Source organism: Salvia hispanica, chromosome 1 (genome assembly GCF_023119035.1).
Source record: "Salvia hispanica cultivar TCC Black 2014 chromosome 1, UniMelb_Shisp_WGS_1.0, whole genome shotgun sequence".
Taxonomy (NCBI): Eukaryota; Viridiplantae; Streptophyta; class Magnoliopsida; order Lamiales; family Lamiaceae; genus Salvia; species Salvia hispanica.
Window position 1 is genome coordinate 29,505,560 of NC_062965.1, and position 68,936 is coordinate 29,574,495.

The 68,936-nt window shown below is 35.5% G+C and overlaps 12 protein-coding genes across 18 annotated transcripts in view; 5 read left to right on the plus strand and 7 right to left on the minus strand.

Annotated features, from left to right (window-relative positions):
- The window catches only part of LOC125200730 (formin-like protein 20), a 9,969-nt gene extending 8,439 nt beyond the window's left edge, over positions 1–1,530 (plus strand). Inside the window, 5 exon segments of the mRNA XM_048098476.1 lie at positions 3–74; positions 155–271; positions 438–506; positions 586–652; positions 732–1,530. Coding sequence (XP_047954433.1) covers positions 3–74; positions 155–271; positions 438–506; positions 586–652; positions 732–883 — 477 coding nt within the window. The 3' untranslated portion in view covers positions 884–1,530.
- Positions 1,531–2,798: 1,268 nt separating this feature from the next.
- Positions 2,799–3,740, minus strand: LOC125193593. The gene has a single exon (XM_048091428.1). The coding sequence runs from the start codon at positions 3,738–3,740 to the stop codon at positions 2,799–2,801; it is 942 nt and encodes a 313-aa protein (XP_047947385.1).
- Positions 3,741–10,293: 6,553 nt separating this feature from the next.
- Positions 10,294–14,118, plus strand: LOC125223517 (SNF1-related protein kinase catalytic subunit alpha KIN10-like). 2 transcript variants are annotated; one of them, XM_048126708.1, is made up of 11 exons: positions 10,294–10,472; positions 11,015–11,196; positions 11,379–11,563; positions 11,678–11,860; positions 11,981–12,112; positions 12,193–12,378; positions 12,742–12,831; positions 12,910–12,993; positions 13,223–13,333; positions 13,493–13,729; positions 13,822–14,118. In XM_048126708.1, the coding sequence occupies exons 2-11, from the start codon at positions 11,019–11,021 to the stop codon at positions 13,972–13,974; spliced, it is 1,539 nt and encodes a 512-aa protein (XP_047982665.1). In that variant the 5' UTR covers positions 10,294–10,472; positions 11,015–11,018; the 3' UTR covers positions 13,975–14,118. The 2 variants fall into 2 exon arrangements, with proteins under 2 accessions (XP_047982665.1, XP_047982656.1); XM_048126699.1 differs by having other exon boundaries at positions 10,294–10,449.
- A 160-nt stretch (positions 14,119–14,278) lies between these two features.
- On the minus strand, positions 14,279–20,744 carry LOC125223531 (LON peptidase N-terminal domain and RING finger protein 1-like). 3 transcript variants are annotated; one of them, XM_048126734.1, is made up of 18 exons: positions 20,230–20,744; positions 20,038–20,136; positions 18,335–18,417; positions 18,138–18,222; positions 17,964–18,050; positions 17,600–17,661; positions 17,317–17,501; positions 17,123–17,183; positions 16,548–16,725; positions 15,926–15,964; positions 15,759–15,820; positions 15,557–15,593; positions 15,430–15,479; positions 15,282–15,348; positions 15,006–15,081; positions 14,835–14,920; positions 14,684–14,752; positions 14,279–14,597 (listed from the first exon to the last, which is right to left on the minus strand). In XM_048126734.1, the coding sequence occupies exons 1-18, from the start codon at positions 20,293–20,295 to the stop codon at positions 14,538–14,540; spliced, it is 1,452 nt and encodes a 483-aa protein (XP_047982691.1). In that variant the 5' UTR covers positions 20,296–20,744; the 3' UTR covers positions 14,279–14,537. The 3 variants fall into 3 exon arrangements, with proteins under 3 accessions (XP_047982691.1, XP_047982685.1, XP_047982677.1); XM_048126728.1 differs by having other exon boundaries at positions 17,317–17,498; positions 20,038–20,139; XM_048126720.1 differs by having other exon boundaries at positions 20,038–20,139.
- Positions 20,745–28,137: 7,393 nt separating this feature from the next.
- Positions 28,138–29,156, plus strand: LOC125201516. Its single transcript, XM_048099667.1, has 2 exons — positions 28,138–28,769; positions 28,888–29,156. Exons 1-2 carry the CDS (start codon positions 28,200–28,202, stop codon positions 28,963–28,965), a joined length of 648 nt encoding a protein of 215 aa, XP_047955624.1. The 5' UTR covers positions 28,138–28,199; the 3' UTR covers positions 28,966–29,156.
- Positions 29,157–32,290: 3,134 nt separating this feature from the next.
- Positions 32,291–34,312, minus strand: LOC125218882 (probable xyloglucan 6-xylosyltransferase 5). 2 transcript variants are annotated; one of them, XM_048120676.1, is made up of 2 exons: positions 32,768–34,312; positions 32,291–32,534 (listed from the first exon to the last, which is right to left on the minus strand). In XM_048120676.1, the coding sequence occupies exon 1, from the start codon at positions 34,150–34,152 to the stop codon at positions 32,803–32,805; it is 1,350 nt and encodes a 449-aa protein (XP_047976633.1). In that variant the 5' UTR covers positions 34,153–34,312; the 3' UTR covers positions 32,291–32,534; positions 32,768–32,802. The 2 variants fall into 2 exon arrangements, with proteins under 2 accessions (XP_047976633.1, XP_047976640.1); XM_048120683.1 differs by lacking the exon at positions 32,291–32,534 and having other exon boundaries at positions 32,792–32,855; positions 32,939–34,312.
- Positions 34,313–35,652: 1,340 nt separating this feature from the next.
- On the minus strand, positions 35,653–39,141 carry LOC125217555 (protein NEN1-like). Of its 2 annotated transcripts, none has more exons than XM_048119074.1 (6): positions 38,729–39,141; positions 38,488–38,645; positions 38,223–38,269; positions 37,769–37,832; positions 36,364–37,121; positions 35,653–36,149 (listed from the first exon to the last, which is right to left on the minus strand). In XM_048119074.1, exons 1-6 carry the CDS (start codon positions 39,000–39,002, stop codon positions 35,903–35,905), a joined length of 1,548 nt encoding a protein of 515 aa, XP_047975031.1. In that variant the 5' UTR covers positions 39,003–39,141; the 3' UTR covers positions 35,653–35,902. The 2 variants fall into 2 exon arrangements, with proteins under 2 accessions (XP_047975031.1, XP_047975038.1); XM_048119081.1 differs by having other exon boundaries at positions 36,123–36,257.
- Positions 39,142–40,174: 1,033 nt separating this feature from the next.
- LOC125193603 lies at positions 40,175–41,008 on the minus strand. Its single transcript, XM_048091438.1, has one exon. The coding sequence runs from the start codon at positions 41,006–41,008 to the stop codon at positions 40,175–40,177; it is 834 nt and encodes a 277-aa protein (XP_047947395.1).
- Positions 41,009–44,198: 3,190 nt separating this feature from the next.
- LOC125193613 (receptor-like protein 7) lies at positions 44,199–45,500 on the plus strand. The gene is made up of 2 exons (XM_048091448.1): positions 44,199–44,494; positions 44,837–45,500. Exons 1-2 carry the CDS (start codon positions 44,199–44,201, stop codon positions 45,498–45,500), a joined length of 960 nt encoding a protein of 319 aa, XP_047947405.1.
- A 3,981-nt stretch (positions 45,501–49,481) lies between these two features.
- LOC125200890 (pentatricopeptide repeat-containing protein At5g61400) lies at positions 49,482–51,773 on the plus strand. The gene has a single exon (XM_048098712.1). The coding sequence runs from the start codon at positions 49,657–49,659 to the stop codon at positions 51,607–51,609; it is 1,953 nt and encodes a 650-aa protein (XP_047954669.1). The 5' UTR covers positions 49,482–49,656; the 3' UTR covers positions 51,610–51,773.
- Positions 51,740–55,656, minus strand: LOC125200891 (ribulose-phosphate 3-epimerase, chloroplastic). Of its 2 annotated transcripts, none has more exons than XM_048098714.1 (10): positions 55,344–55,656; positions 54,716–54,830; positions 54,426–54,566; positions 54,229–54,342; positions 53,833–53,911; positions 53,255–53,364; positions 53,121–53,177; positions 52,257–52,326; positions 52,068–52,162; positions 51,740–52,005 (listed from the first exon to the last, which is right to left on the minus strand). In XM_048098714.1, exons 1-9 carry the CDS (start codon positions 55,445–55,447, stop codon positions 52,113–52,115), a joined length of 840 nt encoding a protein of 279 aa, XP_047954671.1. In that variant the 5' UTR covers positions 55,448–55,656; the 3' UTR covers positions 51,740–52,005; positions 52,068–52,112. The 2 variants fall into 2 exon arrangements, with proteins under 2 accessions (XP_047954671.1, XP_047954670.1); XM_048098713.1 differs by having other exon boundaries at positions 51,740–51,954; positions 55,344–55,652.
- Positions 55,657–64,401: 8,745 nt separating this feature from the next.
- LOC125213674 (NAC domain-containing protein 100-like) lies at positions 64,402–65,921 on the minus strand. The gene is made up of 3 exons (XM_048114345.1): positions 65,514–65,921; positions 65,166–65,434; positions 64,402–65,065 (listed from the first exon to the last, which is right to left on the minus strand). Exons 1-3 carry the CDS (start codon positions 65,698–65,700, stop codon positions 64,583–64,585), a joined length of 939 nt encoding a protein of 312 aa, XP_047970302.1. The 5' UTR covers positions 65,701–65,921; the 3' UTR covers positions 64,402–64,582.
- Between the last annotated feature and the right edge of the window lie 3,015 nt (positions 65,922–68,936).

Sequence of the window (68,936 nt, forward strand, 5' to 3'; positions counted from 1 at the left end):
AGGTGCTTGCTGCAAAGACACCAGCTCTTTTAGACTTTCATCAAGATCTTGTTAGCTTAGAAGCTGGCGCTAAGGTTCATATAAATCCTCTATCTGTTGGATAGATTTCAAAACCCCTTGAATTATTTGAAGAATAATGAGTTTCCTCGTGTAGATACAATTGAAATCCTTGGCAGAAGAGATGCAAGCCATTATCAAAGGTTTAGAGAAGGTAAAGCAGGAATTGGCTGCTTCGGAAAACGATGGTCCTGTATCTGAAACTTTTCGCAAGGTATTTTGGTATATTCAATATGTTTTCAGTTTCTACCAGTTTCATGCATGCTTACACTTCTGCAGTATAAATTGTAATTCTGAACTTGTCATTGAGGCCGTGGTTTCATCTTGTGAAAATCTGTTATGTTTTGTCTTAACATGAGAAGCTTATTCTTTTTTTTCAGACATTGAAGGAATTCGTCACCACTGCTGAGAGTGACGTGGCCTCTGTGACATCTCTATATTCTATTGCGGTACATTTCTTTAAACAAATGTCTCAGATCATTTTCTGGTTGCTGTTGGTTATCTGATATCATTGATTATTGTTTGCAGGGGAGAAATGCAGATGCACTAGCTCAGTATTTTGGTGAGGACCCTGCACGATGCCCTTTCGAGCAAGGTAACATTACAATATGCTCTCTTCCTTGCTGATATACCACATAGCACCTTACTGATCCCGTGCCTTATCATTTATGCAGTCATTGCAACCCTCTTGAACTTTGTCAGAATGTTCCGGAAAGCTCATGAAGAAAACTGCAAACAGGCTGAACTGGAAAAGAAGAAAGCCCAGAAGGAAGCTGAAATGGAGAATGCCCAAGGATTAAACCTGTCGAAGAGAGCCAAACGCTGAGTTGAATGCTTTTTAGCAGAGACACATATGGCTGTTCCCAACGCCCAGCCTTATGCCCGTCTACAATATTTGACTGCATACACCGCAGGATGCAGCCAACAAGCCCTCAGCTTTTCTGGAAACCCGGTGCAGAGGGTGCTGTCGAGCCATCACAAAACCTGAAACTGTAGAGAAGGAAATTTGAGAAAGCCCGGTGATTGTTGGGATGGTGATCGCAACGGAGATTTCTTCATTAGAGGTACGTGTTGAGCCCTCGACATTGCAGGTTAAAAGGACTAATGAGAACACATGCTCGTTTCTATGTGAGAAAACTGTAGCTCTCCCGGTTTTCAGTATCACCACATTGAATCACCGGTCGCTAGATGAAAGTTGTACATAAATGCTAACCCTCTACTTAGATTTAACACTAATTCTTTGGTGTAGTTATAGAATTCGTTTTGGCTCCTCGCGTTGAAATGCATCCTTGTATAGAACCCGAGTAGAGAGAATATATTATATAGAACTAGAAGAGCATAGTCTAAGATTTGTAGATAGATGATCTAATCTAGCATAGGTTTTTTGGTCTCATCTGTTTCCATTTACTTTCAAGAATTGGATAAATTCATTCATTAGTGAGAAGTTTTCAAGCTTGATCTGTTGTTTTTTCTTATCTAGCTTCATTTGTGTTTCAATCTTATATTTTATGTTGCAAGTACAAGTCTTGTATGGGATGTTGGTGATGACAAATATAGCTATATGTTAGTATAAAAATTGAAAGCCACTTGGCTTGGGTTGAGTAATTAGTTTGATGAAATAAGTTCAACCGTCTTAACTACCTAAACTTCTCATTGGGGCAATCAATAAGAGAAAAAAAATGCTGCTCAACTGTTTATAACTATATTTTCGATATTCAATTGTACCATCTCTTTCTTCCCTATTTAACTTCCCTTCAACGTTACATATGCTCTATAATTTCTTTTTTTCACAAATGTTATTAATTTCAATTTTAAAAATAAAATTGAAGGGTCAAACAGATAGTGGGGCAATTGTCTTTAACTTTATTACTCTCAACATCCAACAAAAATAGTTTCATTTTTCATTTTGGATCGTCCAATAGTATTTTTCGAAACTTTTTTACAATACATTATGTTATTGCCCTCATACATATTTTAATTTACAACCTATATTACTAGAGACCGCCATTCAAAATATAACTATACACTATTAAAAATGCCAGTCTCACTTTTTAACTTACACTGTTATTTCAATTATTTTTTTTCTATTTCTCTTTCTAATTACCGATTCCGCGTTAAAATATAGGAGTATGACAGAACCTATGAATTATGGACTATTTTCAAGGGGATCGAAAGAGTAATTTTCAAGAAACATGGCACATTAAATTGATCATACTTGGAGAAGGACCATATTTGATGAATCCTGATCATGTCACATTTTTCTAAATAAAAACATATACTCCTACTATGTACAGAGATATTTGATTAATCTATAGTACAAATTTATTATGATCACTATATTCAATGAAATCATAAATACACACATAATGCATATTAATGAGGCAGTGTAGCATATATAACTTGTTCATGATTGATAATTTGATATGGTAAAACATTTGCGGTTTTAATAGCCACAAATAGCATCAAATTCCTTTAATAATGTTACACATATTAATACCAAAGTATATGTATGTTCATCAACTGTCAGTTTTCATATTAACAATACACAAATTCTTAAGCAGTTGAAAAAATTCACATGACTCTGCATCTCTATTTTCATTTACAAACTCCATTTTTTTAAATTTCTGAATTCTTCCAAGAATCTGTCTTCATCTTTACATTTCACAGCTAAAACTTTCTAACTCAAAAACTTATCCACACCTTTATTAATTCCCAAGAAAAATAAAATTGAATGCTGAAATTCAAACCGCCGATTCCATCGCCTTCCCTTGCTTGATGAATTCAATCCGGTGAGGGCAAAAATCACGCTGCTCTTCTCTGCAACTCTTCAAGAAAACGTAACCGACAATGGTGTCGATGATCAGAACCACCGCGTAGAGATACGCGACGAGCGCCGCCTCCGCCACCATCGCCGGAGTTACTTTAATTTCGCGGCTGAGCACGCGGTACTGAAACAGAGCTTCCACGGCGGCGAGCGCCATATTCATCGGCACCGCCAGCGACAATGCGGCGGAGGTCCGCCCTCGGATCGCCACGCACGCCTCCAAAATCGAGCTGAATCCGCCGGCGCCGGCGCCGGAATCTTCGGCGGCGGCGATGATGAGGGCGAGGCCGGAGACGATGTAGGCGTTGGCGAGGGCGATGGAGTAGCATATGGCGCCGGTGGCGGAGAGGAGCAGCCGGAATCTCGGGGAGGAGAGGCTGAAGGCGTCGGAGAGGTTGAAGGCGGCGGCGAGGAGGCAGAAGCAGGTGGCGTTGGTGGCGAGGATGAGGAGAGAGTTGCATATCTGAGTGGAGACGAGGCGGTTGAAGGTGGAGATGAGGGAGAGGAATGAGTGGGGTTTGTTGTGGTGGTGGAGGAGTTTGACGACGGCGGCCTTGGCGAGGAGGAGGAAGGAGAGGGAGAAGGGGAGGGAGAAGGAGAAGGAGAGGATGGTTTGGGCGAGCTTGAGGTTGAGGATGGCGAAGAGCTCGGATTGGGGGGGGATTCCCGCGGCGAGGAAGAGGGAGTGGAGGCGGCCGTGGAGTAAGGGGAAGAGGCGGGAGGAGGCGACGAGGGGAGGGGAGAGGAGGGTGGAGGCGGCAAAGGGGAGGAGGAGGAGGGCCGGGGCGGTGGAGAGGTGGTGGAAGTTTTGGAGGAATGTGAAGATGGATTTTCGCATGATTCTTGATGGACTAGTCATTGTTGATGAGTGGTGGTAGTAGTAGAAGTTTTGTGACATATTGAAATGATGAATTGATGGGGTTGAGAGAGTGTATAAAAGAGGGGGTTGTGTGTGTGATATTGGGATGGGAAGGGAAATGGAATGGGATGGTCTAACAACTGCTATGAACTAACTGTATTGGCATTAGCTGAGGTGGAGTTGTTTCTTCATGGGTTGAGTGTTTTGGTTTTCCTGGTGTGACTGGTGAGAATTTTTGATATGGCAACTAACTACCATCCCAATAGTTTGGATGCCAAGCAATTACTTGCATAGTCTGATAGTCAAGCACAGATATCCTAATTGCACAAAACAGGACTATGAGATGCTAATAGGGATGCCAAATTATGCATATTAGGTCATTATCTGATCAACTTGATAACGACTCAATTTAATAAGGCATATTCTGAAACTTACGTATTAAGAAAATCCTCAACCAAATTAGAACTCAACATGCTACCTTCAAATTTGAACACGAATAACGACTTGAACATGCTATACACTTTATACGATTTAAACCAATGTTATATTTACATGATTAAACCTGATTTTTAGACTTGATTTACACAAATAAAAACATGATTACACGAACCTAGAGAATAAAACTAACGTATATATTTTTTAAATAAAATAATTAAAATAATACTTAATACTTATTTAGTTATTTTTTAATGGGTTGCTTAAATCTAACCTGAAATTATCGAATTTCTAAAAGTCGATCCGATAATGACACGAAACCAATAAGGCTAGACTCAAACCTATTAATTTTATGCATGTTAGTATTGGAATTTTGTGTCTTGACGAAAATTGTTAGCCCTAGTTGCGACTTGTGAATGGAGAGAGTATTACATACGACTAGTGTTGGCGGCACAACGAAAATTTTACTAGTTAATTTTAGGGGTCATTACTTCTGGTTTGAGCTTTATGATAGTACTACATATGACTAGTATATCAAAAGGTGTTTTGTGACCTGCAAAAATATCTTATAGTGATATACAACATGGGGTAATAGGCAATAACCCAACTAATAATACTGGGTTTGATTTTTTCTTCTTTGTCAATAACATCATGTGAATTAGATCTTTCATTTTCACCGTGAAATGTAACATCATTATCAGGTGTCAGCTTAGGATCTAAGTTAGGAATTTTATTGAGTTGCTTGTATTTTAAAAAGAAAACAACCTCTTTTATGATTACTTGGAATATACTTACTTTTGTAGATTAAATACATCGCACAAGCTATTTTTACCTTTGCAATTATTCCGTGGCCTTTAATATTTTAACATCTCCTTATTTAAGGTGAATAAGATCTTCATTTTATGGACAATAACAGTATTTAGTGGTGTAATTAAGTGAGATATCAGTGTCGATTTTAATTGGGCATTTAATAATTGTTCACGTTTGTTTAAATACAAACACACATAGATCTTTTTATTTGAAAACCAATATACATTGATCTATTAAAAAGTTCAAATTGTGTTTTGAGTTCTCCCAACCGAGACAAAATACCATTTTAGGAAATAGATTACACCCATTTTCCTGATTAGTTGAAGCTGATAATAGCCAAACCTTTTTCCTTTTAAAACAATAAGGTCCCATCATTCTTTTTTACTTTTCTTATTGTTTCTATTTTCTCTCCCCTTTCTTTTTTAGAGAAATATTGTACTACTAGTTAATTACAAATAGTAGAGAACAGTCAAATTAGGAGAACTACTCATATTCACAATAAAATTTTACATTGTTCTATTTTTAATTGAGAAACCATGTATTGGGCATGAACCTAATTCCTACATGAGTTGAGTTTTAACTCACAAAATGCTTATGTGGTGCCTAAAGAAGTTGACTGCTGACCTAATTGATTATTGGTGTTGTAATTATATATCATCTAAATCAATAACTAATTAATAAATAAACAGAGATATATGTGTGGATTATGAAAACATGCACGTAACCCACTTCAAATATATCTTGTCATTTGTCAATGGTTAATTTAGAGGGTACGTACTTTCATCAATTAGTATAGACTATAGAGTAAAGATATATTAACAATTTTGCAATTAAATAATGTAAATATAGATTGAAAATTTGAAGACAATATTTGAAATGTCAATTGCAAATTTTCGGTGGGTAGTATTTTGATTTTTTGACTTTGATTTGACAATACTACTTTGGTTGGTCTCTCAACTTAATGAAGTAGTACTTTATTCTAATCTTTTGTTAACTCTTTCCTTTAATAAAAGTAATCTTAGTATATGAATTGGGTCAACCCGCTTTTTGATCACCTAATCCAAAAGCGTGATTACGCATTTCCACTTTATATAAACGTGTTGAATGCAATCAGCTTCACCGATTTCAAGACCCATTTTGGTCTCGAATCTTATCGAAATCTGCCTTTACTTTTGTTGTGTTACATAGTTTTGAGCAATACATAGATTCTTGATTATGTAATAAACAAACAAATGTCCAATTTGATCAATATAACAATTAGATGGCAATCACTTCAATCTTAGGTTGGATATATACCAGCCAATAAAAATTAGAACACAAAATTTTTCCATTAGATTGTCTTACGAAATCAAGTTATGTAGGATGATACTTATGTAATTATGGTCATATTCAAATTTAAATTCAATTCAGGATAATAACCAGAAATATGACATTAAGGGAGAATCTTAACTACCTTATGTTGAAAATTTTCACTTTAACATTACACATATGAAAGTATGGGTTAATAGCACTTTTAAAAATGCAACTTATGAAAATTTAAGTGAGAAGTGGCTAGAGGTGATAATATTTAAACATTGAAGTCCTTGTGATAGAGGAAGTGTGCCAACTATTAAAGTTATATATATCTACATAAGTGTGGGGGCAAAGAATAAAAGGTGACATTGAAAAGCATAATTTTGGTGTGAGAATAATTAAGAATATTATAATCATGGTGGAGTTCCAAACTCTAATCTTGCCTTGAACTGCTAGCAAAGATCCATCAAATATATATTTGATGGAACATGACAAATTTTGATATCAAATTATCAATTATAGTTTCTTATTTATGGAATATAAAAAAAATGGTCTTAAATATACTAGGGCATTGTTTTCTTGGTCTTAACTCGGTAGTATTATAATTACAATGGTCAATGGTTAAAGTCTAACAAAAAAAATTAAGCACTTCCATTAATTCAAAATCAAGTGAAATGTTTGATTTAGTAATAAAAAATATAGTGATGCACAATATTTAATTTGAAGCAGTAGCTATTAATATTATAAATGAAATCGTTTTCGCTGTATTTATCCGTAGCGTGATCTAACATAATTAATGCTTTCTATTATGAGTATTATTTTATTGTTATTTTTGTAGTGATGATAGATACAAACTTAAAGATTTCATTACTTAATTATCATATTTAGCATAAAAGATTTGTGTCTGAGTAAACGTAAACAATAAGTATTAGAACGAGCTGGAGAGAATATTAGATTTATTATTTGTCTTATTATGGAAATATAAAAAAATGCATGTTTTCTTTATTCTATAATGTTACTACCATATAAACATTGCACAACCTACTTTATTCTTTTTATATAATTTATTTGACAGCTTGGTTTGAATTTCTATCAGAAGACGACGAATCACTAATTAAAGTAATAACTTTGGATTATGTTTTGCACCAACTAATTAAAATCGTGAACAGTTTGAATGATACTTTATAATGAGATCGATCAAATAATTGCAATATTATCTACCGACAAATCTTGACGATTATGAAATGATTAAGCCCATTTCAATTTTGTTTTATAGCACGGTATATTTCTAAGCTCAACCTAGCATAAAACTTAAAAAGAGAGAATAATAAATAAATGTGAAGAAATAAAATTAACAGTTTAAGTCTGATCAGTCACTTCATTGATGAATTTATTCACTATACTATTCCCTAACAAATTATCAATATACATTGAAGAACTTATAAATTGTTGCTAGTTTGGTTAGCAGATAAAAGAAAATGCCAGTTTATTTAGACAAATTAAATGCGTTAAATTAATATCGAGCTTTAATCAGACAATATTAATTAAAATCAAACAAGAACAAAGACTTGAGATCGACATCCCATCTTCTTGAAAATAAACCTTTGCAGCTGCAGCTTCAAATCACATCATTATTAGTATTGAACTTCCACAATTAATTATTAACAACTGTTTTATTATGCCCCATATTCGAATTTGGTTTAATGCGAAAAATAATCGACAAAAAATCACTAAGTTATGTACGATGAAACCAACAAGGATTGGTGCAACCTCCGGTGCACACGAATCTGACCTGACATAAACATGTCCCCGACATTATTATGAACTCGTTTAAAATGTACTATAACAAATATCGTAGTGTTAACTGTTAAACGGTATAGTTTTTCATTTCATGTGTAATTAACAAAGATTCTAGATTTGTCAGCTAGGCAATACGGGTATGAATTTTGTAGTCTAAATGTCATTATAAACCCATTTAAAATGTTAGAGCTTGATTTATCAATAGACTTGCGTTAAGACATACACCTAAAAATTCATAAACTTTGGAGTATTAAACGGTATTTATTCAAACTAAAACTATGAAATTCTTGATTTTCATACAAATAAAACTATTAAACCGTCGAATTTGTTCATCAAGATTATTGGGCTGCACACATTAGACTTCATCAGAATTTATAAAACTTGAAATAGTCCACTACATTTGGGCTTCGAATTGGGCTTTATATTGTTTACTTTCACCATCAGGAGCTTCATATGGGCCTCATTTCAGCCCAAACTAACTACCTATCTACATGATTATTTTTAGTGACACTCAAAACCTTGATATATAACAATATAGTACAACAAAAGTGACATGTTTTCTCATATGCAATAAACGGCAAAAGTCAATCATTATCATGTTACTATCAACTAAGTTTGATTAAGACCCATTGTTATCAATATTATCCTCAGCATGGATCACACTTTTTCTTTATTATGTTATACTTATCATTAGGGGTGGGTAGGTAAGGTATACCTTACCGAAACTATCATACCGTATACCTTACGGTAAATACGGTATGTGAAAAAGTCATACCTTTATCTTACCAAAGTTTTCGGTATACCGAACTTCGGTATACCTTATTTTCGGTATGATAAATTTTTATACCGATACCGTACCTCATTTTCGGTATATACCGTACTGAAGTTCGGTATACCTTACTTTTGCGGTATACCTGACTTTCAACATCAATTAAAATAGAAAATTAGAGTTTTTAAAATATTATTTATAATTTATAATTTTAAAAATAAATTAAATATAATTTATTCATAATTATATTTATATTTCACAATAGATTTTATAATTTAAAAATATATAAAATATATTTTATATATAATTGTGTTTATATTTTTGTGGTATATACCTTAATTTACGGTATATACCTTAATTTACGGTATATACCGAATTTCGGTATGCAGCGGTATACCGCGGTATTTGAAAATTCATACCGTTACCTTACCGGAATCTTTCGGTAAGGTATCATACCATACCGAAAGTCACGGTATACCGAAAATTCGGTATTTTCGATATTTTTTCGATACGATAAGACTGGTATTTCGGTATTTTTCCCCAGCCCTACTTATCATGTTTGTATAGAATGAATATTTACGAGTCCAACATCAGACGTCGATCCCAATTTATAAAAGTTGCTTCTTTCTATATTATTCTAGTTATTATCGATTATAATTTGATAATAAATTTGTCACTAATTGAATATAGAACCAATGTGCACATTGTTATATCTTTATTTGACACATCATCCACTAGCCACGTAGAGCCGACTAGACATCCTATGCTTATGTCGAGGCATATTATCACATTGTAATTACTTGTCTCCAAATAAAAGTTTCGTTTTTATATTTTGAGTCCGTCTGCGAATAGAAATCTCAATTCATTTTTATCATAAATAGTAATACGGTCTCACCTTCCACTAACTTATTTCACTCACATTTCATTTAAATTAATATATACGTGAAATTCTTATTCCAGTAACTTTTTTCTACCCACTTTTCTTAACATTTCTTAAAACTCGTACCGTCCATAAATGAGATTCCTAACAGCGGACATAGGGAGTATTAGTTAACTTTCTCTATAATCAACATGTAGTGTTATGAGTATCGTAATTTCATAGTATATGATAAAAATAAAAAAAAAATCATTTAATTGTTATCATGTAGAAATACTCCTTACCAATTTATGAAAAATAGTTATGTTTATTCCATTTTAACGACCATCAAAGTTAGTCTGAAGTTTTCTTTCTAAAGAAGATTTGATTTTTCCATAATGGAAATTTGCATTAAAATAAAGTTTTGTGTTTATTTTTCTATCTATTAATTTCCATTAAAATTCATACTAGTATTAGTTTTATCTATAAACAAATTAGGATGGAGTCATTAATTTTGTAAAGACGCATTGAAAACGAAGACGATGAGAAATAGTGTGACTCAGCGCCAGCATATCTTAATCTTCTCTAAAAGCATATCCATATCTCTCTTAATCTTCTTAATCTAAAACCCAATTGCTTCTTTTTTAATCTAATTTTTACGCTTACTCATCTCTCCATTCTCTTCTAAAACTGCTCTCCCCTTAAATTCAGTATTACAACTGCGTTGAACAGATATTGTTTTACATGTAAGTCTCCTGCTTGATCAGAGGTGATTTCTAACTAAAAATCGGGGTTTTACAGTTGATCTGCCGCTCCAATTTTCTGAAAATGCATTTGCAAATGGCAATCTTTTCTTCGTCGCATAGTTTAGGTGGATGTCCAGTGTTTCAAATCCATATAGTATGATTTTGTAGATCGATTTTGTGATCAATTGGGTTTGTATTTTTGGTTACTAGAAGCAGAGTATCTCTGCCCCAACTTTGAAGTGCATAAGAATCAGGGTTTCAGTTGATTTTTAAAAAATTATGTTGCTCCCAGCTGCCAAACTATGCGAATTTTCACACGTATTGGATATATAGCTGAGGAGTTTGTTGATAGGTCATAGGTGCTATGATATAACAAGATAGAATTTTTTTTTGCACACGTATTTAGCTCGATAAGCTTTTAGTATACTCAAGTAATTGTGTTTTAATACACCAAGCATATAGCTCAATCATGGAATGTTTTGTGCCTGTTTTAATTTGGGGTAACATAATTGCATTAGGACTTCTGAGAAGTATTAGTCTCAGTGAATTGTTATTGTTTTTATAGAAACATGGATGCTGAAGGTGGGGCTGCGGATGCACTTCGGAGGAACTACAGACTTGGGAAAACGCTTGGGCATGGCTCCTTTGGAAAGGTCAAAATTGCGGAACATGTTCGGACGGGGCATAAGGTGGCCATTAAAATCATCAATCGTCGGAAGATGGGGGGTCCTGAGATGGAAGAAAAGGGTAAAAACATTTGCTTCATTTAGAACAATAAAAGAGGTGTAAGACTCTCTTGTTGCAGTGGTAGAGGAGATGCCTTTTCTAGTCTCAAGTTTGGTGCTATTATGTTTGCATTTTGTCATTGCCCTTTCATTTTATGAGCAAAAGTGTTCTATAGCTTTCTAAGAGTCAGTGGTGTTATGCAGTGAGAAGAGAAATAAAAATATGCCGATTGTTTGTGCATCCACATGTGATCCGCCTCTATGAGGTTATAGAGACACCAACAGATATATATGTCATCATGGAGCATGTGGTGAAAGGAGAGCTCTTTGATTATATTGTGGAAAGGGGCAGGTTGCAAGAAGATGAAGCTAGACACTTTTTTCAGCAGGTAGAATCCTCTGTGTGTTTTTTGGTCTCTTATTGCTGACTTGCATGTGCAGATGATGTGTTAAGCTTATTTCAGTCAATACAATGTGCTGAATTCTATTTGTGTCTTTGGCAGATTATTGCAGGAGTGGAGTTTTGCCATAGAAACATGGTCGTTCATCGTGACCTTAAGCCGGAGAACTTGCTTTTAGATGGGAAAGGCAATGTGAAGGTAGCTGATTTTGGATTAAGCAACATTATGAGGGATGGACATTTTCTAAGAACAAGTTGTGGAAGCCCAAACTATGCTGCACCTGAGGTTGTACAATCAGCATGCTTTTATATGTAGAATAATATTTCTATAGTAATAATATTGTCTGTAAATTGTGCCATGATGCTTTTTATTTGCTCTAATTTAGTTAAATGAAGCTCATTGCAGGTTGTTTCTGGAAAACTTTATGCTGGGCCTGAAGTGGATGTTTGGAGCTGCGGTGTAATTTTGTATGCTCTTCTTTGTGGAGCTCTTCCTTTTGATGATGAAAACATTCCCAATCTCTTCAAGAAAATAAAGGTATATATACTAAATGTTTCCCGGAGCTTACAATGTTCGAGACAGATATTATTATATAAGTAACTTTTGATAAATTCTAGAGTGGAATGTACACTCTTCCAAGCCACTTGTCTGCTGGAGCTCGTGATTTGATTCCAAGAATGCTGGTTGTGGACCCTATTAAGAGGATAACCACTCATGACATACGAAAACATCCTTGGTTCAAAGTAAATCTTCCTCGCTATTTAGCTGTCACCCCACCCAATGCAACGGAACATCTGAAAAGGGTAACTTTTTCGTCCAAAGCTCTTTAGTGCTCATTTGTTTGATGTTATAACCGATGAGATGAATCATTGTTATGATTTTAACATTAAAAAGTACTTTTTCCTTCAGCTGTTCTTTGACTACGCATCTGCTTCTTTTTTTTCTTTTTTCCCTTTGATATGCATTATCCTAGTGTAACATCTTGTTACCACCTACATTTTAGTTTGTTTAAGCAATCAATTGATTAGTGACGGCGTCTAACATCTTGCTTGCCCAGAAACGTTTGGAGTTACATTTCTATTATCCTTCCAGACGCTGACCACAGAGATCAAGTTTCCCAATTCATGTGCACCGGTAATACTGATGCAGTTTGATTATTCTTGCAGCTTGATGATGAGATCATCCAAGAAGTTCTTAGATTGGGATTTCAGAGGGGCCAGCTTATTGATTCACTGCAGAGCAGGCTGCAAAATGATGTAAACAACTACATAAATATCTGAATTATTTTAATCCTAAATCTTATAAATTGTTAATATTATGGCCTTATTCTGCAGGCTACTGTTGCATATTATCTACTATTGGACAAGCGGTCCCCCAATGCAACTGGCTACCTCAGTGCTAACATCCAAGAGTCCACGGTAGTCATATCTTTTTTCTCTTTTGCATATGTATATGGAACTATTATTCTCTGCAAAGATTTTTTCGAAGTTTTGCGTTTTCCAAGTCTCACAGTTTATATTGTTTGCATGTCATAGATGGTGATGCTTATGCGATTAAAAATTTAGAAGACTGCACTTGCTAAATATTTACTGAAATTTGTGTTATTCTATGTTTCATGCATGGAAATTTGTTCGTCTCTTCTTTCAGGAAATTTGTTCTTCGGGACCTTATTCAGATCCTAATGCACAAGCCTTTCCAATTGACGGGAATTCATCACCCTGGATCTCAAGAAAGAAGCAATGGGCTGTTGGAATACAGGTTAAAATTATGAAATTCAATGTCTTTTTACTTGTGTTTGCGAACAGCTGTACAGTCGAAACTTGCACGCGCCCAAATATTTTAGTAACAAGCATATATAGTTCTAGCAGTAGTACATTTGGTCATGTGCCATAGTTCTCACGTTTGCTGCTTTTCCAGTCCCCAGCACGTCCAGGTGAAATAATGACCCAGATTCTCGGAGCTTTGCAAGTATTAAATGTCAGGTGGAAGAAGGTCGGGCACTATAACATGAAATGCCTCTTCACTCACAGCATTCACAGCCTAAACAGCAATTCCACTAGTAACCACATGAATGACAACCATTATGCTAATGGCACAACTTCCATCAGCTCAAATGGATCGCAACCAAGCTCTGCTGTGAAGTTCGAGATACAGGTTGGGCTTATTCGAGATATTTCCATATATATATATGTATATCAGGATGCACGTCCCGACAATAATTTCGCTTTCATTTGATGTGATGACAGCTTTACAAAACCAGCGAAGTGGAGTATGTGCTTGATCTGCAGAGGCTCAGTGGTCCTGTGTTCCTGTTCTTGGATTTCTGCGCCTATTTCATGATGCGGCTTGAGTTCATTAGCATGTTAACTTCCGACAAAAAGTTTGTGACATCGATGTAGATATTAGTACTATTTTGCAAGGTTACTTATACCACTTGTTAGGATTTTTTTTGTGTTGGAAATGCAAAAAATTATAACTGGCATTTGTATATACTTGCGAGTATTTTTGTGCATAACACTCACAGCCCTGTCTGATTACGTGAATACTTTACTTTAAATTCCTTGCAAACTCAAATATAAAATGCAAGAAGCATTACAACGATTGAAATAACTGCTCAATCTTGCTATGTTTATGACTTTACAATCGACTTAAACAGTAATCTTGATACATTGAGTGAATGGAATTAAACAGCAGGCAAAATGATACACACCAAAAATGGAATTGATGTACTATTTACTGCATGTTAGAAACTAGTAATTCAGTTGTAGTATTTAATTTTTACAGTATACGATAACATCCATGATTATGGTTCCTTGCTGTATCTCTTTCCCATTTCCCATATTTGAAAGGTATGTATGATCCCACTGCTGTGTGGATCAATGAATAATATGAATAAGCTGGTAAATGAAAGAATACCAACAATCAAATTGTCAAATAATGTCACACGATGTAGAATAGCATTTCACTGCAGCCTACATCCTTGCTCTTCCGCCTTCATAAAGAGAAGAGACCTTGTAATCCTCTGCAATAACACGGGCAACACAGTTTATTTGTGCGGCAATGAGGCATTAGGAAGCAATACGTAAAGAAGAGAATCATCTTTGGTACCTCTCGAGTATCTCTAAGCCGAAGGAGCTCTAATCTTTCTGATGGCCTACGATTTGTCAATGTAGCAAGCTGCATAATCGGGCAGGCCATCAAATGATGCCATGACAATGTTATTTCAGTAATGATTCAACTAAAATGTGCATTAGCATACCCAAAAACTGAAGCGCTCAGGATCACGTGTGGGAGTGGGGGGCATCAATCCTTCGGCTTTAAAAAGCTCTGCACGCCTTATTCTATCTGTAGGGGGGTTGTCGGGAGTTAATGAGAAGATTTGGAATATGAAAACATGATCAAATATCCTATAAAAAAGTATCGCAGTTACCCCCTTGTGCTGCTTCTTGTGCCTCGTTTATCCATTGGCGAGCTAAAACTGCTGCCTTATTTGTCATCTCCAGCAACTGTAAAAGATGAGACGAACAAACTTCTTTTAAGAAAATGAAAAAGCAGAGAAGATGGCGACAATTGAAGCATAACAATCAATTGTCGACTGGAGGAATGAGGATAATAATGTTTGTTCTACTATGGTTGTACTCCTATTTATTTTGGGTAATTATGGACACCATGCAAGGAAATTCAAATAGTATCAGTTAGTACTCACATCATTTCTTTCACTTCCCTCTGGCGGAGATATGTCATTCACCCATTCAACCTCGGCTACACGGTATCTTCAGATCAATAAAAAGTGAATCAGTTTTATAAGCTATGCTAGTGTATGAAGTGGTCGCTAAAAAGTTGCGAGAAATTACCCATCTTGATCCCAATTTCTAATGATACGACATCTCCGCCGACTTTCAACCTGCATCCATTAGTTGTCCGTTACCAAATGATGTAGAAAGAAATGCACAGAATTATGTAGCTTGCTTATAGTTTTACCTCTAAAAAGAAACGCCCATCTGGAAGAGGCTCGCAGCTGCATTAATAACAGAACAATAATCATATGTATTGATGCAGTGTAGTGTCAACAAAAGCAATCCATATTCCCCACACAAAAAAGTAAGGTGGGATTCAAACAAAATACTAAAATAGAAGAATACGAAATTATAAGAGCATTGTCCAACTATTAGCAATCACCTACTCCGTAATCTCCACCTCACATGCATAATCAACGACTGAACCAGTTGATGGGTCAATCACAACCTGCACCATATAACAGGCAGGAAAATAAATGAGCATATACATTGGACCCTAACAGTTGTTATAATTCAAGTATGAAGAAACAACTCAGGTAACATCGTATTATACCATTCCCATCCGGCGATTGCCCTCCATTATCCTCCTCACCTGTTGACACAAATTGGGGGACTTAAAATCAGCCAGCAACGAGATAGTTATTAAACCTATACACACTTAATATGCCCACAAAATTACTTCTACCTCCGTCCCTCAAAAATACTTAGAAACTATTTCCATTTTGGGACAAAGGGAGTATTTTTTAGGACTGAGGTAGTATTAGAACAACTTGCTTCACAAACTAAAACAGTCAGCCACTATACTAAATAGACAAAAGTTCTAAGATCAGATAATTATTCATTCATGTTATTTCAGATATAAGCAGCGAAATCTCTTTTAGCTACTCTATGGAGATCGTATTTTTATATTAGGGTGGGCCGGTGGCATGAAAAGCTGATCTGCCACTTAAAATAAAAATAAAAGGTTAGGTGCCGGTCCTATTTAAAAGTGTAAAAGATACTCTCTTAGATGGGAAAAACTCCTAGATATAGTATAGCGACTCCCTTAAGACTTTTATTTCTCTAACAGTATCACTGCCTTTATAAATAGGACAAAATGTAAAGAGGGAGTTCAGATCTTCAGAACTAAAAAATCGGTTGAAAGAATGGCATGCAGGGAAATTTGGCTAGCTCACCATAAGTCTATAGCGCGGTTCAAAAATGTTTAGCTGTAACTTCTGGCACGGTAGTATAACATCCATGGCAAAAAGAGGCAACAAATCAGGACCAGGGTTTGTCAAACTATGTTGCTCCGATTTCCTCTCTGCATATTCCTCTGGAAAGCTCTTCTCTATGATGTTGTTCAATGTGACACTGCAAATGCCAATCAATTGACAAGTTATACATGTCGCATATGTAATGTGCTTGCTGATAGTATGGATCTGTAAAATCTAAAGCTTTGAGCAGAGTAATAAGACTTGATATGAGCCACGCTAGTCGTAGCTCAAATTTTAAAAGCTTGTTCAGGATCATGTGGCAGGCCTAGTTAACATAAATGTTTCAAGCTTGAGCTTGAACATAAGTATTTGTTTGGGTAGAAGTAGAATATATATCTAAACGACTCAATAGGCTTAAATAAGTCCGTGAGCATTAAATATGTTTAATTAATTTACTTTAGCTCAGCTGATAATATGAGCCAAAACTCGAACTTCTAATACTTAGCTTAGCTTGGATCCATCTATGAGAGCAAGTACAACAGTAGAAAACTAACCTGATTGCACATGTCCTGGGGCTAATAAACAAAACAGTACGACACAAAGGACATCTATTACCTGAAAATAACATGCCAGATACAAATAAAAATGCATCATATAAACAGTAAACAGAATCATAGAAATTATTGAAAAAATAACAATGTAGAAAATGGAGTAAGGCAGACAAAAAGGTGGAGACAGGATATAAAACCTCGGTCCATAGTCTGAAACAGGCATGACCGACAGAAAGAATGCCCACAAGGAGTTGTGATTGGTTCGTACAGTAACTTCAAACATAGAGTGCAATCATAATCATCTGTTCGTTGAGGGTTTATATGGCTTCTCCTCGGAAAATTATTGGCTATTTTCTTCTCTAAATTTGAAAGAGCATTGCTGCTGACAGAAACATTACATGATTATTCACAAGTTTATACATAGGAAAAATATAGGTAGTATGATGCAAATACAAGTTGAGAAGGAACTCTCTACATTACCTTTGAGGATCAATCTGAAGGCCTGACCGAATAACATCTTGAGCCAGCTCGTACTTTTCCAACTGACAGGAAGATAATAAGGAATGACATTACACTATGAAGCAAGATGCAGCACCACGAAAACTAAAAGTAATAAGTAAATTGCCTATATGATGAAATTGTGCATATACAAGTTTAGATGCAGAGATCTATCAATTGTTAACTGTTGTAAACCTGCTCGTGAAAGAAATTTTCCTGAGTATGATGTCATTTTTTGAATCGCTACTAAGCCAATAAATGTCTGTCAATTGTGAACTCTTTAGGAGTACGTAAACCTAATAATGAAAGAACTTTTCCTGTGTATCATGTATTTTTCAGTTCTTACCAAAATAAGAGCATTAGCCTTAAGAATGTGGGAGGCTGCTGTATTACTTTCCAGATTCATCACCTTCTCCGCATCATTTAGTGCAAGCTAAAACATATTTTAAACATGACATTAATAGGAAATCTCAATAAAGTAAGTAAACATCGGGAGAAACACTATGATAAAGGTACACACCCCAGCATGAGTTGTTGGATCCAACCCATTCAACGGCCTATGTTCTGAAGCAGAAGGAGGCCTGCTTCTGAGGAATTGGCTAATCCTGGGTACAGATGAAAAAAACAAGAAACAGAAACCTAATCATACCATTCAAATTAAAAGGGCAGATTGTTCATATACACTGTCATGATAAATCATGGTTAAGGACCACATACCGGAGATAGGCAGCACATCGGTTGCTCAGAATAATAGAATCATCGGGCTTAATGTGGTTAGCTCTCGAGTATAATTCAATTGCCTGGTATAAGTTGACAGCGAGTTCATGAGTACTATCCAGAAAGGCAAACCAATTTACTAATGCCTAGCAATAAACAAATACTATATGAACTAGACAGTGTTTATGCGTAGTCTGGCCATTTTCTGAACTAAATGCACAGCACTAATTAAATTTACTGGGCTAGCACCAACTGTCTTCACTCTCCTGATAGAGCTTAAACCAAACAAATTTGATGTAAAAATGATTGTGATGTTACTAAAGTTGACCCCCAATAACTTCACAAGTAGCAATTGCAAACAGAACCCCGGATGTTGTAAGGACCTAATCAGAAAAAAAAAATGAAACCTCAACAACTTACACCATTCAAAAATGTAGGATAAATAAGTAAAGGAAATCAGGGACTTGGTGCAATCAGAAATGTTCTCTCGGAACAATCCATACCAGGGTACAGTGAATCTCAAGAGTACATGAATATATCTTTATGTGTGAAAAAATTTATGGATGATCTATATTTTCAGAATAGGAAGATCAAATGGCTGATGATATTGAAAAAACCTACTACTCTGCCCTTTAATATAAGAAACTTATAAATGGAGATGAAAATGAAAAATGCAAGAATATAGGAATTAGTGGTGCTTTCTCAGCATCAAAGGATATGATGATTGTAACCAAAAAAATGATGATTATCAATTGAACACGACTAGGTTCCTAAGATTTGAGCCATCATTCCCCAGCCTATCTTGGTTCATCAATCGTCTTAATAAAAGTGCAACCTTGGAGCATCAGAACAGAATATAAACACCACCCATACGAACCAATAACAAGCAGCAAGAATTGGATAATACTCCAGAAGTCCTAAAGGCACTACATTGTTCATGTTCCACTTCCACCAACACCCAGACCATAGCCAATAAACAGATTTCGGGCCACCAATGTCAATGAACTTTCAAAGAAAAGCTGATGTCTTCTTACGTTTCTCAAGGCTAACACGTTTCCCAAGGTTAACACCTAATTCTCCAAATACAGTGTTTCTTATTCCCCATGAGTGAAATGTTTATCATCTACAGCTTCATATGTGTAAACTTTCTAAAGCTTTAGTTAGCCATGGAAAATTCTCCACATTAGCCTCTGATTAGGGTCAAACAGATTCAAGAAGTATGGGGTACCATCCCAATATCCCATTGCATTGCGTCAAAATACAAATCAATGATTGAACCAAAATTGTGCTTCTTGCATTATTAAGATTATCTTTATCCTGACACCTGTCTTCTAATACCTCAACTTACATGACTTGGACCACAGGAGGGGGTTAATGCTTACTTACGCTTCAACCAAAAATAGAAAACACCATTAAGGAACTCCTCCCTGCAACAGCCTAAAGCATAAGACCTAAAAGGCTCAAAAACATAAGGCCAAAGCCCTCTGAACGCAAATGCACACTCAGGCTCATAGGATGAAGAACAGAAAATCTAAGTAAACCACCAACTAAGTACTAACATTCTTCCAATTCCATACCATTAGACCGATGTGTTCCACAAAGAAGTCCAAATTTTGAAACAAGACCAGATATACAGACCTTCAACCCGATAACGAAAAATTCGCAATTAAATGAAGGGCTGAACAAGAAGGGCGGCAGATAACCTGATCTAATCGATCTTCACGAAATGCCGTGTTTCCCCTTTGCATGAGGTCGTAGAGATGGCTATACCGCTCCCATGAGATTGATGATCCCTCCCCATTCTGCTACACAAATCAACACCAACCGGTTAGTAAACGCATACAAATATTAACTCACACACGCAAACAGAGACAGAGATGCATATTAATTCAGACCCATGGTAAATCCTGGACATCATCAATCCCTTCCAAGCTGAATCCGGCAGCAGTAGAAGTCTCCATTTCAGCAATTGATTAATTATCCCACAGAGAGCATGAATCAGTTATAGATTAGTTGAATGAACAAAACTGGGCGTATATCCAAATGAAAGAGGGCGACGTATAACCAATGGAGAAGTAGTTTAATTGATGAATGGGAAAGGAAACTGTGGCGGAAGTGGTGAATGGAAGCGCCGTGTTCGCCCCTGAATCCTTCGTTATACACTTGGACTGTATTCGTTTACGTGTATCTCTCTCACTACTACACTATGCTCTTCTCTCTCTCTCTCTCTCTTTCAACGCCTACATATGAAAATGTAGGCGCATCAGAGGTAAAGTATGGGCTGTGGATTCAGTTATGCATGTAAAACCATGGAAATTTCTCACGCAGTGATTGTGTGGTGACTTTGTGGATTTGATCGAGAGGTTTCGTTCTGGAATTGAAATTTGCCCTAAATTTTCACCGCTGTTTAAGAGAGCGGTTTTACTGTCTTCTCTCTTAATTCTCAGCCGATTGTATTTGAGCGTGACGCGGCGTCGGTGAAAATGACACGTGTTAGGATATTAGTGGCCAGATGTTGTGACTCAGTATGCGCCACGTCGTCCTTCGGTCCCACGAAGTACTGTGCATTGGGATCACTACAACGAAAAAAGAAAAGTCATTAAAATATTTTTCAATGCTATTAAAGATATGTATTTATATTTCTAAATCTATCACTAGCACTGCAAAAAGAGTAATCATTGATGTTCGAATTAAAATTAGATGATTTAAATGTAAGTGTTTTAAAAAAATGAAAAATTAAGTTAATTTATTTTTAATTTAGAAATGCTTTCTTTTGCGTTAAGAATTGTTATTTTTAAAAAAAAATTCAACACAAGTAACTTCGTCTCAATTTTTGTATCCTTATAAAATAAGTTTTTTTGTAGTGGATAGCTTTTATTCAAGGCGTATTTTTTTTCGTCTCATTCAAAATGGAGTATTTTTATTCCGACATCTGAATTTATTATTTTATGTATTGATATGATATTCATTGCTTGTATGATTGATTAATGAATAGGAATCAATTTAAGAATAGATGAATCTCTGATAAGTCATGGATGGATTGAATGACACTACGAGCGAGTGTGCAAATTCATTTTATAAGAAGTTGCATAAGTTTCTCAGTAAATTGAAAATTCGAAGAAACTAGCTACTGTAATAAAACTTATAAAGTACTCCATTATTGATAATTGAGTAGACAATTTCAACACACGTATGAGTATGAGGCGTATATGAGATAGTACTATTTCTAAGACATGAGAAAATACAAAAAAAAAAATTAAAAGAAAAATATAATTGTTACACTAAAAAAATACTTATCAAATCAAAAACTTTTCATCAACTATTCAAATCAAGTAGTACCAAAATAAGATAGGGAAGCTCCCAACATGAGAATTTTTATGTACATCTAGAAGCAAATGTCGTCAAAGGGCTCGATTCATGGGATTTGAGATAGAATGTTTCTACTTTCAAATAAGGAATGTTGAAAAGTTGAAAATGATAGAGAAATAGGAAAAATATTGTCGGTTTGAATTTCATTGAAATATAAGAGGTATTTCAGCTCGAAAAATAATCAATTATATTTGACGAAATTAAGTTGATTATTAACTCTTATTTTTGGTTGTTCATTTCACATTTTCACTATATTATCACTATTATCTACGTAAATCTTTAGAGAGCTCACTTCATTCTTGGTAATTGTTTTTCACTTAACATGATCTCCCTCATTTTATCCCTTTATATGTGGATTTTTTTTATCTTGATGAACTGGATCTAGTTAAGCTAATAACCAATTGATCGAGGTTCCGTCAATACTTATGGTCTATAACAAAACAATCGACAAAAAATCACAAGATTTATTCCAAACCAAGAGGCAGTTTATGTAAACTTACATGTTTGTTTTACATCAATTGTGTCAAATAAGGTATATATGTGTTGCCAAAATTCCAAAATATTAGAAGACATCCAAAGTCATAGTAATTCTTGAAACATCAACACATTGAAAAAATCATACACATTCGCTTGTCATATTGAGTATGGTAGTTTTATGATGTGGTCGATTCGATACTTTATTTCTTTTACTAATCATCTCAAATTATGATAATATATTGGGTAAATTTCTTGGCAAATTACAAAATAACTAGAAATTCCAAAGGGCATTTGCCCATAAATGTTGAGATGCGATAAATGATAATGTTATGGGAGAATATAAATGTATATCCCCACATGAAAAGTTGTGGCTGCGCTGCCACACCCCTGATTATAGATAATGTCAAATATGGCTGTATTTGAAGATAGTCATGTCACCTCAACCACCATTTATCCCAATTATGCCATAGACTAATAATTTGTGTTCTTTTTTATGGTATGTTTTTAACTAAATATATGCTTGTGAAATTTAGAGCTCATTTCAGTACTGTATTGGCGATATCAAATTAATTTAATTAATTATTTTATTATTAAGAAAATAAAATTTAAATTAAGATAAGAGTGAAATGCTTGACCGCTTAGGTATTTTGTAAATTAAGATGTAAAAATTACAACAGTTTTATCATTCCCAAATATCACTGGCAATTTTCCCACCGCCCAATTCCTAAAAAAACTAAATCAAAACCAAAATTTAAATGTCAAAAATTAATGGCAAAAGTGAACAACAACATCATTTCGAATGGATACTCATAGAGGGACAAAAGAAATCAAACATCTAAGTAATTTTATATAATTGGGTCAAGATTAATAAGCTAATATTCGTTTAATCTCTACTATCAAACACACTCTTAGAATCATATCATTGTTTGGGTCTTGTATTTTGATAGTATTAATCTTTTAGGTTCTCAAATAAAAATGAGTATATGTTCTATCCGACATAATTATATAAAAAAATTTAATTCTACTAGTTTATAGTATATGAACTTAATAAACTATTTAATCATACAGTTTTAATTGACAATAATTTTCTTTCGCAAAATATGATTCATATTTGAATCTTTCCCTATAATAAAAGCTTCATGTATAGTTTGCATACAATTCTTCTCCTACGTGTTAACAAATTAGGATACAAAAGATTCAAATTCAAAATTCAGAATTTTTTTTAACTCAAACAATTAACGTGTTACGGTAAGAATCTTTTTTAGAATCACAAAGACACTCTTTGGCCTTTGGATGAGTTACTTAATCACCTAACTTACATGTGTTTTTTAAAAAAGAATCTTACTAACTAGTTGAGTTGTGTTTATTCTGTCGACAAATTGAGGAAAATCAGAGGCTCACAGCCGTACTAACTACTAAGCAAACAATACGGTCATTTGTTCCGTGACAAACCGAAATATACTGAATGCTTGAGAAATTTAATGAAAATAATAACATTAGTCTTCGTCTTACATAAAATCGATTACTAAACTAGCCGGTTGGTAATTTACGAATATTGAAGCTTTTGAATTCTGGTATGCCAACAAAAGGCCGAATTAGAATCTCTCCAATTTAATTAAGTATTCGTGGACTGTGGACATATTTTATTTGCAAATCACATGATGTAGCCGAATCCTTTATTTAATGGAAAGTTGGTGTTAGTTAGGTATTAAGATGGTATGGAGTAAGTTAAATAGGCATATAGTAGAGAGATGAAGTTAAATAGGCATATAGTATATGAGAGAGATGAAGTTAAATAGGCATATAGTATATGGGAAATTTTGCAATGTCCTTTGCTAAATATGAATGACTGACTAGTTGACGAGAAAACACAATTTTAATTGATACTAGTGTCATGCCCGTGCGTTGCACGACTTATTTTATTTCTCTCGTTGTAATTTTTTAAGTTGTGAACAAATTTAATTGAAACACATTTACATTTATATAGTAAACAAACACATTATGAAAATATAAACAATTAATGTGATAATATAAAAAAAATAGTCAATTACACAAACAAAACATAAATAAAATCAAACATTAACAAAAGTTAACACAAGTACAATTTAATATTTCATATTTTATACATTTTGCAAAACTTATTTGTAAACAACATTAATAAAAAAATCACAAGTACCATCACTATCTTTATTACAAACTAAAATATTCAATCCCTCACGATCGAGAATTAAATTGTGTAATGAACTTGTCAGGGTCAATAATCACACCAATTATATCTACAAAAATACAATACGAGTCAATGTTAATACACAAATAATAATAATGTAATTGCAAAAATAGTAGTACTAAAATATTAGTACCAAAGAGTGGCTCTTCACCTATTTTTTTTATGCTTGATTAGATCAATTATCTTAAACAATAAATCTTGGATATTTTGGGGTCGATGACTTCAGATATTCGTGTTTTGGAGCACATAATAATTTATAATTTATAATTTGAAATAGGAGTATGTACTCTACTTCTTCTAAAAAAACAAATAGTCATAATTGTTAGTTTAAGTTTTAATATGACCTGCTTAGTAAAAACAAACGAATGAAATTAGGATTAAGTTAAAATATAATACGTGGTACTCTACTTCTTCTTACAAAAAATGGCAAATAGTAACAATTGTTAGTTTAAGTTTTAATATGACCCGCTTAGTAAAAACAAACGAAGGAAGTTATGATTAAGTAAAAATATAAATACGTGGAAAATAATACTGTACATTATTTTTGTAAAATGGAAAAATGACTCTGACTGTGAGACTAAAAATAAAGCAAATTTACATCACACAAAACAAAACAAAAAAACTAAAGAATGTATAATTACTACTTCTCCTAATGAGATTGAAGAAATTGTTTATCAAAAGCTATAATTTAAGATTGCACTGGTGAGACATTTCCTAGTCGAGCTTCATTTCATTGCAATATAGTAACCCTATACATTAAAAACCCAAACCTTGAAACCTAAACATAAACCCTTAACTTTAAAATATACTCATCATGACCAACAAATAAGCCATCATCAATAAAATTCTCCCTTCGTCCCAGTTCAATTTTACTTTGTTGATCACTTACTCTATTTTGGGGGGAAAATATTTTAATAAAATTGTGAAGAATATAAAAACTTAAATGAATCAAATACATTAAGTTAATAAATCATTAAATGAGTTAACAATTCGATAAATCCAATAACTTTAAACAAATAAATAATTAAAGTAATCAATTAAAATGAAATAAACTAAGCAATTGAAACTAATGTACGATGGCTTATTTATCATAGAAAATTAGTTAGTAAAAGATATTATACGATGGCCTTTAATCATAAAACATATGTGGTTGATTGTAAAAGAAAATATACATATTCATTATGCCCTAAAATAATACGCCGAGTTATTCTTTCTTCCTTGTGCAAAGAGTTTTTCGTATTTGTTCAAAGGTATATATTTCTTATCTTCCCCTTTTCTCTAAAGACGAAACTTGATAACAATATGGCGACGAACGGACGGCTGGCCTAGTACTTCTCGAAGGCCATCTCGTGGATTTATCTCGTCGAAACACATCAATTTGGAGGAGTCTTTGCGAACTATCGGATGATTGGCCGTGCAAGTAAATGGATGACAAACTTTTTATGTGAAACCTTATAAAAGTGGACAAAGATCTGTTTTGCAAATTCATTCATACCAGCTTCACAAATAGCTTCTGAACTTCAAGCAAAACCATTTCTTGGTTCGGGTGTGCCTCCACCTGGATTATGGTATCCCATATGTCATATATTTATAGTTCAACCAAAATGTCATGACAAAATATTTATTAAAATTAACACATAAATATTGATTAAAATATTTTGGATATTCAATACAAAATATGTAATCACATTACACGCATAATTAAGCATATGCAAGTTCAAAAGTGATACACCATCAACAAAAAAATGAAAAATCGTAAATAAAATTGCGTATGAAAATTATTATTTTTGGATAAAAATAATGAAAGCACATATATTAAATATGATATTTTTGGATTTATACTATAAAGGGAGCAACCATACCTTAACAATATATGTATCGTTCATTACTAAAATGACATCCATATGAAATAATTAATCTCCAAATTTATAATGTACTATAAAATGTCAAGGTTGTGAACAATTAAAACTACCCCTCACTCGTGGAGATCATTGTCGAGCAGATGGTGGTGACGGAGTTGAATCTCAAGCAATTTCGCTGCTCTATTCACGACAGATAGCTGTATGTACCACTAATTTCTTAGAGTCAGAATTTAGTCTCATATTTATAGTACCTAAAGAGTCTTGTATAACCATTAGCCATTAGTATTAATTTATAATGGTCGGATTCATTGGTGGAAATAGAAAAGGCAGCCACGTTTATAAAACGCCAATTTCATTTACTTTCTAATTAATCAGTTAAGCCACATTTTAATCAGTTAAGCCACATTTACCGTTTCTACCTAATTATTTTTGCTCTATTCCTTTTCTCCTATAACCAAAATGAGTTCATGGAGCCTTTAATTTGATTATTATTTCCCCACACCGATATTAGATTATAACTGCCACTAATTTCCCATGATCGGTTTTAGTATACCATGATAATAATGGTCTACAAATTTATATTTATCAAATAAAAACACCTCCATTTGAATTAGGCATAATTAACCTAATTATGATCTCCACGTTTATTGATTATTAAAGCGTATATGAATTATAAATGCTATTATATATTTTGAGTATCATGCCCAATCATCTACCACTAACTATATAACTGCCAACTCGATGAATATATTTCACATATGTTATATTACTATTAAAAATAATTAATGGGCTCAAATATTTAATCCAATGACAGTTACTTTTACACAATTATCTACAAATATTAAAAAGGTTCATAACTAATATATATTTAAAATCTTGCCCAAATTTTACAAATATTTAAAAAGATGGCCAAAACTCCCCTATATATGTATAGATAGATGACATTTCTCCTCCGTTCGAGTCACCACAAAGTAAATGAATAACCATTACCAACCATTTTTTATAAAAAGAACTATGAATGACTACTTCTGTTATTTGTACATAATTTGCGAATGAATTATAAATTACTCTATATGACTACAATAAAAAAATCTAAAAGTGGGCTTTCACAATGTAGACCCATTAACCCATTAGTAGATGTCTAAAGCCCATGTAATTTGGATATACCAGGCCCAATACATGTTGGATTTAAATCCACTTAATAATTAATGCAAACTTTTAAAATAAAATTAGGAAATTGGTCTCTAAAATCATGAACTTTACCTAAAATTTGGTATTTCCCATAAACTTTGAAATTGGTATATAATATCACGAACTTTGCATTTTGTTTGGTATTTCCCAAACTCACTCAAATAAGATATTTTCATCAAAATCTTATTTAACGTAGGCAACCGTGATATGTATTATAATATTTTGAACCACTTTTTAAGTTCATAACATGTAGGATAAAAAGTTACGTTAAAAATCACGTTGATTTAATTGTGTGAAGTATGATAAAAAAGCCTCGTAAGTTAGTCAAATATAGTAATAGACATGCCGTGGGAAATACCAAACAAAATGCAAAGTTCGTGATATTATATACCAATTTCAAAGTTCATGGGAAATACCAAATTTTAGACAAAGTTCATGATTTTAGAGACCAATTTCCCAATAAAATTCAAGATCTATTTCACTGATTAAAATGTTGCAATTAATTACTTTAACTTGTTATCTATCATTTTCTATTGTTTTCATTATTTCTGCCTCAAAAATAAATAAATAGTATATTTCAACATTTTATGCTAAAAACGGCCAAATTAAAGTAGTAGTAATTTTTTAAAATTTTGGTAAACTGTATTTAAAATTTTTAATGCAATAGTAGTATATAGATTTGTGATAACAAATCAAAAAAGTGCACAAACAAATCTTGAAATTCCGGCGTTGAGCTGAAATGGCGGTCGAAGAAGGAGATGCGACGGAGCCGCTACCACTACTCGCCGCCATATCACCGCTGCCACCGTGGTCAATTGTCGCCATCAGAAACCTCAAAAAACACGAGCTCGACAATCCCCCAATCGTCTTCCCTCCCATCGACCACGAAAATCTCCACATTTCTCCCCAATTACCCCCTTATTCGCATCAAATCTACAAAATTCACGCCGGAAACCGCCAGATTTCGTTTTCAGAATCCGATTCGGACTCCGATTTGAACTCGTCTTCCACGTTTTCACCGTCGGATTCGAGTCCCCCGCCACTCTCCCCGATTTCTCCGGTGAAACCGGCGGATTCAACCGGATGGTTCAATTCGTGGACGGAGCTGTTGAATCCGACGGTGAGTGTCTTGTTGCGGTTCCTCCGCAGTGCGTTGACCGCCTCGCGAGGGGCGCTGTTGACTAATTATCGGTCAGTGGCGTTCGCCGCCGCACTGGCGGCATTTCTGTATTTCCGACGGAGGAGGAGACTGCGCGGCGGAGAAGAGAGCAGGGAGCGGCTCGTTGGCATCATCAGAAAAAGAGATGAGGTATTCCAGGAATTTGGGTAGTGAGGCGCTTAGCTCCTCCATCTGTTTGTGATAATGTCTGTGTGAACAGAAATTTGCTGTCTCGAGTGAAATTGATTTTAGAAAATTTGTTTTGCAGAAAATCAATGAGCTGTTGAATCAAATATCTCGGATGAATCAGATGCTGATTGCAATTCAAAAAAATCCCACTTCTTAGGAGATTGGATGCTGAATCATAGAGTAGAAGTATTATAAAGATTGTACAAATTGTTTTCTTGTTTATCCCTTGTTGATCTAGGGAGTATATGTAACACTATATGGGGAGCTGCTTCTTTGCAACAACAGAATTATCAATTGTCATGATATTATATGGTCTTGCCATGAATATTAGGGCCAAATGATTACTCATTTTTAGGGGTACACTCATGTTCTTGATATTTACTACTACTCCCTCCATTTCCCAATAAGTGTGTTCCATCCTGATCCGACACTAGTTTTAAAAAAAACTATTACCTCCATTCTATGATAAGAGTCACATTTTGCTATTTCGATTTGTGGGTAAAAGTCACATTTCACTTTTTACCACAATAGTAAGCAGGTTTCACATTATATTAACTCACTTCACTGACATTTTATTACTATAAAAATAAAAAAGTATGTCACATATTCTACTAACTTTTCTAACTCATTATACTTAGGACTGTCAATTTTTGATCTGACACGAATCCGCACGAAGTTAACCCGACACGAACACGCATGTTTAGGATTTGGGTCCTTATAGGGTCGACTCAATAAGAACCCGAAAATTTTGGGTTGGATCTGGCCGGGTCGGGTTGGGTTATCCGTTAAGAAAAAAATAATTATTCTTATTATTTTTATTAATTAAAATAATATATTAAATTTAAATTTTATTAGTAAAAATATGATTAATATTATTATTAATTATTTTTCATGATAAAAAAATATTACTGCATACTTAAATTTTAATAAAAAATAATTATTTTTAACTTTATTAGTTAGATTTAATTTTAATATACTTTAATTTTATTATTTGAATTTAAAAAATATTTTAATTAATTATTTTAATTTTATAATATCTTATTTTATCGTGTAATATCAATTTTTAATTATATAATATCATATGTCGGTCGTTATCGTATGGCATTTATATTGTTTAGTAACTTACTATCATTAAAAGATGACCGATATTTTTTTGGATGACACGAAATCCGTACGAATCTGTTTGGGTTGAACCCGAAATGAACACGAGATTTTGGGTTGGGTTGGGTTGGGACCCGATAAGGTTGGGTTGACCCGATAGCGACCCAATCCGCACGATTTGCCAGCCCTAAATTTTATTCTTTACTTTTCTTAAAATCCGTGCCCACAATAAGAGTGACTCCTATTGTGGGATGGAAGGAGTACTTCTTCCTTCCCACAATAGGAGTCACATTTGTTGTCGGCACGAGTTTTAAAAAATGTAAAGAATAGTGAGTTGGAAAAATTAGTAGAATTTGAAGTCTATTTTTTTATATTGCTTTTATAATAAAATGTGAGTGAAGTGAGTTAGTAGAATGTTGGACATACTTATCATTTATGGTAAAAGTGAAATCTGACTCTTATTGTGGAACGGACCGAAATGCCAAATATGACTCTTATGTGACGGAGGGAGTATAAAGAAAATGAGCTGAGAAAGTTGGTGATATGTGAGTACTATTTTTATACATTAGTTTTATAATGATTTCATCTTTGAAAAATAAAAACTTTTAAAATGACACGGGTTTTAATGCATATTTAGTAAAGTAAGAGAAAAAAAGTACGGGTGAGGATTCTCTGTTGTGCTATTTAGCACAACAGGGGCTGCTGTTAGATACAACATAATAAAATAATCAAGTAAATAATATAAAAAAAACTTAAATATATATATATTATTTTAATATTGTGTTAGAGACAACAACTCATGCTGTGCTAAATAGCACAACATGGGATCTCAATTCGAAAAAGTACTCCCTTCGTCCCATGTTAATAGATATACTATCTTTTTGACACGGAGATTAATGAATAGATACTCCATCCGTCCCAATATAAGTGGGTCATATTCCTTTTTGGGATATCCCACCATAAGTGAGCCATTTTTCCTTTTTAGCAAAAAATCATATCTCTTACTTTATTCTCCACCTACTTTACTCTCTATTCACTCATCTACTTTTCTCTCTCTCATACTTTACTCTCTCCACTTTAACTCTTTAAATATCAATTCCTTATATCTCGTGCCGAAAAGAAGTGCTTCGCTTATTTTGGGACGGAGGGAGAATTTAATATATGAAGTTGGGTGAATAAAGGACTCCCTCTGTCTGCGAATAGGAGTCCCGTTTTTTCCTTTTAGTCCGTCTGCGAATAGGAGTCCCGGTTTACTTTTACCACAAATGGTAATAGGGTCTCACCTTCCACTAATTCATTCCACTCACATTTCATTTAAAACTAATATACACAAGTGGGACCTTTATTCCACTAACTTTTTTCCACTCACTTTCCTTAACATTTCTTAAAACTTGTGCCGCCCATAAATGAGACTCTTAATGGCGGACGAAGGGAGTAATAGAGATAAAGAGAGAATAAAGTAAGAGTGCTGAAAAAGTATGAGAGAAAGGTTGCATTGCTTTTTACCAAATATAGAAATGACTATATTGTGTTGGAATGTCCCAAGAAAGAATATGACTCTATTAACATGGAACTGATGGAGTAGTAAGTAGTGTTAGCGGATTGTGTGGTCCACTTCCTAAAATAGAAAATTTATATTTTAACGAATGGACCGAAATGGATTTTCTATTTTTAAGGGATGAGAGTAGTATAATATAGAGAAAAATGAGTCGGTAGAATATTAAATCTATTATCAAAATTAATAAAAGTGAAATGAAAAAATTAATGAAGAATGAACTAAAATGAATAATAAGGACATGACTATACTCCTTTCATCCCATTATAAGTGTAATGTATTCCTTTTTAAGCCGTCTAACTATAGATAACACATTTTTTTTCTGGCAAAGAAAACTCCTCCATTTCTCTTTTATTTTTGTCCTAATTCTACTTTTATTCTCTATTTTTTCACTCTATTAGTACTTTATTATCTTTATATTTGACCACTAAATACCACTGTCTAAAAATCTTTGCCTAAAATAACGTGTGGTGTATGTAATGGGAAGGTGGGGTATGGAGTACTCATTGAATGATTGTATCCTTTTTTTAATCTTTATCTACCTGTCATTGTCTAACAGTACAAGAAAAGTGAGAGTACGAGGAAGAAACTTCTTTTTACCAATAAAATATTTCAGAATTCTCCTTCTTCAGGATTAACATGTCCAGAAATTATCAACAAATAGTTGTCACTTGTCACACATAAAGGGAAGACCAAATAGTACATATATCTCGAATCTTATCAAGTCCAGCTAACAGAATACATGAGAAGAAGGTACATCAAACACGGAGATCATATAAAGATGCCATCTTTGAGTTTGTAGAGCTAGTAATTTGTGCCTGTTATATAGTAAAACTTTCATCTTTATATCATGTAGTATTTCATAATAATGTGGTACTAGTTCAATCTGTTCGCATCCGAAGCCAACTTTTTTATAGCACTACCTATTAGAGGCTATAACTAATGAAAAAGGCTAAAACAAACAACTATTTTAAAGAACCTCCCATGTTTTCTTGCTTTACATGTCCAAGTCCAACAATACCTCCCTGTGGTTTTGAACCGATCCACTCCTTGTGGATGAAAGCCGTACACTGCAAGACAACATGCAAGTATACAACTCAGTCATTCATACAGAACAATAATCTTGAACAATTCAGCAATGTATAGTTGAATGAAATCCAGATCAAGTACCAAAAAAACAAAAAAAAAAAAACTTCCAAGATTAGTAAATAGTATAACCAGCCAAATCAAGCAAGTAAACAGTGATCCAAAGGACATTGAAACAGAGAATGTCATCAAACTCAAAAGCCAAACAGATAATTACCTGCAAGATGTTCTCAAAGGCGACCGGCGGGGTAGCTAGCTCTGAGGTTCAGTAGTGTGGCGAGCTGCATGCCGAATATCAAACTGATCTACATTCACCAAAGGAGCAACAGTGTCATTCCTGATCCTCTTAATATTTGGGCTCACCAACCCCCTATGCCTAAACCCATACAAGTTCAAAACTTGATTATCCGCAAAGTTGAAAGCTCTCTCCATACTCTTCAAACACCTCTCCACCGGATAATCCCCATAGCTACCGCAGGGCTTGCACCCCACAAAATGCGTCACAAACGGCCACCTCGCATCTCCCAATCCTGGGTGGTACTTCTCAATCATCTCCTCGTACTGATCCACCAACCCCTCCCAAAACCCATGCAAGTAAAAGCTATTCTCCACATACACCTTGCTCATCCACCGCTCCTTCTGCGAAAGGAACAGGTATATCAAAGCAGACTGATCATCCGCCTCAAACGCGGGCCGCCCCTTGAGACTGGCAGTCAGGATCTTCCCAGCCTCCTCGCGCAACGGACCCTTGGGCCCCATTGGCGCCCATGCGTCCAGCAAATCCAACGACCACTGGCAGTTCCGGAACAGGAAACTGCCCGTGTTCAACGCAATCCACGACTTCTGATCGAAGAGCAAATCAGGGTAGCCATGGATGACCATGTTGTAATCCTTATACTTGGAAACCGGAATCTCAAACACCATGTCTGTGAACAGAGCATCACTATCCATCCACCAAATCCACTCCACCTCCGGATGCGACAGCATCAGGCGGCGGAGCAGCGGCAATTTAGCCCAATACCCTGCCATTTCCTTATCTAAATGAGCCATGTTATACAAAATCTCAATTCCATGAATCCTACAGTAATCAATCTTGTTTTTCAGAGCCTTCAATAGATAATGATCGCCAATTGCATTGTCACAAGGAGTCGGCTGCGAGCCAGTCACTAGCAAAATCCTAGGTTTTCCCTTAACAAAATTCGGAAATTGGGGGTTTTTCTCAAGCCATACCTTACGATCTTCGTCCCATTTGCTGATCCTCGGCCCCAAACTGAAAGTATCATTCAGGCTCAGAAACCGCTCCTGCCCCTCGTCCGGGTCGCTCGGGTCCTTATCGGATCGGATCTCCGCCAGAATCCGATTGGTTTCCTCAATCAGATGCTGATTCTCGGCGTCGGCTTCGGAGGTAACGAGGCTCCCGATCCCAATTGTGCCGCGCAGGACGAGAATCGTGACGAAGCCGCAGAGGATAGTGATCTTAATGTTGTGGAGCGTCTTATTGATCTGCCGCCCCCGCAGCAGCAGAGGCCCGCCCCGCCCCCGCGCTCCGCCGTTGGTCGTCGGAAGGCGTTTCTGAGCGGAGAATGGTCCCCCCGATCCCATCAACTCGGATTAGAGTGAGAAATTGGTAGGGTTTAATGAGGAGTAGGAATTTGGGGTTGGTACTTCAGAAAATTGGCATGCACGCAATCAAAATCAGTGTTCCTTTCACACACTTCTCTCTCTCTGTATAATAATAATAATAATAATATAAAAAGTGTGAATTTGGAGAAGAGGAAGGAATGTTGCAGGCGCACCGATTCTTCTTTTCCTTTTTTATTTGCTTCTTCGATGAATTTAATTGGAGGATTGGAATTGTTGAATGGAAATTTGAGGGGTCTGTTTGGAATTGAATAGTAATTATGGGAATTAAAAATATGACGACGAAGACGAACAATGCAGGCGACAAGGTGGCTGCTTTATGGAATGGATTTTCACGCGTCATGTTTTTGTTTCTTTTTTATTACTATTAATTAATTTACTGACTCTTGTTCTTAATTATTCCTTAATTGCAGTCTTGGATTTTCTTTGCCCACCATTCTTGGTCAAATCTAGAATTCTTTCTTTTCTGTTTGAGATTTCATGAATTAGGGGCAATCTCCAATAAATTGGGGGGATTCTGTACATTTTATTGATTTTGAATTAATTACTAATATCGTTTGTGTTCTTTAGATTTGTTATGCAAAGACCGGTGATTTACAGAATCACTACTACTATTAAATGATTAGGCAGACATTCTTGAACAACTCGTCTTCCTTAAATGGCAACTAATATATTTCAATTGCACAAAAAGCAATTGATATTTGAGGAAATTGAAAAAGTATGAATTTAAAATAACTATTTATGGTAAGCTACCCGAGATTTTAAATATCGGACTGTATATAATCAGCAATATCGTGAGTAATATACATTGATATGGACGTGTTTTCGATAGGTAAAATTGTGTTTTAGATGTGGAGTGTGACTCGGTGTGTGATATGGAATAGCTATTATCACTATAAGATTGGCATATGAAGGTAATATTGGAAACTATCACCGTATAATATTGACATATGAAGGTAATATTGAAACATTCTTCGTTTTTTAATTAGTGTCTGTAACTGCAAATGACACATATTTAAAAATAAATGCATATCTTTTACAATCTTATGTAGTCATAATAAATGCATATACATAATTTATTACCATTGGGAAATTATTATAGTACATGTTAAAAATAGAAAAATATCATAATTATATTCTCAATTAATGAAATTTGACATTTATATATCGGGGTAAATTGCTAAAAGTACCAAATTTAGTCAATTTTCAATCAATCTCGCAATTTTTTAAAAAAATACTCCTAGCTGTGAAATCGTAATTTTGACATTTAAGTTGTATAATACCCAAAAAAATCTGGCATATTGTGTGTCTTTATGACCATTGTAATTTTTTTATTTTTTTCTTTCCCAAAATTTTACGTAATTCTTCACATGTATTATTCCAATTTTTAATAATATGAGTGACTTTTCAAATGGTTTAATTTGCATTGGTCAAATTCGGCGTATTTATTCAAATTTCTCATGGTCGAAAATATCTCACCATCATAATTTTCCAAGTTAGTATGTCATATTTACACATTGCTCTTTTTGAAATAGATAAAATGTTATAAATGCAAGAAAGCCAGAAAGGCTACTCTCATATCTTACTTCTAACATCTATACCACTTGTAAGCAGTAGTCTTGATTTCCAATAAACAATTTGCCAGACAAGTTAATAAGCATAAAATGTCTTCATTTACAGCATCAGTACTGAATTCCTGTGACTTAAGCCTTTAACTTATCATCAGCTTGGTGACAATCAGCTTCTTTGCCACTAATCGGATGCCGGCATTTTGCTGAAAATCATAGGCAACCACAGAGAAATAGGCATCAACAAAGGTACCGGGATTGAACAGAGAATTCAGTTCAGCAACGTCGAATCTACTAAACGTAAGCCTGTGCACGGTTGAAGTTGAAATCTCCTTCTGGTATATCTCTGTTGTCCATCGGTTGATTTCGCCATCAGCTAAAGTGGGGAGGCTGTGTATTTACATAAAGTAAATTTAGATCTTGAATTATATCAGCATCAATCACAAGCAACAGCATTCAGATAGCTTTATACTATTTGAAAGTATCATTATTCTTTTCCTGAACCAGAAAGAAAGCATATAGGCCAAACAAGTTAAAAAAAAAAGGGAAAGTAAAATAGTGTAAATTTATGAATGCAAATCAAAACATAGAATAACCAACTTACTGCAATCTGACAGTGGGAGAATTGAAGAAGCCTTGTTTCCTAGCTACTACATGATGCCACTCGGAGGAGCTACCAGAATCAGTGGAAAGTTTCTGGGCTAGCCTATCAGCTCCGTCTAGAATATTGCACAAATTCTGTGATGCATCCACAACAAAATTCAAACGTGGCCGACCTGCATGATCTAGAAACTTCGTGCTGAATCCAAAGCGAACTTTCAGGCTTGCACATTTAAGTTGCAAAGGGGAGTTTTGGTGTAATATATGCATTCTTTGAGTTCCAGGGTAAGAGGGTGCAAGAGTAACAGATATTAAAGGTATTGAAACTCCATCAGGCTCCAAGAAGTCATTACAGCTATGCAAAGGTCCATCCTCTACTGCAGTTGAAGACTCTTGAGATATTATGGCAGCTTTCTCTTCTTCCTTATCGTCCTCCGGGAGAGGCTCCTCCATTACCGCAAGCATCCCACCCAAGTCAAATGGGCCAACACTTGCTGCATTGGGTTCAAGTGACCCATTCACTTCACCAGCTGTTTGTGTCATAAGCATATTCACTGACGATGGAGATAATGTTGATGGAAATTCAATCTTCACTGGAGATATAGTTGATTTTGAAGGATATGCAAACTTGTCACTAGGTGATTGGATAAGTCCATCCTTCCCAATCTGCTCTGTGGATTTTTTTCCATTACTTCGACTTCTTGTGATCGCATTGGGAGAAACCCAGCTGTTCTCAGTAAATATGTCTGGAAGGCTGGATTCCTGCAGTAAAGTGAAGAGCAAATGTCATAGCTGATTCAACAATTCAATTAAACATTTGACAGCATAAGAAAAAAGAATAAAACAAGGTTATGGTAGAGTAGATGAATTATTCAATAAGAGTTTGCCAAAGGGCAGCAAGTTTCTGTTTCAAGTAACAAAACTCTTGGCTTGCGAGTATGGTAATCGCCCTCTTGAACGAATAAAATAGTGCACTTTAGCTCTGGCATTATCTCATAAACAAGCTTCCATGGAACAGAATGTGCCTCCTGTAAGAATTCACTTCATAAAAGTAGAGGTTCGTTTTTTTGGAGGAAATTCCAGTTAGTTGTTGCAAGTTAAACACAGCAACATAATCAAGATTCTAGGTTTCTGGCCATATCTCCAAATGCCAGGATTATGAAGTCATTTTAACCACATGTTGTTGTATTATTGACATAACCATAAAATACAACCGTTCAACTATTACCATATTTCACCTTTCTACTCTTCAGAAGATTATGATATAATGCCATCGGAATTTGGATAATGTCATTTTATGTGTAATAAAGATGCAGTAGGTCAGAATGGTGTATTAAAAATAGGTGATAAAACTCAAATCCACCGAGCTCTCAACGTTCCTCATAGAAGCAACAAATCAGAGAAATTACCAATAACAGAACTGCTGCACAGTACTTAAGGACTTCAAGATTCATGCGTACATCATCCAGGCTCCTGAAGAATAGCATCAAATTGCAAGTTAAGTAAAATTTCATGGATAGAAAGACAACATCACAAGCCTCTTGGATCTTGGAATGTCAAGAAAAAAAAACAATGTGTCCAAAGTTTACTATCTGAGCATCTTAAATTACTAGTAGTACTTAACCATGGGGAAAATAAACTGCAATTAGTTGTAATCATCCTTATTTATTAAAAATGTCTTCATTCATAATCAAATGAGTAGATCAATACAAGCATGCCACATATTTTACTATCACAATGTTGAAAAACATTTTCGGACAAATAAAAGTATTCTCAACTCGGGACGCCCAGATGTAAAAAAGCGTGAATCTTAAAAAGTAAAAGATAAGAACATAATATTGAAAACAAAGAGATGGCACTCACCTATGTGTTTGCTTCCCAATCCCAAAATAAGTTGCAAGACTTGCCATCTGGGAGCAAATTTCAGTATCATTACTCAATAAACATATGAAGCATCCTCACATAATCATCAAAAGCAGAGCAAATCTAATTTTTTAGAAACGGCAAAAAGAGCTTGACAAGCATAAAAGACGAGCAATGCTTGATTTTTCCTACAGATCAGAATTAACTAAAAGAAACAAAGACTGGTGTTATCCAATGGTGATGGAAGCATATAGAAAAAATCAACCTTCATATCACCAGCTCTTCTTCCAAACTTTCGCGTTAACAGCAGTAGGGAATCAATAGTCCCTTTAGGCTCCGGAGGTGGCATGTTAATCTCGGCAAATGCCTCTCGTATGCGAGCACAATCAAAGCGCAATATGTTATGGCCAGCCCATATTCTTCCTGAGTGTAGAAATGAAATAAACGACAATGGAAAATTGCAGCAATTGGATGAAACCCTAATTGCGTAGAAAGGGGAATATTACCGTGCAGCAGGTCGTAAACGATGTCTGCAATGTGAGCGAAAGTGGGAGCAGAAATGACGGCGTCCTTGGTAATGCCGTTGCTGCGGACGGAGAGAGAAGTGATATGGGAGAGGTCGGCGGGGCGGACGAGGGTGGAGTAGCTCTGAAGCTCGACCAGCTTCCTGGGGCAAACGAGGATGGCTCCGAATTCCAATATGGCGAAGCCCTGGCCCGTTCGGGTGGGAACAGCTGTCTCCACGTCCAAGAAGGCTATCTCCGACCTTTCTTCCGCCATTTTTGCAGTAGTAATATGGATTGCTGAAGGCTGCTAAATACAGTACTACTTCAGTGGAAACTTGGTGAAGAAGAATGATTATGGAGAGAGAATGAGTGTGAACATATCACACGAAACAAGGATGCTTCTTGTGTTACTGTTTTCCCCCAACACAAGGAGTAGAATAAGATAAACTTTACTCCCTTTAGTCCTTGACTCATTTATAGTGTCATTTTAACTCGCCATGATTTTAATAAATTGTTCAACTTTACGAAAATTATGTAAATATGAGTTAGAGAAATGTGAACTCCACTTTTATACATTGATTTTATAATGCAATATGATATGAGTAATATAAGTTAGGTGAATGGTGAATCCCATTACCTAAAATGGAAAAAAGCAAATGAGATTTTAAATTACGGACATAAGAGCATCCTTAACTCTGTTCCGGTTTCAGGTTCCAAGTCCCCTTCACGCCATCATTCCCCTAAATTTCAGTCTCAGGCCACAACTCCTCTAACCTGCGGGCCTCATTCAGGCCTCATCCAGACCAAAACTATTAAATTGTACTATTCACAATTTACAACCTATTTTTACACGTGAAATAACAAACGTTGAACAATTAAAAACACAAAAAATTCGTTCTTCATTCGAAAATTGAAAATTACAACATAGAAAATTTAAAAAAAACATAAAAAAACGTCAATACTGGAAAACGTTGGTGCGTGTCCAAATTTCTTCAATTAGATCCGCTTGGAGGAGAAGTGTGTGCTTCTTCTTGGCACATCGCAGCTGAACGGGCCATGACATTGTGCAGGTCGGGAGGAACACCCTACACGGGAGGGTCGGAGACAACGTGGTTACTAGCGGTGCTGGAGCTTGCATCGTCGCTCTATGACATTTTCTCTCTCGTCCTCAACGATCATGTTATGCATTATGATACATGCATACATGATGTCGACGGTTAGTGGACAGTGCCATCCACGGCCCGCTCCCTTCACCATAGCCCACCGTGATTTGAGGACTCCGAATGCACGCTCCACATCTTTCCACGCCGCCTCTTGATTTTGGGCAAACAATGACCTCTTCGGCGTTGTCGGACATGTGATAGTCTTCACGAACACGGGCCATCAAGGGTAGATTCCATCTGCAAGATAGTACCCCATATTGTACCGACGCTGGTTGGCCGTGAACTATACATTCGACGCTCGCCCGACACACAATTGTTGAACAATGGAGACTCGTTCAACACATTGAGGTATTGTTCGACCAGCGACACCAAAGTAGGCATGCCAGATCCACAATCGTTGGTCGACAACGGCCTCTAACACTATCGTCGGATGCGTGCCCATATGCCCGTTAGTGTATTGTCCTCTCCAAGCTGTTGGACAATTCTTCCACTGCATGTGCATACAGTCAATGCTTCCTAGTATCCCCGGGAAGCCATGTCCTCGCTCGTGCATGTTCACCAACCTTTGGGGGTCGTCAGTCGTTGGCTTTCTGAAGTATGTATCCTTGAATGCTTCGATTAATGCCCGACAGAATTTAGCTAGACAATCTCGTCTAGTATGCTTGCTTACATGGAGATACTCATCGAACATATCTGCACTAGTTCCGTAAGTGAGTTGACGTATGGCAGATGTGTATTTCTGCAAAGTCGATACACTTTGCCGGGCAACGACATCGGTGGTTTGCATGAAATACGAGTCACGAGCTTCAATTGCGTAGACGATGCGCAGGAATAAAGGCCTTTGCATCCGGAACCGACAACAGAACATTTGATCACTCCATCGAGGATATCTAGAGAAATAATATGTGAAAAGCCTCAAATGAGCTTGTTCACGGTCTCGGTGGATATACATTCGAGTCCGTGGTACGCGGACGTGTTGTTCGTTCCACGCTTGAACACCAGCTTGGTAGCGAGCAACCTCGTTGTTGATTTCCTCTTGGATTGCGGGTATCGCCTCTTCTAACATTCTGACAATTTGAGCTTCGATTGCTCTTTGAGCATCCGAACGAGGAGGCATTTTTTACAGATATATTTGCGAAGGAGAGAAAATGAAGTAGAATAGAAATAAAAATGGTGTGGAATTTATAGAAGAAATTTCAAATTAAAAAAAAAATCAAAATTGGGGCCCGGGTCCGGTCCGAACCCCCCCAAATCCCGGGCCGGGACGCAAAGGGTCACGGCCCTGGAAGCTCCATCGCCGAGCCAGGCCGGAACTGGGCATGGACCCGGGACGCACCTGCGTCACCAGGCGCAACCTATGCCCACAACGTTAAGGATGCTCTAAGGGAGGGATATTATTTCACGAACGAGGGAGTACTTTATTTGGAATTGAATTAATACATTAAATTTTATACTTCCTAAGTTTCACAATAAGAGTCACATTTCACTTTTATCATGGGATGTAGGTCCTACATTCAACTAACTAACTTCACTTTCATTCTATTATAAAATTAATATGAAAAAATGGATATTATATTCTAATAACTTTTCTAATCCACTATCTTTTATATTTTTTAAAATTTATACTCACACAAAATATAATTCATATTGCAGAGCTGAGGGAATACTACTTATTTAAGTTACTTAGATCATATTTAGAATAATTTTAGTTACTGTCTTTAATTGATGCCCTTATTTAAGTTACTTAGGTCATATTTAGAATAGTTTTAGATACCGTCTTTAATTGATGCCTGATGGCAGTAGTAATTTCTGCTTAAATCTAGAAATTGCACTATACTCTGTATTAGTGATAGGTGATTGACAAAATCAAGAAAGCTGTCCGAATCAAGAAGTAATCACTAATGACAATTACTTCCTAAGTCCCGCTTAAGATGACACGTTTTCCTTTTTAGTTTGTCCCAACTAAGATGACACATTTCCTTTTTTGGTAACCTTCTCTCTCCAATTAATACACTCAACCACTTTTTCTCACTCCTATTAAAATATTCATCTTTCTTTATCTCTCTACTTTAATACTTACACCCACCTTCTCTCTCTCCAATTAAACACTTTAACCAATAACTCATAAAATCCCGTGCCGCCTAAGCAATGTGTCATCTTAGCCGGGACGGAGGGAGTAGTATATAAGTAGAATATACATATACTCTAACCGACTAATGATATGCTGCATGCCTTATATGAGTATCATTCTTGTTTAATGCATATTTAACGTTGTTATTTTAATTTATATGTTTAGTTTGATTCTAATATATTAAAAAATGTTATTGGAATTTTTTATTTCACAAAATTCATAATAAATCAAAACTCGATTTACTCATTTTCTCTATAATTTAAAAAGAATAATAAAATAACAATCAAACTTTGATTTTTATGAATTTTGTAAAATTAAAAATCTCAATAATATTTTTTTTAATTTATTAGATACAGACTAAATATATACTAAATCAAAACGAACAACGCTAAACGTCTGTCAAACGAGAGTAGTGCTTACATAAGAAGCTCACATGAGATAGTATAGTTTATTATTACCCTAATCTAACTAACCAATAAAATAAAATCAAAATATAAGTTAGTCACATATAGATCAATCAATGATTCAATGTCATAGGTATAGCATAGACAGTTCAGCTATACATCATTTTTTTTTTCCAAATAAATTGTTTTAAACTAATTTATTTGAAGAATACCACTTTTTGAAGAGTTTAATTTTTCATCAAATTCACATACTAGTAAAATAAAAAGTGGGGGGAAAATTGAGTTTTTCATCAAATTCATCTACCTTATTATTTACAAAAATTGAGTTTATTACATAGTTATATCAAAGGTTTCAGACTCAATTCACATGCTATTTTCCCCCAAATACAGTAAGATAAGCTTTAGGGAAAAGCCCAATTGCAGCTTCTCCCACTTTTTTTAGTTTCACTCAAATACTCCCAAATCTCTGCTCCGTGTCATGGTCCAGGGCTTCGAGATGCTGAGCGGCAAGGGGGAAGGCCCAGACAGGGAGGTGGTGCGGCGAAGGACAGACCGAGATCGGAAGGATGGGCGGCGAGGGGGTAGTATTTTAAGTTGATAACTAAGTTTTAATTGTAGTTCATCTATCCCCTCTCGTTCTAAGCGACATATTTCATGTTTGTCACTTGATAAAATTTAGTGTTATTTTAAATTTAAATTAAAACAATGACTTTAAAAAACTTTAAATGTAGCTGAATTTTAAAAATAAATAAAAAATGACTTTAAACTTTCGAACCTATTTCTCACGAAAATTCATTTTTGGATTGATTCCCTCCTCATAGTGTCTATATGAAAAGTGTGGAATTTAGACTTGCGAGTTTGCCGAGAAGCAAATCAAAATTTGTAGTAGTAATAAAAGTAGAAATATGAAAAAAGAGGTTTATCCCGCGTTGGCCTACATGTTGAATTACAAAAGCTAGAACCAAACGAACCACCATAGCGGCTTCCATCCAATTCACGAAGGAGGTGTCCGGTTGGCAAGATTAAATCTCATGATTAAATATGTATCATGTTTGGTTGATAAGATTGAACCATACAACTTAATCTTAGATGTATAGTCTCATGATAATTAGTCATAGTCTCCCCCTCCAACTAAAATAATCCTTCAACTTAATCCTAGATGGATAGTCTCGTGATAATTAGTCATAACAATCGAATGCCACCTAAAGTGATTCACGATTTGTATCTCAATAATTTGAAAGAGTTATGCTTTATAGTAGACTTTTTTAAAGTAGAAACTGAAAAAGGAAAGGTTTATCATTAACACACACAGTATACTACTATTAAAAAATCAGAGTTCATTTATCATTTTAAACCCGAACAAATTGAGTGTTGATTTTTTTACAAATTATAAAAGTGAAATATCAATAACAATTAACAATTTTAATGTAGTAGAATTAAATTAAATTTATAAAATAAGACACAATGCTTAACTTATATTAAACGATCATGATACTCACAGAGGGTATTCATATATGGTATATATGCAACATTGATGGCAGTATATTAGGTATATACCATAATTTTGGTTTGCTAAATATAGAAATTCATGTCGCTAATATACCGAAATCTTTCTATAAAATATCATATCTTACAAAAAATTTGATATCTTCAATATTTTTTTATAACAATAAGTTCGATATATATGTGTTGTTCTCCACTCCAATATAGAAACCAAGTGCCGCAACTCAACTCTTCCCACCACCATCGCACATATCCTCTTCTTCTTTGCAATGACAGTTTCTTCACTTCTTTTCTTCCTCGTCTTCTTCTTCCTCGTCGTATTTCTCAACGGCCAATGCCTCGATGATCAAAAGAAGTTGTTACTTGAGCTCAAGAGTTCTTCCTCTCCACTCAGTTTAATGAGTTGGAACGCGACGCATGATTGTTGCGAATGGGCCGGCGTGAAATGCGACGACTCCGGCCACGTCATCGTCCTCGACCTCTTCAAGGACGACATCTGCGGCCGGATCAGCGACTCTTCAACCCTTTTCAACCTCACATACTTGTCGCAACGACTTCACCACAAGTGAGATTCCCTACCAATTCCATCGTCTCACAAATCTGGCATACCTTGATCTGTCGGAGTGCGGTTTCATGGGACCGATTCCATACACCTTGGCTAACCTCACCAACCTAGTTCAACTCGACTTGTCAAGTAACTTCCTCACAGCTCCAATCCCATCCCTTCATAGCTCCTAAACCTTAGTGATAATAACCTAACCGCCCCACTTTCTGATTCGCATTTCCAAGGCCTTACAAAGCTCACTCACTTAGATTTAAGGCATAACTCGTTGGAACCAACTGTTCCTCACCATGTCTTTGCCTTGCCTTCACTTATATCTCTTTATCTATCCAACAACCAATTCAGTGGACAAATCGAAGATTCTCCCATTGCAAACAACTCTACCCTTCTCTTTCTAGATTTGAGTAGTATTAGGATTGAAGGTCATGTTCCTAACTTCTTCTTCCAGTTTCGAAGCATGATAATTCTCGAGCTCTCTACCAACTTCTTTAGTGCCGTTTTTGAACTGGATAGGATTCCAAGTCTTGCAAATCTTTCGGAAATTATTCTTTCTAACAACAACTTGTCTGTCGATACATCCACCGCAAGTCCAACTTCGTATGGATATCCCCGGATATATACATTTCAGATGTCCTCCTGCAATCTGTACGATTTCCCGGATCTTAGAAATCTATCGTTGTCGGAGTTGGACCTCTCAAACAATTATATAGGAGGGGATATTCCTAGCTGGATTTGGGAAATGGAACTTGTGAGCTTGAACCTTTCTCTTAATCTTCTGACAGATTTTCAAAAGCCTTACCATATATCTTATTCTATTAACACAATAGACTTGCACTCTAACCGGTTGCGCTGTGAGCTTCCGTTGCTTTCAGAAGCATTCGAGTTTGGTTATGCTTACTTGTTTCTCGCAAACAGTAGCCTAACCGGAGCAATTCCAACCTCCATCTGCATTCGCTCTCGGAGGCTTCTAGATTTGTCTTTCAATAACTTAACTGGCAGCATACCTTAGTGCCAACGCGGGATAAACCTCTTTTGTATAACGTATCCTTTTTTGTAAATAGATCAATTTGGAGTGTTTATATATAACACTAGCTTTATCCTACGTGCAATGCAACAGATTACTCAAAGTAAACACACTTCTTTTTTCATCACATCATTTGTCAAAAGACATAGTAGTAGTACTGTAGAACTATGAATCCACTATAATAAAAATAAACTGAATGTTCAATATCCAGTCATGGCTCACGCATTTTGGTACTATGTTATAAAAAACAATCACCCCAGCCATCCAAAAACCTCTTCAATGTAATTAATTATGCTCTCTTAATCTGGTTTATAATTAAACGTTGAGTGAATTTCTTGAAATCATAAGTTCGAAGTTCGAATATGAAACTGTTGGAAATTTATGTGGAGATAAATGAAACAAGACCAACAAGGTGAATACTTTGTGTAGAGAACTCTTGTTGAATACTTGAATGAAAAATGAGTACAAGGATCATCCTATTTATACTAGTGTAGGAATGCACTAGTTGGATGAACCTACACAAATACATGTATCATAATTAAAGTAATACATAGAATTAATACTAGAAGTTGGACCATTAGTTCATGAATCTGGGAAATACATTAATCTTCAATACTCCTCCTTAATGTTTTTCCGGTGACTTCAAGCTTCTCTCTCAAAAGGTGAAATTTTGCTTTCGGAAGGGCTTTTGTCGACTCTAAATTGTTGAGCATAGCCCTTGGCTACAAGCCTTGCTTTGAATTTCTGAATGGTTTTGTCTGGATCCATATTGAGTTTGGAAATCCATTTTACTCCAATAACATCTTTGTTAGAAGGGAGATTTACCAATTCCCATGTATCCTTCTCCTTGATCTTTTGAAGCTCTTCCTTCATGGCTTCGATCCAGACGGATTCTTTATATGCTTCTGGAAGGTTGTGAGGATCGAGGAAAGAAACGTTACAACTTTCATAAATTTCAATTTGTAACCTTGTTTTCCTCTGCAGTGAATCTGGTGATGGATGGTCTTCATCTTCTGCAACATCCTGATCAATTTTATTGACATGAACGGCCTTTGGATAGGGCCAGATCACAGGAAAGTTCCTGCTACTTCCCATTTTTATCTCCGAAATCTCCATGTTGTTTTTCTTATCAAAGATGTTACAAGAGTTTCCCTCAAAGTGTAAGGAATACCCATGTTGCATCATTTGACCAACACTTAACAGATTGTGATGCAAAGAAGGAACTAGAAGGACATCTTTAATGAATCTAGTACCTTTCTTTGTTTGGACAGCCAACGTGCCTTTGCCTTTGGAATCCACCAATTCATCATTTCCCATCTTGACTTTTGGTTTGACGGAACAGTCGATGTCGGTGAAGATGCTCTCATTTGGCGTCATATGGTTGCTGCATCCACTATCAATGAACCATGTGTCATTGATTTCTTCTTTCGAAATTTGACCAGCATAGAACAAATACTCGTGATCTTCTTCAGAATAATTGGCATTGTGTTTTTCTTTGTTCCTGCAGTTTGCTTCCTTGTGCCCAAACTTTGAGCAATGCGAACATTGAGGTTTTCCTGTGTGGTAGCAATCACTTTCTGAATGATTTGTTCTGTTGCAAATACCACAAGGAGGATATACACCATTTATTTCCTTCCATTTGCTATCACTTGATCTCTTGAGATTGACTTTGGATTGAAAAGCATTTTCCAAAGTTTCTTCACTTCTTCTGGTCAATCTTTGCTCATGTGCTTGCAAAGACCCCATGAGTTCTACAAGTGATAGTGTAGATAAGTCCTTCGATTCTTCGATGGCTGCAACTACATGGTCATACTTCTCGGTGAGACTGATCAAGAATTTTTGAACAACTCTTGACTCTTCGATTGTTTCTCCATAAGATCTCATTTGATTGACGAGATCAATTACTCTGGTGCTATATTGTATAGCATTCTCAGAATCTTTCATTTTGAGATTTTCCATTTCTCTTCTCAAGCTTTGAAGCTTAATGGTTTTGACCTTTGAACTCCCTTGGAATTCTTGTTGCAAGATCTCCCATGCTTCTTTTGAGGATGTGGCCCCATCAATCTGGGAAAGATGGCATCACTTACGGCCATTTGAAGGTTGAATAATGCCGTAGCATCTTTTTGTTGTTCCTTCTTTTCTACCGCAGCAGTGTTGCCTTTTGGAGGAATCTGTACGCCTTTTTCTATCACATCCCATAGATCTTTTGATAGAAAAAATGTCTTCATTTTGATACTCCAGAAATCATAGTTTTCACCAGCAAAGACGGCCAATTGTTGACTTGCTCCAGAATTTGCCATTTTCTTCCACGCCTTGATATAGGAACGACTTGGCTCTCGATACCACTTGTTGGAAATTTATGTGGAGATAAATGAAATAAGACCAACAAGGTGAATACTTTGTGTAGAGAACTCTTGTTGAATACTTGAATGAAAAATGAGTACAAGGATCATCCTATTTATACTGGTGTAGGAATGCACTAGTTGGATGAACCTACACAAATACATGTATCATAATTAAAGCAATACATAGAATTAATACTAGAAGTTGGATCATTAGTTCATGAATCTGGGAAATACATTAATCTTCAATAGAAACATAATTCAGCTTTGAGCTCTTGATCTGCAGACTATTTCTTCTACAATATGTGAATCAACACGAACGAAAAACGAGCAAAACGACATCGCCTAAGACAGATCCACGGCCATTGAATCGTGCAATGGATGCTCTGTCATGTTTCACCATCTATGGAGAGGATGCTGCTCTGATACTCTACAACAGCTTTGGTTGGTGCTCTGGTTTTTAGCACCATTTCCTTGTACTCGTCGGTCGGATTCGATAGAGCCGTGATAGCACCTCCGGCTCCTATGGAGACCTCGCCTTCGTGGATGACGACGCTTCTGATGACAATGTTGAGGTCGAACTTCTGGTCAGGGGCGGACCCAAAAAAAATATGATTAGGGGCTGTAATTTCTAAATTTTGTTCTAAAGTCATATTTTTGTTGTTTTAGATCATTTATAAGGGCTTTTATATAATAATTTATATTAAATTTGAATAAATATTAAAAATTTATAAAAGAAAATGGAGTAGTTTTGAAAATATTTTTATTAAGGGCTTTAGCCCCACCCTATTTCTACATGGGTCCGCCCATGCGCCTGGTTGTAAGAGAAGTATCCTATGCACCCAAAGTAAACGTCCCGGGAGCTGGTTTCCAAGGAGTCGAGAATCTCCATCGATCTCAACTTCGGTGCACCTATCATCGAGCCCCCTGGGAACGCAGCACGGATGCAGTCGACCGCGCTGGCGTCATGCCGTTTCTGTCCTCATATCGTGCTCACCATCGTGTGGATAGTTGTGTAGGACTCGACCTCCATGAGACGCAGTCCGGATCACCTACAAACATAAGTGAGGGGCCCACCATCATATTTTATGTTTGTGAGAGGTAGAGTAGAGGATGGTGTAGGATAAGTAGTAGGTGATCCATTTCGCATGAGATGAGGCACGTGCACGGAGTACTTACTTATTATTAATAATAATTTGTATTGTTGTAGTTGTTGTATCTTTGATTCGATCAATTACCATAATTAATAACTAAGAGCATTACTAACAATTTTCCACTAAACTTAAACTCATTTTAGAATAAATGTTACATCAAATATTATTTTACTCTAACAATTTATACTAAATTCAAACTTAAAATATTATCTATATTATACATTTTTTACTAATAAAATTTGAAAAAGTTTTTATTTTGATTTAGTATAAACATAAAAATATGTATTTTAGAATACTATTAAAGCAACTAACTTATTTCATTTTAGATTTTAGTGTATCATTGGAAATAATCTAAATCTAATACAGAATGTTATCTAGTTATAATAAATAAATTTGAATTTATCCCGTTGATCGTCATTAAATCATGTAATCAGGTTAAGTGGGCTCCTTAACCAATTTTTGATTTGGTGGAGGCCAATCGAAGAGTGTTGAGCTTAATCACTTCACCTCGACAACATTAATTCCGACGAATTCCCACCTCCATCACACATTTCTGTCAAATCCAACCCACATTCATTCAAATTCATGCCGTAACTGGTCGGAATTGTTAATGGGAAACAAGAACTCAGAGCTTCCACCGGAGCAATGTTGAAGTTGAAGTCTTTCCCTCCAAAAATCAAGCCTTTCTTCAACCAGAATCCCCCAGCAGCGTTCCTATCTTCTTCCGCAACTCCGTCTTTACCCTCAGAGTCTTCACCACCGTATCTCGCAAATTTGGTCGCTTCGATTCTCAGTTCCTCTACTACAGACCAGGCGCTGAGGATCTTCAACTCGGCCTCACCAACCATAAACCCGGCCAAGACCCTGAAACTTCATTCCGCCATCGTCCATTTCCTAACCGGGAAGAGATTGTACGTGAAGGCAAGGTGTTTGATAGAAGGCCTCATCGAAATCTTGAGAAAAACTAGGAAACCCCACAAGGTGTGTTCATCGATTTTCACCGCGCTGAATCAGATTGAGCATTCAAATTGCGGCGGCAATGTGTTTGGAGTGTTGATCAACGCTCTGTGCCAGAAGGGTCTCCCCGATGAGGGGCACTGGGTGTACCGGAAGATGGGGAGATTGCCGCCGGTGCAGCCCTGCAACGTGCTTCTCAACGGCATTTTGAAGACGGGCCGTGTTGAGTTGATGTGGGAGGTTTATCACGACATGGTTTCGAATGGTTTATCACCTAGTGAGGTGACTTATGGGATACTGATCGATGCTTGCTGCGATCGAGGAGATACAGAGAAAGCAAGGTTGTTACTTGAAGAGATGGTTCAAAGGGCATTAAAACCGACGGTTGTGATCTACACGACCCTCATACGAGGCTTATGCGCGGAGAGTAAGATGTTGGAAGCTGAGGCTGCTTTTATGAGAATGATGGAGTGTGGCGTGGCTCCTAACCTCTACACATACAATGTATTAATGGATGGATATGCTAAGATGGTATGTGTTGAGAAAGTGAGGAAGTTGTACTATGCAATGTTGGATGGTGGAGTGTTGCCAAATGTTGTTACCTATAGTATTTTGATATACTTGCTTAGCAAGATTGGGGAGCTTGTAGCTTTTAGGAGCTATTTTGTGCATATGGTGAAGTTTAATGTTGTTCCCAATATCTATATATATAACTGCTTGATGGATGGTTTGTGTGATGCTGGTGACTTATCTGCTGCTAAGGCTATGCTTGTGGAGATGGAGAAATTTGGTATTTCTCCGGATGTTGTCACGTATGGCATCCTTATGAAGGGGTATTCTAGAACCGGTAGAGTTGAGGATGCGGAGATTTTGTTCAGTAAGATGAATGAGGCAGGAGTGGTGATGAACTCTGTGGTGTATAATACTCTTATTGATGGATATTGCAAGAAAGGAAGCATGGAGAAGGCTGTGGGGCTCTGTTCACGAATGATGGAAGCGGGCTTACAGCCCGACATGGTTACTTTCTGCACGCTGATAAACGGCCACTGCAAAGCAGGGAAGCTGGAGGCTGCGATGGGGCTATACTATGAAATGGGAATCAAGGGTTACAAGCCTGATGTGGTTGCTTATACTTCTTTGATCGACGGGCATTTCAAGAATGGCTATGCCGATGCAGCTCTTCAGCTGCACAGAGAAATGATAGAGGCTGGCGTTGCACCCAATGCTTTCACACTTAGCTGTGTGGTTGATGGGCTGTGCAAGGATGGAAGGATCAATAATGCAACCAGTTTTTTCTTGGAACAAACCAAAGCTTCTATGGCTGAAGCAGATGCGCATTGTTTGCCTACTAGAGTAACATATTCAATCCTGATCAGCAGTTTGTGCAGAAATGGTCGAGTGTTTCAAGCCAGCAAGTTTTTCTCGGACATGAGGAGAAGATTGGAACCAGAAGCTGTTGATTATGCTGCATTGGTCGAGGGGCATTTTGGAGCTAAGCGTGTGTTTCCGGTGATGCTGCTGCAAGCAGATATGCTGAAGAAGGGCATACTACCGAATGAATTTATGTATAAGATATTGGAGAAGGGATATCAGGAGACTGCATACTTGGCATCGGCTCAAAAGTGTCGCGATGATTTTTAGGTGTAATATTGCATCATCATCGTCACCAAAGCTCATCATCTCAGGTTCAAGTATTTTATCAAGAATGTATTAAAAGTCTTTGAAAGAATGTGTCTTGTTTTGTTGTTTAGCAATTTAAACTGAGACAAGCTTGGAGGATAAGAATGAGCTCATTTTTTTGTCAATGACGTAATATACATTTTGTAAAGACAAAAAAGCAAGCGTTGGAGTAGCTGTTGCAGCATGTGTTTCTACAAGTCAAAATAATATGGTGAACATCATTCAAATTATACTACAAACGGTACTCCCATGATTCTTCTGAATTCACTCTTCTTGTTGTACTTGTTTTGATGTATTCTCCTCCATCTGGTTCCGTGTGTCGTATGCAAACGAATACAAGTATAAAATCACATTGTTCTGAGATGGTTAGAGAAAATGAGATTGAGACATTTAAAGCAAAAAACATAACAAGATCATACCTTGAAATAGAGTATGGAACCTAAGTACAGATCCAAAATGAAAGTTTATGCTGGAACTGCTACAGGCCTTTTGCTGGTTTTGATTCCTTTGATAGCTGCAAAAACAAAATTGCAGAAGACGAAACTTAGATTTTATCACCTAGTACCGATACTTTGAATAAACTTCGAATGAAGCAGTTTTATCCTTGCCTTCAGCATAATCAGGAGCTCCAAAAACAGCAGAGCCAGCAACCAATGCATTGGCTCCAGCCTCAATTACCTGTGTCAATACATGATAATAACAACCACCCTTAGCAAGGACATCTATGAAAAAGAACTCTGGATTAAATTAAAATAGATAAATCCAAGTGAAAAGATAAGCAAGACAGTGGTCACAGATGTCCTAGGAATCTACAGAGGACCTTGTTAAAACACGAGTTTTCGAGTCAAAGAATCCCCCAATCAAACAAATTGCACGCTGGTTCATTCTTCATTTCGTGATATGACCTCAAGAAAAATCACTGTTTCAATTGGATGGCCAAATTAGGAAAAACTAAAAGCAGATCATGTCCCTTCTGATATCTATACTCCCTTAAGGCCCAAAACTAAAGAATAATATACCATCACACATGCATAAAATACCCCATAAGAAAAGCAAATTAACTCAACTACATCCCAAAGAAAATCTACATAACCGATTCCCTGAATTGCCGACACAGCATTCATTTTGCAACAAGTTATATTAGTTTATACAACACTAATGGCTCTTTCTTCACAAGCCCAGGTAAAAGATCATAACTATCAAGGATCAACAAGAAGGCCACATGGAGAAACAATGGTAAACTGAAAATTTCAAATTTCAAGACCATATCTAGTCTTAATTTATAGGTGATGATCAGGATCATATGCTTTTTACCCTTATCCTCCCCCTCGAAGGTGAGAAGCTGGAAGTGAGTATGTTTATGGAAGTTCGGTCAAGCGATATTCTAATACTGATGATGTTGAGGACAAAGTCTCACATTGTTTATCCTAATATTCAGTAACTGATAAACAGAAGAGAGACAAGGTAGTGACCTTGTAAGCATTTTTAGGACCAACTCCACCATCTACCTCGATCCATGGGTTAACTCCCTGTAACGAAATATTTTCAAACGGTAAGGGAAATATACAGCATTGCATGCAAGAAAGTAAACAGACATTAACACTACCTTCTGAGCGCACAAACTTCTCAAATCTGATATTTTCTTTACTTGGCTCTCTATGAAGCTTTGCCCACCAAACCCGGGATTTACAGACATAATCAATACCAAATCAACCACTATGTAAAAGCAAAAAGAGAATGCATTAATCCACTGAACTGAACACATGCTGCTGGAGATAGCAGCTCAAGTATGAGAGCCATACTATCCATCAAAATGGTTTTCATAAAAATAATGTCACCATTATGCACTCTTCAAACAAAAAATCAACCAGAGAGAAGGTAATTCAGTTGGAATAGTGGCCCCAGAAACTACGTCTCAGATTCACGAATTTAAATATTTGCACTCTCTTAGCTCGCCCATGCTATGAAACTTTAAGTGTCAAATTTCAATGATATATTACCATTCCTCTTGATCAAATATGTCATTCTTGTTATTCTAAGTTAGCTCTTATCCAGTCATCGTTTAAGCTGCTACACATACTCTACTGTAAGGAGCAGGCATCAACTTGTTAAGAAAGAAATCACGAACATCCTCGTTGCAACTTGGCAGAGTATATACTCAAGTTAGGACTTCGCGAACCTCACCATCAAGAACATATTCTATGGTACTCAATGGAGTTCCAGGGTTCAGGACTACTCCGGCTTTAGCACCCAAGCTCTTAATCTGGAAAAAAGACACCAAATGTGTAAGTATTATTAGTTCGTCTGACATTTCATTTACATGTTATAAAAAGAAGTATACAAACTTCATTAACACAATAGATAAAGTAATTCCTTGTGGACATACTTCTAACTCGAATTTCCCAATAATGTCTCATTTAATCAACATATGGTCTACATGTCATTTCCGAAAAATGAACGACATACCAGAGGTTTAACGTACTTTCTATATTAAAAATTCAATGGTATGGTGCAAATACGTAAACAAGGGAAACAGTTGCACAACATACTGAACATGAGAGCACCATTTCAAAATCTTACTTGATTCACTGTACGATGCAAATGAATGGTTGAAGCAAGTTCGCAATGAACGCTAACTATGTCAGCTCCAGCCTTGATGAAGTCCGGGACTCGTTGCTCAGGCTCCACAATCATCTGCCGAGCTTTGATAATGTTAAGAATAGGTTGATTCAAGGCATTGATTAGGTTAAGGCTTAAAAACTCAAATATTGGATTACCAGATGCACATCCAATGGGAGATCAGTGACAGGGCGCAGAGCATCAACTACGAGGGGGCCGATCGTAATGTTTGGCACAAACCGGCCATCCATCACATCAACGTGAATCCAATCGCAACCTGCCACCTCCACTGCTTTGACCTAGTTGTATGATAAAACGATTTAAGGAATCAACACCTCTATATAAATAGGCCAAACTGATGCTTGAATTGTTTGGAACAGATGCCATTTGAGTAATTTGTAAGATCTAACAGTTTATTAAGATTCAGGCTTGAGAAATGAAGATATACCTGCTCTCCTAGTTTGGAAAAATTAGCAGAAAGAATTGATGGAGACACAATGATGTCACTTTTGGAAAACTTATCAACTCGAGCAGTTGCCTTAACTACAGCTCTAGATCTTCTCCTGTATCAAAATGTAAGAAAGACATGTAACGATTGAATCACTATTTGTGTAATCAAAGATGAAAATGTATTTGAGAAATGAATCGCGAGAATGAGAAATCTTATTCACTCAATCGAGCTCAAGAATTGTTCACACGAAATCTTATTCACTCAATCTGAAATTGTTCTCATCTTAGCTGCAGTTGAGCTTATCACACAACAAGACATGAAGGGACCTAAACATTTCAAGCCCAATAGCTCATAATTGGTTAAATTTCTCAACAGAAAAAACAAAGGTCAAAGAAGCATATTCACAAACAGGTTATAGATTCCCAAAATTCAAGTTCTTGAAACGAGCATTCTGATTCATACATACCCCCGACCACATCAATCATCAATCCAGTTGAAACACCGGATAAGCATAGTCGTAAAAATTCAAGAAATTTGAGCAACATACCATCAAAATTAAGTACTATAACTCGGGAGTCGCGGATAAAAATAGAGGTGAATCAGAATGTGAAGAAATATCGCGTACCTTGTAATAGTGAGAGAAGTGGGGGTTGCAAGAGAGAGCTTTTGACCTGTGAGCCCACCTTGAATCAAAGCTGACGAACCCAAAGAAACAGCTGCTGATGCCATTTTCTTTAGCACTAATCACGATTCTTCCTTTTTAGCAAATCAATAAGAATTCTTGTACAAGAAAAGGGAAGACAGTTGATTTTTCCCTCCTTTCCTCTGGGTTTTGAGAAATAAGCAAGAATTTTGAAGAGGACGGGATATTGGGGTTACACGTGGCAGGAGGGATGGTGGGGTATTTAGTTATCAGCAATGGTTGGCTGCTGGGTAATTTGCGGAGGAGTTGGTGTGTGTAACACACACACTGCTTTTGTTGCTCTTGTCTTCTTCTTGCTAGATAAAAGACGAAATCTTGCAACATGGCTCAGGAATCGGATCGGATCGGATCATTCCATGCCATATTTATTTTCATTTTTTAATATTCAAATTTGACTCCATATTATTAAATTCTCCCAATCTTCAATTTTCATCAAAATTATGAGCTTTTGGAAGAAAAGTTCCCGATCGGGTAAGGATAAGGGTAAGGGGAAAGAGTCGAGTTCACAAATTCCCAACACGGATGAAGCAAACGAGCAGTGGATGCAGTCGTTGTTGGCGATGGGTACTCTCCAGGCAACTTCCACATCTGGGGGTCGTCTCCTTTGCGGGGGCTCTCCGTGGCGGAGACTCTCCGTACTTCAACTCTATGGCGAAATGCGGCCTCCGGCCAAACGATGTGTATCGGCCCCGGTTCGACACCGAGGATCCGAGGCGATCCGTCGGCATTGGGAGCGCCTCATGAGGGACTGCGGGCACTTCAACGGTATTTATTCTAACTTGATGACTCACATGACGAGTGGCCAGAACGAGCACATGGTCCGAGATGAGGCCATCCGGATGTATAGTAGCCAGTACTTGTCGACGAAGGGCTTCAAGTATTGGAACATCTACGATAAGCTGAAGGATCTCCCCAAATTCCGGACGGGAATGCACGACGCGCTGCACGGGAAATCGGTGCGCTCGCGACTTAGCGTTTCGGAGAGCGAGGGGAGCGCGGCCCACATCGACTTGAGTGGGGATGGTCCGCACGAGCGCCCGGAGGGAGTGAAGAAGGCGAAGGGGAGGCGGAAGGAAGGGCGCAACGTCGGAAGTCGCGTCGGAATCCGTCATCGACTTAGAAAAAGCCACTTATTCGAGCAATGTCGCCAATCGACCCGGATGTACACGCCGTATCTTCACCGGCGGCGGGACCCCTGAAGAAAAGGCGGCCCTCTGGAAATGCATCCAACACCTGCAGAGTACGGCGGGGCTCGATCCGGACGCCCTCCGGCCCCTCCGTCTTAGATTTTTTTTTTTTAAATCTTTGTTTATTTGCGTTTTTTATTTGTAGTTTTTTTTTTCTCGTTGTATTATATTTTCCAATGATTAATACAACGATGAATTGTTCATTATTAGTCTATTTATTAAATACATTTGTAGGGAAAATTAAATAATATAAAAAATAATGATGTAAAAATGAAATGTTGAGTTAGGGAGAAATAAGGGAGAAATAAGGGAGAAACCAATGTAGCACTTGGCTAAAAACTGGGGATAAATTTGCGGAGGAGTTGGTGTGTGTAACACACACACTGCTTTTGTTGCTCTTGTCTTCTTCTTGCTAGATAAAAGACGAAATCTTGCAACATGGCTCAGGAATCGGATCGGATCGGATCATTCCATGCCATATTTATTTTCATTTTTTAATATTCAAATTTGACTCCATATTATTAAATGAAAATAGTACTCTGTATATAAGATAGGAATATTAAGTAATGACTTTTGACAAAATAGATTTTACTACGAGATAGTTGAAAATTGAACGTTATATAGCTTATAAATGTACATCAAATTATATGGCCTGTCTGATTGATGCGTAGGTCAATTCTTATCTCTTGTTCGGTTATTTTTTTTTTCTCAAAATTTGATCAGCGTTTCTTGTGTAAATATGCATTGAATCTCTCTATTCAGAATAAGAGTGTTGCTGTGCATTTTCGGGATGGAGATCAGTGGAGGGATGGATAAGCTGGTTCGATTCACTTCCTGTTTTAACACATGTTCGCCTACTGGTTCAAGCAGCGTGTTTCACGAATGGCTCAAGAGAAGATTATGCTAAGAAAATCCAACACAGAGCTTCTAGATTAAAGGTTAATGAACCTTTGTTTGATTGGACTCGTTTTGGCTGTTGTTCGATTGAGTTTGAGTTGATCGGTTTTTATTTAGCCAAATGAAACTAGACAGCATCAAAGCTAGCAAAATCAAAGATGGCTCGATTCTTGGATCATCAAGGTGATCAGAGAAACAGGCTATGAAGTCGCTGTTTGACGTTGCATCCTGAAGGAACGAGCCTTTTGGAGTTCTGCGATCAGCCTCCTCAGGCACCAGCTTCGGAGCCTTTGTTCTCTGCAGAAAGTAATGCACATTTGAGACAGAATTGCATATCCAAAAGCAATCTACGAGATCTTTCACAAATATACTATTCAAACAACATCATCTTGGATTGATATGAGTAAAAATACAATACATACATTACAATAGATTTCACAAAAGTTGGTGTAAACCGAAAACAAATACAACTTGTCTTTATTTTCTTTTAACCACTTAATTAATTCAAGCTGGGGTTGATAATTTAACACGATGCCAATTCAACCATGGCACACAATAATGTTGTGATTTTACTTCAAAACATGTGTGAGATACATTCATACATCTTATCTCCAACATTCATGATTACTTCAATGTACATAAGATGCATGATTACTTCTTATAATCACCAATGCTAAGAATGTTTTAGCTCGTATAGCCGAGCAATTCTACTTCGTTATATGGGATGATGCAATTTTATTATGTTACTATAAAAATATAAAGAAACACACAAAGAAGAATACAAAATATTGAATCAGAACAAGCATTACATAACAATAGTACTATCACAGTCTATTGACATCGTCATTAATCATTATAGTATATTACATTCATTATTTTTGTGTATATCAAAATGAAATATATGTACAATTGTTATTCGTAGCTAACACATTCCAAATTTGCAGGCGTTTTCCTGCAAATCTTGCAAGTTATTCATAGCCAAGTTGTCAATACATTCCAAAATAAAAAATTGTCAATACATTCCCAACTTTCACTTTAACTGGTTTATTGCTAGTCAATCTCATTTATCCTATGTTTTTAGATCTATCCATTCACTATCATAACTATATAAAGTAATACTAACAAGTTTACTTGCTAAAGGCGTCCATCGATATTACTGACAAGTGACAAGTATGGATTTGTTAGCAACTTTAAGTTTTCAAAATTAAATTAATAATATACTTTTACTGACATACTAGTTCGTCAGTAAAATCTCCGACGAGTCAATTTATTAGTAAAGTCAACTATAATATTGGTGTGTTTACTTTGATGTAATCATGTAAAGCTCATCGTAAAATTGTTGGTACCAACGAATCATAATTCGACGAAATTTTTGTCGATATAACCCAACATTTTAGTGATTTTGACGAATAACATAATTTTTACTCATAATCTTCTCCACTTTTGTCGACTATTGCAATCATCCCCATTTAAATAGAAATAGATTTAATTTAAGTGTCAACATTGGCAATAGCGGCAGCTGGAGATGGGCCCAGCGGCCTACAAGCCCATGATTGTTGTGTGCAGCAGCCTACCGTGACGCTAGCAACGAACCTGAACCTCGTGTTCCCTGGGCCCCGCTGCTGACGTGTCCATCGTTAGTGGACACCTAACTCTCTCTCTTGCATCACCCGCAGGAGCGGGAACATCGCACCACCATCCCCATTGCGAAATGACATAATTGCCCCCCTTAATCCACTGCATAAACATACTCCCTCCGTCCCGCATAATTTGAATCACTTTGATCGGGCACGAGTTTTAAGAATTATAATGAAAAGTGGGTTGAAAAAGTTAGTCTAACGTGGATCCTACCTTCATATATTAGTTTTATAATAAAATATGAGTAAGTGAGTTAGTGGAATATGGGGTCCACTATCAAAAATGGTAAAAGTGAAATGAGACAAATTATGTGGGACAGACCGAAATAGAAAACTGAGACTAATTATCCGGGACGGAGGGAGTACATTACTATTATCTCCTTTTCTTTTCAGTTGACTTATTTTTTCCATTTTATAAGATTTTTGTATATGGTTGAGTTATTTTAGACTCTAATAATTAACTTTTTTTTTTCTTATTTCATTTTCTCTTATTTTATTTTTTTATAATTTACTATTTATTGCCTTAATTTACTTTATTATTTTTCTAATTAACATAATAAAACATTAATTTCTTAATTTTGTGGCAAATGCCTCAACTACTCAACTATAAAGGAGTAGGAAGACTCTTTGCCGTTCCAAATTGTTAATAGTAATTTTAATTTTGTTTTGTTCTAAAAAGGAATTTTGACTTCTCAATCAATTGGAAATGATTTTTTTTCTTTATTTAGAAACTGAACGTTGGAAATGTGGAGTTGATGGTGGCGGCATTTTCACATTTCGGTTGAATTCTACATGTTTATAATTGTATGTATCTCTAGCCTCCACTTTTCTCTATGTATATGCAATTAGTTTTTCTTTCCTTTGTGTGTATATATATATCACTATCTCGAAGGCTCAAACTGATAGTATTTGGAATTAATAAATAATGACTCAGCTAGTTTGCTTTTGACTTACTCTGATTTTGATATTACTTTAGTAATTATATACCTAAATAATATTGAGATCTATACTTTATAACAAGGGTCGTTTATATCATCATATCAAGAAAAGGGAGGAGAATTGCAGTAGTACTGCGATATCATCATGTTCCTACAATAAATAGTGTTGAATATTTAGGGTATTGTTTGTAAGCTGAATATTTATGTTGCTTTATTATTTCGCATTAAATATTTCATCCAAAACGAGTGCGAATTGTCTTGAGAAAATCCTTATTATCAAGTTATATCTCTATGTAACGTCTATTTACCTTATTTTTTAGTGGACCTATAATTATAAATTTATTATGAAACAATGACTAAATAGAAAAGCGTAGTATACTATCAGTTCAGGTAATTAATTACAAAAGGAAGTTTTTTTGGTGGCCGAACTATCTGCAATGAGAGAAAGTAGATTAGGGATAATATGGAGGTTAACTAATTATGTCATTAATTAATTCAATTAATTTATTAATATATCAATTCAAGCAAAGCGACAAAACAAAGATAGATTATGGGGGTTATTGATGGTGGGACTACATCTATTAATGACATTAATATTAATTTAATTCAGGTAAAGTCATGACTATTACGTATGAAAGGTATGTAAGTATATGTAATTAGGCCCCAAACTCGTACAATCCCATGTGTAATTGAGGTCTGAACTTAAAAAAGATTTGTCGTGAGGAATCCAAATTTTCTTTAATTTTCAACATTACGAGAATTTATAGAGTTTAGGAGTTTAATTCTTGTGGTTTATTCAAAGGATATGAACAAAGGTTAGGATTTTTGTTAGTGGCGCAAATGAATGACAGCCAAAGAGGTGTGTTACCTAAAATTCACTGTTTCACAATTATTCAGTTCACACCCCTTAGATTTTGGATGGATTTTCATATTATCAATTCCATTATGTAAACATGACTTATAAGTAATACTACCAAACGAAACACTCATAAAATAGCCAGGCATTTAATAATATTATATGTGTATGAGCTAAATACTAGTGGCATGTAGTTATAGGCATGTAGTAGTGTAGTTAATATCGACTAAAGAGCTCAATATTAATTATTTATGTATGCTTGTATTGGCATGTCGTAGTGCAGTTAATATCTAAGATTAAGGATTTTCGATTTGAATTTACCATGCGATTATTAAAATAATTAGTTTTCATACAAACAATACATATTGATCGCACATAATGTATCCGAAATCAAACAATTACATTCCTATTAATTAATTAAATTAAGTGTAGTTTAATTTGGACCCAAATAAATATTGCACGGATATCAAAATAGGATGTGTAATATACTATTGTTACCATGTACACTTTAATCTTTGGATAGTCCTCCCTCCGTTCATAGGAGTAATATATAGAATTATTTTTCTATTTTGAGAAATTTTAAGGTAATTGAGTCACTTCTATTTTTGGTAAAAAAGTATTTCTTTATTTTACTTTATTCTCATCATATTTCTTACTTTATTCTCTTTTACTTTTTTCTTCATCCATTTAACACACTATTCTTAAACTTCATGCCAAAAAAAAAATGTCTCTAACAAGGAATAGAGGGAGTACGTCCTTAGCTTCTAGCCTTTTCAAAGAAAAATAAAAAGAAAAAAAAATGCGTGAGTGTTGGTGTAGTGATAAGAGTAGTTAATGCCCGAAGCTAAAATGATCGAATTCAAGTCGGTATTTAAACTTCTTTTATTTTATCATCAATAAAAAATCAAAATTGTGTGTTTTGACTTAATAGTAACATGATTAAAAATTTAAAGCCCTGGTTTTGTATCGTGGTCTTTTAAATTACTCTTTATTGTACGCAAAGCTAAAAATTATAAACGACGACTTATGTGTATTTGAAGGCGATCATATGTAATTATGTATGATAGGGGTATATAATTTATTGCATTCGGTATACTCAATGTTCTCTATAATATTCTATGGATTGGATCATTTGTGCCACCTCATGAATTATATGCTGAATCGTATATACATTAGCAACAAAGAAGAGGAAGAAAAAAAAATATAATACCATTAATACATTATATACCTAAATATCACTGTGTGTTGATGTGTATCGATTCCACGTGAGCGTGTGAAGAATTAAATGAAATTGACATACTACCAAAATCAAGACTTGTACCTTTTCTTCTTCAAACATTAGCATTTAAAAGGAGGGTTAGTATTTTTCTAAATCAAACTTTGCCCCACCTTTTTATTATTATATATATACATATGCGTCACACTTAATATTGATAAAATAATACTTTATATATTTAAGGCCGTTTTCAAGTTAATCTCTTCATCAGACAATTTTTTTCAATGCTGATAACAAAAAATCTATGCTTTATAAAGTTAAACAAAATGGTTTCTAAATTACTACTCCATAAAACAACTCTAAGCCATTTTTTAATATTTGACTAGATTAATATTATAAGTACAGTTTTTGGTTGGCAATGCGACTATATCCAATGTCAAGAAAAGTGGATCCAGACCATATTTGAAGTAAACTCAAGTTATTAGGTAGTAGTACTACTTTGTTATGTCGATATCAAAAGCATGGGTTGTTTATTAACAATGAACAATGTTTGATGTTGAAAGTGGAATTAAAAGTGGAAGAATTGATGTAAAGAGATATATAAAGGCATATGTGATTAAGTTGGGCCAATATTTACCACTGACTTTTCATTAGTTAGTTTTGAATATATATTCCGTATAGAATATATTTCGACAATAAAAATTCAAAATTATGTCATCACCATCAAGTTAGATGGCGTTCGATTGTCATAACTAATAATCATGAGACTATCCATCTAGGATTAAGTTGTAGGGTTCAATCTTATGAACCAAATATGATACATATTTAATCATGCGATTTAATCTTGGCAACCGAACACCCCCTTACAATATTGTTGTTCGACAAATTCCAAATTATTGCCTTTTTTTTCTTGACGACATAACTATATGGCTGCATTTAAGATCAAATTCAACGGTGCATTAGATCACTAGTTTTTAGTGCAGTTTTGAGGACTAAATCATTCAACCATGATAAAATTCTGTATATACTAGTACTATTATAGTTCAAGTGAGTAGTAGAGTGCAATATATTTATGTGTCTTTAAATGGCGGACAAACCGAAATGACTAAATATGACGGATTTTGGTGGACGGATGAAGTATTAAACAGCTTTTATCATTTATATTAATTGTACTTTAAGTTTTTTTTGTTTATTTATTAATAATCTAAAAGTTGGTCTATACTTAAATAATAGTAGTACGTTAAAATGTACTCTTACAAATAGTTACAAACTCACAATATATATTAAATACTACTACTATTATGTAAGTAATTTATTATGATAATCAAACAAGATGACATTTCTTAAACAACATTTTCTAGGTGGTTATATAATTGAGGATTCAGCCACTTGCACTTGATCGATTAGACAATTAGGTGAGGTTATATCTAACCTCGTATAATTGAATAAAAAGATTTTCTTAAAAGTGAGACAACTGGGCACCATTTGAATCTGCACCAGCTCGATGCCAATTCAATGATTTATGCAATTTGTCAATGAATATGTATTCGACGTTAAAATCACGACTTATTTTTATATAATTATATTCAATTCTTTATCATCATTCTCATTCTCATTCATACTCTTCAAAATCGGATTTGCTTGTTTGAGTAAATGATAGTATTCCACACAATTAAATAAATTGATCATCTTTAAAATCTACAAAGATCTCATGTATACGTATTGGTGATTGAATCTCATAATTATTTATAATTCTATGTGTATGTCTTTATTTATTCTTTAAGACACGCTAAATGCAACATAATTATCAACTGACTAGGTTGTTTATTATTTTAATCTATTTATAACCAACATGTAACAACTTATCCATAGGCCGTACTATCACATCATTTGTGTGCATAGCAATATTAATTAGTCATAACCATTAATTTCACTATATAAAATATGGTTTCCAGTAAGAGGCAAACATTTAAAGATCCACCATTTCTTAATTTTGATTTTGTGATTATTTATAAAAAAGCTATGTACCTATAATAAATAGTATACTAATTAGTAATGAAGAAAATACACAACAGCATTAATTAGTAATTACCAAACAAAATAGAAAATTTGACCTAAGTGAGGCAGAGCCCCACACAGGGTTTAAGAAACTGACTTTAGCCCCACACTAAATATTTTTTTAATACATCAATCAAGATTCAATAAAAACAAGAGCAATTAGCTAATTCACCACAAAATCAAGATTATAGTAAACTACAACATAAATAATTAATAGGAGTAATAATAAGGTTCAAGTTTTACATAAAAAGTGCATACAACAAAAGGCAGATCACAAAATAAATAGAAGAGAAAATTACCAATCTTGAAATGATGATGAACTCATTGATTACACTTACTGTAGTAATAATCTAATCCAATTCCCATGTAAAATCAGTAGCTCCAAATGCAGTCCAAATCCTGAGCATTATCCTGCTCCTGAAAAGGCCTCTTTCCGGTGTCGAGATTCGAGACACCGGAGGAGTTCTCAGTGCTCAAAACAGTTTCCTGTGACATGCTAACAATCTCCTTCTTGCTTTTAAATCCGTATCCCATCATGTTGTTGCCGTAGTCGGCTAGAAACTGCCGGAGAATTGCCGGATCCTGCACCGGAAACTGGACCGGAGCCAGGAACGAATCCATCGGAATCGGCGGGATTGGGAAATTGGCGTTGATCATCGGAGCATGAGCGATATCGGTGTTGGAGAAGCAGTGCACGTGGCCGGATTCCGGCTCCTCGCCGCCGTTGTTGTTGAAGAGAGAGGGATCCATCAGCGGCGGAAGCGCGGCGGCGGAGCCCATCCTCATCAGGCCGGAGATATGGACCTTTTTCCCTCCAGAGGTCTTTTGAAACACCCTGCTGATCACCCAATCGTTCTGCACACAAATCGAGATAACTGTTTTTTTCAAATTTCCTGTTTCAATTTCGAAAATCGAAACGAATTCGCGATGAAATTGAAATCGAAATTGAACTCACCCTAGCTGCTTTATCCTGAGAGAATTTGCCTTCCAATCTGTATTCATGGCAAACCCAATTCGACTTCTCTCCCTTGGGAGCTCTCCCCCGGTAGAAGACAAGGGTTTTCTTCATACCAACAAGGATTTTCCCGCGGAAAATCTCCTTATCTTTGCCGGTGGCTTTCCAGTAGCCGGCGGCGGTGGCTCTGTTCGTCCTCAGCCCCGTCGGATACTTCTTATCCCTAACACAGAAAAAATACCACTCCTTTTCCCCCAATTTCGCTCTCCCTAATTTTCAATCCAAAACGAAATTCAGCACAAAAATTCAACAAATCAATCCAAAAAAACAGGTTTAAGCAAAACTCACATGGCAATTCCCACGGCTCCACCTTGTTCATATCCACCTCGCCGATAGCTATGGCGGAGAAGCTTCCGTCAATAACCTTCCTGCATAAATAATGAGTGATCAGCTCTTCATCAGTAGGATGAAATCGGAATCCCGGAGGTAGCTCCATCAATTCATCCCTCTTCACAACTCCACAATCGTTTTCCATCAAAAAACAGGGGATTCGTTGAGCAGAGCAGAATCAAAGCTCTGTGATGAAGAAGGAAAAAAGGGGATGTAGTTTTGAGAATCAGAGAATCTATTTAAAACAAAACGAAGAAAGCAAAGAGACAAATCGAACCAAAAGGAGAAAAGAGAGAAACAGAATTCGGGTAGAAAAAGGCTAAGGGGAAGTGAGAGAAGCAGGTGCCATGGAAGGTGAAGTAGTGAGAGAAGTTAAGAAAGGAAACAGCATGAGGAGCATAAGGCCAATAAATAGGAATGAAAGAAACGTGATTTCTAAGCAACTGCATTTTCACCTTCTTTTTTCACCAAATACACCTATTTCAAATTTTAACCAATCTATACAACTACATAATTGCAATAAATTAATAGGCTCTTATTTATTATTTTCTCATTAAAATATACTCTTATATTGAAGTCGAGATTATGGTCCTATCCCAAATTAATAGATGATAGAAAGCTCGATATTTAAGCTTATGGTCCTATTCCAAATTAATAGATGATAGAAAGAGCGATATTTAAGCTTATCTGTTTTTACTTTACACTTTTGATATTAGACAACTTATATGTGTATATCTTAACACGTCTCTTACATGTGAGTAATTCGTATTTATTACTATTATCGTCACTCATGTCGTATCATCTTTGGTGGCACTTTTGGCTCGAGCATAGTGATTCCATTTGGGATAAAATACCCTTCACATATCATAAACGACCTTCAGGACTAATCCTATAACGCTACAACAACAAAATTAGCAATGGAAAATTGGATCTTTGTCATGGAGGTAGAGTTAGGATAGATTTGAAGGGGATACTAATAGTATAGATACTATATTTTAATTATTCTAACATTAGTATATACTAACAAAGTCAAATGATGGGGTAAAATGATACACATTCAACTTTCTATCATGGTAGGAGATTATTTTTATTTTAAGTTTTGATATCATTTCAACTTTTTCTTTAAAAGGAGAACTTTAGATCTTGTCAATATTTTGATATGGAGCTTTTGTGAAATAATGAGCACATTATATTTATTGGGGTTGAGATTTTCGACAATAATAAAAGTATAAAACGTATAAAAAATTCGAAAATTTCACAACTTGATAAAGTCGACTCTAAAAATCACAATTGTACAACTTTAATTTGCCAGAATTAGTAATAATTCAAAAGAAATGCACGTCTAGCTAGGTAAACGCAACAAAAAGTAGCAATATCTGATTTAATTGTATACTGTATTACTCCATATTAATGCATTAAAACTACAAACTGCAATACTAGTAATACTCTTTCTATTAGCTAAACGACAACACCTTTTGATTATAAAAAATACTTGTGGGTTTCAATAATTTGATTTCTGGCATTTTAGTATCGATTCACGTCAATCTAAGTTGGATTACATGAATAATATTGTGATTCGTCTCAATAACAATGAATGGTGTTGTAGATTTATATCAATTATGCAGTCTAGTGCTATGTTGACAAAATTAAACGTATGTCCATACGCATCAATTCACAATTTTTTCAAAATCAAATTGTATCGTTGTAGCTCTCAAACTTTATTAGAGTATCAGATCTTAAATCCTGAAAAATCTATGCTACTTATGGATTTGTTGAGCCAGTCATTTCATCTGAAAGTATCTTTTTAAGGCAACAATCTTGGTCATGAAAATATATTTTCAAGATTTCAATAATTTGAAAGATATGCCAGCTATAAATGGCATCAATATAAGACAATATGACTTACAAGTAAGAAAAATGATCAAATACACCCTCAATGTTTCTCATAATTAATGATCAAATAGGCCCCTAAAATATTTTTAATTACAAATAAGCCCTCAATATGGAGCAGTTGTATACAACTTGTGTACATACATGTCTATCAATGTGTTGTTTAATTGCCATGACTCATTATTATAGGTTTAATTGTTTGGAATTAAGTTGTGAGATTATTTGAATTGGAAGTGAATAATTGTGACTTATTAATTATCATAAGACTACATATCTAGAATTAAGTTATTGGATTCAATCTTATAAACCAAACAAATACATATTCAATTATAGAATATAATCTTACAAACTGGACAACGTCTAACTATATATATTTTTATCTCCTTATTGCAATAAATATATTAATCTATTTATTTTAATTTTGAACCAATAACAATAACAGTTAGTCTTCGGTCTCATAAAAATAGTGTGTAATGCCAATGTCCCTCAAATTATACTACTACTACAATTCTTAACTTTTGATTTTTGGACACAATTCCTTCACTCTTTATTCTCATTTCGCACTAATGTCACGACCTTTCAAATTGTTGCAAAATTGTCCCTCCTATTTTCTTCAATGAATTTGGCCCTGAGATTTTTGACATTTGAGAATTTTTAAACCTCAGTAGTTTGGGACTTGGGTGATGCTCACTTGCTATCGAGTCTAGTAGATATTTGGATCGAAAAAATCTTACTTTTTACGGCAAATACCAGCTCAATTACTCAAATATATTAGACGTTCAATGATAAAATTAATAACAATACAAAAGGACAACTCAAATAATGAAAACTTGGTCTTAAATCAATTTAGAGCTTTAGTCTTGCAACAAATTGAAAAACGATAAATTTGCCCCAAAATAATTGCTATTTTTATTTCAAAATAAAATTTACTATCCAATAATACATGTATATATGTATAATTTGAATTAAATTATCAGATAAACTTGAGCTTTAAAATCTGGTTGATTAGACCAGCAACCACTCTAGTCAAATTCTAGTAATCTTTAATCTATTTAATCTCTTTTGACTTTTCCACTCGAACATTATTACTCCCAAAATTTGAAAGATATTTTGAATAATAAATATTTCTCCCAAAAGCTTATTTAAATAAACATTAATCTCGTTTTTATTTGAACACAGCTGTCTGCATGAAAGCTAAAGTAGATCCAAAGAGAAATGTATTAACATCAATTACCTGAAATTAGATTGCATCCCATTAATTTTGTTTTTCCCAAAAGTCAAAAAGACCAAATTAACCTTTTTCATGGCTTGTGGAAGTGAAGTGGTGTTGAGTTCAAATTCTTACACGTGGATGTCACACACGCTTGATTTGGACCTTAAATATGTCCTTTAGCATCATTTCTCGAGTTCATTTAGGTGACATTTAAGATTTGGGATCCACAAAATTTAATCCCAATGATAAGTCACACTCATCATGTATAAATTGTTTAA

Excerpts from the sequence above, each read along its gene's own strand:
- LOC125193613 (XM_048091448.1), top strand. The coding sequence starts at position 44,199 with ATGACAGTTTCTTCACTTCTTTTCTTCCTCGTCTTCTTCTTCCTCGTC. Across the intron at positions 44,495-44,836 it reads TCGCAACGACTTCACCACAA|TGGACAAATCGAAGATTCTC; the intron begins GTGAGATTCCCT and ends CAACCAATTCAG.
- LOC125217555 (XM_048119074.1), bottom strand. The coding sequence starts at position 39,002 with ATGGCGGAAGAAAGGTCGGAGATAGCCTTCTTGGACGTGGAGACAGCT. Across the intron at positions 37,833-38,222 it reads ATTGGGAAGCAAACACATAG|GAGCCTGGATGATGTACGCA; the intron begins GTGAGTGCCATC and ends GCTATTCTTCAG. Across the intron at positions 36,150-36,363 it reads TCTCCCACTGTCAGATTGCA|CCTCCCCACTTTAGCTGATG; the intron begins GTAAGTTGGTTA and ends GTAAATACACAG.
- LOC125200891 (XM_048098714.1), bottom strand. The coding sequence starts at position 55,447 with ATGGCATCAGCAGCTGTTTCTTTGGGTTCGTCAGCTTTGATTCAAGGT. Across the intron at positions 54,831-55,343 it reads ACTTCTCTCACTATTACAAG|GAGAAGATCTAGAGCTGTAG; the intron begins GTACGCGATATT and ends ATTTTGATACAG. Across the intron at positions 53,178-53,254 it reads GAAGTTTGTGCGCTCAGAAG|GGAGTTAACCCATGGATCGA; the intron begins GTAGTGTTAATG and ends ATTTCGTTACAG.
- LOC125223531 (XM_048126720.1), bottom strand. The coding sequence starts at position 20,295 with ATGGAGACTTCTACTGCTGCCGGATTCAGCTTGGAAGGGATTGATGAT. Across the intron at positions 15,594-15,758 it reads TGTGAGGTGGAGATTACGGA|CTGCGAGCCTCTTCCAGATG; the intron begins GTAGGTGATTGC and ends TTATTAATGCAG. Across the intron at positions 14,753-14,834 it reads CTGAGCGCTTCAGTTTTTGG|CTTGCTACATTGACAAATCG; the intron begins GTATGCTAATGC and ends CCGATTATGCAG.
- LOC125193593 (XM_048091428.1), bottom strand. The coding sequence starts at position 3,740 with ATGACTAGTCCATCAAGAATCATGCGAAAATCCATCTTCACATTCCTC.
- LOC125200890 (XM_048098712.1), top strand. The coding sequence starts at position 49,657 with ATGTTGAAGTTGAAGTCTTTCCCTCCAAAAATCAAGCCTTTCTTCAAC.
- LOC125223517 (XM_048126708.1), top strand. The coding sequence starts at position 11,019 with ATGGATGCTGAAGGTGGGGCTGCGGATGCACTTCGGAGGAACTACAGA. Across the intron at positions 12,113-12,192 it reads ATCTCTTCAAGAAAATAAAG|AGTGGAATGTACACTCTTCC; the intron begins GTATATATACTA and ends GATAAATTCTAG. Across the intron at positions 12,379-12,741 it reads CAACGGAACATCTGAAAAGG|CTTGATGATGAGATCATCCA; the intron begins GTAACTTTTTCG and ends TTATTCTTGCAG.
- LOC125201516 (XM_048099667.1), top strand. The coding sequence starts at position 28,200 with ATGGCGGTCGAAGAAGGAGATGCGACGGAGCCGCTACCACTACTCGCC. Across the intron at positions 28,770-28,887 it reads TCATCAGAAAAAGAGATGAG|AAAATCAATGAGCTGTTGAA; the intron begins GTATTCCAGGAA and ends TTTGTTTTGCAG.
- LOC125218882 (XM_048120676.1), bottom strand. The coding sequence starts at position 34,152 with ATGGGATCGGGGGGACCATTCTCCGCTCAGAAACGCCTTCCGACGACC.
- LOC125213674 (XM_048114345.1), bottom strand. The coding sequence starts at position 65,700 with ATGGAAAACGATTGTGGAGTTGTGAAGAGGGATGAATTGATGGAGCTA. Across the intron at positions 65,435-65,513 it reads GGAGCCGTGGGAATTGCCAT|GGAGAGCGAAATTGGGGGAA; the intron begins GTGAGTTTTGCT and ends ATTGAAAATTAG. Across the intron at positions 65,066-65,165 it reads CTCAGGATAAAGCAGCTAGG|AACGATTGGGTGATCAGCAG; the intron begins GTGAGTTCAATT and ends ATTTGTGTGCAG.
- LOC125193603 (XM_048091438.1), bottom strand. The coding sequence starts at position 41,008 with ATGCCTCCTCGTTCGGATGCTCAAAGAGCAATCGAAGCTCAAATTGTC.